The sequence below is a fragment of the Vitis vinifera genome, chromosome 9 (assembly GCF_030704535.1).
Source record: "Vitis vinifera cultivar Pinot Noir 40024 chromosome 9, ASM3070453v1".
Classification (NCBI taxonomy): Eukaryota; Viridiplantae; Streptophyta; class Magnoliopsida; order Vitales; family Vitaceae; genus Vitis; species Vitis vinifera.
Window position 1 is genome coordinate 11,421,128 of NC_081813.1, and position 72,089 is coordinate 11,493,216.

Genomic DNA, 72,089 nt, shown 5'->3' on the forward strand with positions numbered 1-72,089 from the left:
GATAATATAATTAAATGTCACAAAATAAATAATAGTTAAATGTCATAAATAAAATAAGATGTTATTTGATAAAATTGGAAATTAAGTGCTTAAAACTCTAGCATTAAATTAAATTTTAAAGTATATCCTAAATTTATTTAATAATGGAAACAATTGAAGTTTCAAAATCATCTATTTCACAAGTTTGCTAATTATAAGGTGGAATATTTTAAATATTATATAATTAATAAAAATATCAATTTACATAGATGATTAAAAATATTACATATAATTGAAATAGTTAAAAAAAAGAAAAGAAAAAGTATTGCTATGTAGAAGTAAATAATTCATTTGATGTAAATTGGGCATATAAATTTGATTAAATTGCGTCCTAGCATCTAAGTTCTATGAATGCCAAATTTTCATCATTGTTATAAATAATTTCAACTATAAAATCTTAATTATCATTTTAAAAAATAAATAAATTATAGATTACTAATTGTTGTTTTGTGAACGTAGTTGTATATTGCTACATAATAATAATAATAATAATAATAATAATAATAATATATTTGCATTGTGAAAAAATATGATCACATTGTCTTTGAGATTGGAAATATGCGGAAAAAAATATTACGTTACAACGAAATTGGAATTTTCTTGGAAAATGGACTTTTTTTTATCTTCAAACAAAATAATTTAATGTTTTCTTTCTTTAATAAAACAACTTTTTAAATATTATTTAATTTTTTTCTTTTAAGATATCATAAATAGTTCCTAACAGAAAAAATAAAGAATAAAAAATTTAAGAAAAATAGTGAATTACCAAATTTGCTTCATCACAATTTAACTTTTGGTTAGGAAGGACACTGAGGTAGATTTTTTTAGTTACTCGCCTCCCTCGCCTCACAAAGATAAATGGGTCTAGACGAGTTTGAAATTTTTTTAAAAATTTAGGATAGGTTTGGGGCGTGTTCCATACAGGGTCATGTATGACTTTTCCATTCTTGCCTTACCTCGATTATACATCATTTTAATGAAAAATTATTTAATTGATTTTTTTTTAAAACTTTTTTAACATAAATAAAATATTATCTTTTATAAAAATAAATTATAAATATTTTTAATATTTATTTATTTAAAAGTCATATTTATTTTTAATAAAATTTAAAATTTAAAAACAAAATATTGAAAAAATTAAATGGGATGAACATGAGAATTTTTTATACCCAACCATCTCATTTAAAGTTTTTTGTGGTTAGGGATGGAAATAGATATATAAATAAATAGAACGGGTTTGGAAGAAGGTTATACCATCCCCAATACACCTTATTACCATCTGTAGACCCTCATTTTGGTCTATAAGTTTTTAGGGTATTTTCAGGGCATATTTTCACCACTTTGAGGAGCTTTTTGGCAGCTGGTATGAGAGGGTGGCATGAGAGGAGTGATCCTAGAAGTAAGAAATCAGAGATTGACACGTTGCATGGGGATATTCTGGCAGTAGTGAGGCACGTATTTTTTTTGTTAGAGGAGGTAGGTGCTGATTGGTGCAAAGGAACCTTTGGCAGGAGGTGGTGCTTTTTTAGAGGGGTGGTCTGGCAGAGTGGGGAGAGGTACCTGGGCTGCTGGCAGGAGCTCTCTGAGCAGGCCGTTGGAGATATTTTTGAGAGAGGAGAGGCCTCCATGGACGGCAGGTGAGAGATTTTTCTGGGTGGTTTTGTGGGTGTTTTTCCATTGCAAAGGAGGGTATCCATTGTTGAGAGGGATCTGAGAGAGAAAAATCAGAGGAGAGAAAGGTTCTGGTGAGGTATTTGAAAGAAAAAGCTTGCGGGTAAAGAAGGAGAAACTGAAGATAGTTGCCCTGTGAATTTCCAGACAGCCCTCAAGCTAGGTACGTTCCTGTTCCTTAATGTGCTGTTCTCTTCTTTACTGATTTATGAGCATAGCGTTGATTGTTTGCTGTGGACGTCAAGGGCCACAGGTTTGCTTTGGTTAAATGTGACTATCTGCCCTTCCATGCTCTATTCTGTTTTCTCCTTATGTTCTTGATCTTTTCCCCACCATGGCGGGTTTATCCTTTTTGGGTTTGAGTTTGATGTTTGATAGCTTGTGTTGAAGACTTCCCGTTTGTCCACTCATCCTGAGCTCGTTCATCCTTCATTGAACGGAGCTTTATCTAAATGTTTCTTGAATCTTGTGTTTTTTTTACTCTGTTTTTAAGCGATTTCATTTCCCATACCTCTCTGCTCTCATGGAACTGGTTACGGAAAGTTTTGGTTCATATTTTACTACCCGAGACCATCAGCACCAGCGGCTTTAAGAAGGTGATGTTCTCTGGAAAGAGTGTTTCCAAGCTGAGGTTCCATACAAGGAAAAATGGAGGGTTTTCGCTTTACAGCATAGGGATCTCGGGGTTCACTATCTTCACCTCTCTTCTGATATATGACTATGGAGGTCCCTTCCAGAAAAGTTAGCCAACAAATAATCTACTCAGACATAAGGGTACGGTGTTACAGCTGTTCTCAGAAGGAGGCAAAGCAATGACCCAATGAAGCTGCCACCAATGAACGACATAGCTGCTAGTGTCAAAGAGGGTACCGACAAGTCTGTTATTTTCCGACATCCACTGAGCCATTCTTCACACCACCTGTATCATCAATAATGTCGGCACTCCTTTGTGCCCATCCCACTCAATTTCATTCATATCTATCTCATTCTATACCCTCAGTGGACATCACTATTTTCCAAATGTCCTTTAATTCATCGTCTCACTGTTGGCATAGCCACACATGGCCAAGCTAATCCCCCACTACTTGTTCCATCAACCCATAGCTCGTCCCTGGCACCTTGCATGTCCCCAAAATTCATCCATAGGCTTCGTTGAGGTCCCAAATCCAACACCATGGCTGAACAGCCATGCAAATCTGAGTCGGGTTTTCATCGCCGGAGACAGCGCCGGAGCACCCAATCCCTGCTTGTTATGATGATCAGTGGGCAGCGCTTCAGTGGGACGCATCCCATGCAAACAGAAACGGTCCGAAACCATGGCTAAACAGCTACGATAATCTGAGTCGGGTTCTCATCATCAGGGGCAGCGCCGGCACATCAGGAGGCATCTCCGAATCATCAGCCATAGGAACCGCGTGTTTATCCTATTTGCTCTCATGCTCGTCATCGACAGTCAATTCGCTTCCTTCCTCAGCACCACTCGCTCTCGCGCCGACGTCAATGTGTTCACCGCCGGTGAACTTGCTCTGTGTTCCATCATGGTTGTGACAGGACTGCTGGTGTGGTTCTGGGGTGAAACGAAGATTAACAAGGCGCAGGCCATCATGCGCCTTGCTGCTAAGTGGCACGTATATGCCACAATAGACTCATTCGAATCCAACGAACCCGAGAGCCCAAGGACCCATATTTCCTACCCACGTGTCCCGTTCCTCTATTCCCATGCATACTTTCAAAATGGATTTCATAAAAATCTCATTCTTATTGGATTTTAATTCTTTATCTCTCATTATTTCTTGATTTTAAATAAGTCTAATTTCAATAAATCAACTCTTGTTATTCTCCTCAGGGCGTGCCTTTTTCATTTTGTTCATTTATTTATTTCCTATTATTATTACTAGATTTATTTTCATCCCTGTTATTTTATTTTATTTCATTTATTTTATCTTTTATTATTATTATTATTATTATTATTATTATTTTCTTTATTATCATTATTATTTTATCCTTGTTGATTTTAAATAATCCATCAAATTCTAGCTTTCAAATAGTTTTTTCAAAATTCCGTTTCTATCAAATTATTTTATTTTATTTTATTTTATTTATTTATTTTTCAAATTTTCATCTTTAGAATTTTTAGGATCACTCAAAAATCTCATTTCCAATAAAATTTTGTTGCCATCTTTCCTTCTGACAAGCAATTTTCACACCTCCTCTATTTTTAAAATGTTTTGAAATAAGCAAAAATCAAATTTCGTATTTCCAAATGATGAAATTTATGGAATTAATTCATGCAAAAATAAATGGGCTTTGGTGGGGGCCCTACATATGGGACTTCATGATTGATTGACTGATTGATTGATTCATTAGCTATATGTAATTGATTTACCCTGATCCTTGATATGTACATAATTATATTGTTCATTGTTCACTAACCATGTTTCATGATAGCGCATTCGTGATTGCCGTCCAGGTACGCATCTATTCATATTTCGCTCATTCCTTATACATGTTTTGCTTCTCATATTGTGCATGATTGATTTTACTATTCATCGATTTTCTTGTTGACTGCCACGTCAGCTTCATTCTATTAGTAGAGACCCGATTTTAGGGACTTAGAGGGGTGCTACGGTCTTTACCGTACCTTCCCGATAAGTAACCTGACCCCCGAACCCGATCCGGTTTTTCACAGACCACCTTTTCCAAAACAAGGAGTCACACTTAGGGTTTTTCTTTCTTATTTTGTTTACCCTTTTAAAAATAAAACAAAAATAAGTGGCGACTCCAAGTCATTTTCTTAATCAATAAAAATCAATTTTTTTCAAATATAAAAATCGAGCTCGCCATCGAGTGGGAAACGCATTGAGCAGCCGAAATGCGGGGTCCACACATCCTATTTTTTATTGATGAAATTTATATTTAAAAAATATAAATCTTAATTTCTAAGAGAAAAATATTATTAATCTTATTTAGTATATAAATAGTTCATAATATGCAGAAATGGTAGATTGCCCGACTAAATTATCATAATTTTTTTCTCCCTCAAAATAATTTAAGAATTTAAGAAAATAATCATATGAAGCAAATTATAAAAATAAAGATAGCAATGAAACTTAATTAATTTTTTTAAAAAAAAGGTAGATTCAAGATTTATAACTATAAAATAAATTATCAACATAATTTATCTTTAAAAAAATGAATATATATTTTCAAATTACTATCAACGTAATTTTTCCCAAAATACTAAGGATGGAAGTGGAAAAAAAACAGAAAAAAAAAAATGAAAAGGAAATGCCCCGCTCAACCCTGCCCGTAACATGACGTGGCGCAAATTCATTAGGGGGAGGCTCACTGTCTTCACAGGAGACCAACACAGCATTGACCCGAAGTTTCCACAGAGATCGATGACACACATGAACACAACACACTAACCATTTAATTCCGTGCCACGTGTAAATTTTGCCACACGGCGACATCTAATTCGCCTGATACACTCACACACCTCCACGTGGACTTGTGTCCACAAAACACTATAAAACCCCCATTCCTTCTCTGAACATCTCCCTGTTTTTCTTTCTTCTTCAGATCAATAAACCCTAGATTGCATGCGTCTGAGACTCCACCCCTAGCATTTTCGCCCGCTGGTAACTTAATTAAAGCTTCATACATGCTTTTGATTGCACGCGTCTGAGACTCCACCTGCGGAATTTTCGCTCTCCTTCCACCGCTCGTAACTTAATTAAAGCTTCATACATGCTTTTGATTTGTTTGTAGCGAGTAGGAAGATCAGGTTTGGTTTAGAATGAGCCTTTTTTTCAGATTAGGGATATTCCTATCCCTGCTTCTGCTAATCCCAACCCCGTCTCAGTCAGCTGTTTCAAGCATAGATCTAGGTTCAGAATGGATCAAAGTCGCCGTAGTAAACCTAAAACCCGGGCAGAGTCCAATCTCGGTCGCGATCAACGAAATGTCTAAACGCAAATCCCCGGCATTGGTCGCATTTCAATCTGGAAACCGCCTAATCGGTGAAGAAGCGGCCGGGATAGTCGCCCGCTATCCCGACAAAGTTTATTCCTTTATCCGGGATATGATTGGCAAACCCTACAACAAAATTCAAGATTTTCTCGGGAAAATGTACTTACCATATAATATAGTGGAAGATTCTAGAGGCACGGCCACGATTAGATTCGATGATGGTACTGTTTTTTCTCTGGAGGAGCTGGAAGCTATGACTTTAAGTTACGCGATCAAATTAGCAGAGTTTCACTCCAAGGTTCCAGTTAAGGATGCGGTGATTGCGGTGCCTCCATATTTCGGGCAGGCAGAACGCAGGGGGTTGCTTACTGCCGCGCAATTGGCGGGTGTTAATGTGCTTGCGCTAATAAATGAGCACTCGGGTGCGGCATTGCAATATGGGATCGATAAGGATTTCTCGAATGGATCGAGGCATGTTGTGTTTTATGATATGGGATCAAGTAGTACCTATGCTGCACTTGTGTATTTTTCTGCTTATAATGCCAAGGAGTATGGAAAGACGGTCTCGGTTAACCAATTTCAGGTAAACTTTTATTAATTGAAGATTGTTTGTGTTAATTGTTGTACATGTGATTTGTATGGAGCCTTATACTTGAAGCTTAACAATTTTTCATGATGACTAGTTTACTGCAATAATATATCAATTGTTTGATAACAAGATTTAATGTTGAAAATTTCAGTGTTGATATAATCTAGAAGTGTGAATTTGAACTATAAAATCAAAGCTGCAAATTTGGGTTTCCTTTTTATTATCCTAATCATATTTATTCCTTTTAGCTGCTTGAAGCTTTAAGTACTACAAATTCAACATTAAAAATTTTCGTATGCTAAACTTTCAGTTTTATCAAACTCTGTCTTAGTTTGTGGTACTTAGGTTCCTTTGTAGAAATTTGTTGGTTGAGGATTTAGTTATTTTTTCTACTTAATTTTGTGCAAATGTTAATTAATTTGTGAAGATTGGGTCTTCTGGGAATCATTTATCACTCTAATTGGGTGGTTTATAGCTGTTGATTGAGATTATATTGCAGAAGATTGATATACAAGACCCTGATGATTAATGGTTCTGTTAACTTGTTTTTAATTTTAGTTTTTTGTCACTATTGTCTGTGTTATTGTTTCAATCTGTGCATATGTATTTACACTGTTGATTGGGTAATTGTAACCCCCTTTAAATCATTTATCATTGTCGCCATCCTCATTTTATATGCAGTTTCATTCCTATCCGATATTTTGCTTAATGTTGTACACATCTTTGTAACTTCTTATCAACTTGGTGTTCTATCTACCTGTGGAAACAATTGTAGGTTAAGGATGTTAGCTGGGATCCAGAGCTTGGTGGCCAAAATATGGAAATGCGTTTAGTGGAGTATTTTGCAGATGAGTTCAACAAACAAGTTGGAAATGGAGTTGATGTGAGGAAGTTCCCCAAGGCAATGGCTAAATTGAAGAAACAGGTTAAGCGGACAAAAGAAATTCTAAGTGCGAACACGGCTGCTCCAATATCAGTAGAATCCCTCTATGATGATCGAGACTTCAGGTATGACCAATCATATACTTCCTTGCTCATCTTTTCTGTCCAACATCAGTTTTTGGTTATCCTTTGTTTAGTATAGAAAGTTAGAACTGTAAGGACATAGTGAAATAAGTTTGCAGTTTGAATATGCTTTTAATTCTGGCCCAAATGTTGATAATTGAGTCTACGGTGGACACTCACCAAATGGATGCTGGATTGAGCTCAAAATGTCTATTTTTTATTGCAATGAGGTGAATGAGTGTTCAAAAACAATTGATAGTATAACTTTTGTTTGACCATACATTTCAAGTTGGTCCATCATTGACCAAGTAACAGAGGAATAACTTGGAAAGCCAAGTTCTATTTTCTTGATTCATTGTTTATAAGCCATGCATTTATGTGAATGGTTCTTGAAAAAGGATAGGGTCTATCCCATGAAAGTACACACAGATGTTTGAAATTAATGTTTATTGGTTTGTTGTTGGAAGTTATTCAAACCATGCAAAATGTTGATAGGCTCTGCTCATAAGAGTGATATTGGGTTGTCTGTTAAGGAAATCCATTATTTTGGAAGCATCCATTTCCTAAAATAAAATTTTAGAACTAAACTTCGTTCTAAGTAGCTGGCATAGAATGAAGGGGTTAAAAAGGAGAGGACCTGTTAGTTTGATAAAACTATATTGCTTCGACTCTCTATGACAAATGTGTTTTATTTTGCAGTTTCCATTGTTTATCTAGATATACCCTAGATAGGACAAACACCCTAGATGTAGGTTATATTTTACTTCCTTTACCTTGGAGTTATGCGTTTGATGGTTGGCTTAGGTAAATAAGCTAAATATTATTAATTTTTCTTATCAGAGATTTGCTTTTTCTCTGCCAGGAGTGCCATAACTCGTGAGAAGTTTGAGGAGCTCTGCGAAGATTTGTGGGAGAGATCTCTTATTCCTGTGAAGGAAGTGCTTAAGAATTCAGGTTTGAAGGTTGATGAGATATATGCAGTGGAGCTGATAGGAGGTGCCACTCGAGTGCCAAAGTTGCAGGTTTGCATTTCCTTCCTCCAGTTTTACATATTGCCATTTTCTGTGCTTAGAAGCAGCACTGACTTTAGTTTAAATTAACTATCCCAATGTACTAAATAGTTGTAAATGTGGTGCCAGATAAATCATCTTAAATTCATGTTTTTTAATTAAAAGCTTTGTTTCTTGTTCTTGTAGGGCTGTTATGTCAAGGCTTTTGTGTTCCACATATTCTCTGCTTGAGAACCTGTTATTGGAAAATTATTTACATTTTGAACTCCAAGGTGGAAGAGTACTAAACAAAATGTCTATATATTGAATCTAATAAAAAAATTCTCAGAGATTCCCTGATGACTGCTAAATCAACATTACATGTAGTATAACTGAACCTTACACAATTCTCAAGCATGCATTTAATTGTAAAGCTGCTGCAGTCATCATCAGTGATATCCACTTTGAGCAAAGCATCCATTTTTAACTTGCTCTGTCTCATAGATGCGATAGACCAATCTTGTTGTGTATGCTGAGTGTGTGACAATATTCTGGATTTCACAAATGCCAGTATTGTGGGTTTTGACTGTTGGTGTCAGGATGCTTGTTCATACTTATAATACAATCTACATTTGTGTATCAATTCATTGGCACTTAGTACTCATATATGATTTTAGATCCTTATTTGCACAACTATTTTTTGAAGCTTTTACTGGTTTTGGCCTTCTCTGTATTCTTCTGTATCAAAGCATAATGTGTGTTATCAATTGATACATAATGTGTGTTCTGCATTAGTGTCCCTTGTATTATCCATCAGACCTCAGCTGTATCAATTGACAATGTGTTTGTTGAAGCAAAATTCATTGTTTTTTTCCTTTTTCAGGCAAAGCTTCAGGAATTTCTTGGAAGGAAGGATCTGGACAGACATCTGGATGCTGATGAAGCTATAGTTCTTGGTGCTGCACTACATGCTGCAAATTTAAGTGATGGAATCAAATTGAATCGTAAGCTAGGAATGGTTGATGGTTCTTCATATGGACTCGTGGTTGAGTTAGATGGCCCTGGTCTTTTGAAAGATGAGAGCACTAGACAGTTAATTGTCCCAAGAATGAAAAAACTCCCCAGTAAGGTATGGAACCGATTCTATTAGAGGGAAAATAGTAGAACAGAATTTCGAGCTATTATTTCTGTGTTTTTAGTTCTAGTCAGTCATTTTTGTGTCTTCCTTTGTAGCAGATGTTCAGATCCATTATCCATGACAAAGATTTTGATGTTTCACTTTCATATGAGGATGAAGATCTTCTACCACCTGGTGTTTCCTCTCCTAGATTTGCTCAGTATGCCGTGTCTGGTTTGGCAGATGCTAGTGCAAAGTAAGGATCAACAACTTCTAGATGCCATGGAGATTTCAGTTTTCTTTAATGCTTTTTAAAACACTGATGACCTATTCATCTGCATGAAACCTTCAAATAAATTGGTCGAATTTGAAGTCATCTGCATGAAACCTTCAAATAAATTGGTCGAATTTGAAGTCTTTCTTCTTGTTTGCAGATATTCTTCTCGGAACCTGTCCTCTCCCATCAAGGCAAATCTGCATTTCTCTCTTAGTAGAAGTGGGATACTTTCTCTGGATCGAGCAGATGCTGTTATTGAAATAACAGAATGGATTGAAGTTCCCAAAGTGAATGTGACTCTGGAGAATTCATCTGCTGCATCCCCCAATATATCAGTTGAAACAAGTCCTCGTAATGCTTCAGAAGACAGCAATGAAAACTTGCATGCTGATGGCGGGATTGATAACACATCCAATGCCACTGAAAATCAAAGTGACAAGGATCTTGGCACAGAAAAAAAACTGAAAAAGCGAACATTTAGGGTTCCACTGAAGGTACAAATTAGCTTAAAACTTAAATCCACATGAAAGAGACCATTGCATGCTGTATCTTAAATCAGAATCTGTATATTGCATAGCCTTCTATTAATGATTATTGTTATTAATAATCATAGGTAGTTGAGAAGACAGTGGGACCTGGAATGCCACTTTCAAAAGAATTAATTGCTGAAGCTAAACGCAAGTTGGAAGCATTGGACAAAAAGGATGCAGAGCGGCGTAGAACTGCAGAGTTAAAAAATAATCTGGAAGGATACATCTATACTACTAAAGAAAAGGTTCAAAGCTTTTGATGAATTCATCTTGCATTTATTAAGGGGAAATGGGATGCTTGTCCTATATTATGTTGTCATCCTTTGCATTATTCTCTCTTACATCTAATGTTTCTTTTTTCCCCCATATTATAGTTAGTTTTCTTTTGACTGCATAACATGTATAACTTTTCCCCCATCTTGCTGATAACACGATTGGTTATACCAGCTTGAATCATCTGAGGAGTTAGAGAAGATATCAACCACTCAGGAACGCCAGTCCTTTATTGAAAAGCTTGATGAGGTTAGCCTAAGTTCAGAGTTTGTTATATATTTACACACGCACATTCAACTTAAAGTTTTGACTTGATCATCATGTTATATTTTTAGGTGCAAGAATGGTTGTATACTGATGGTGAAGATGCTACAGCTGCTGAGTTTCAAGAACGTCTAGATTTGTTAAAATCTATTGGTGACCCAATATTTTTCAGGTCTAGCCCAATTCTCAGTAACTGCTTAGAAAACCTAGCCTATCAAAAAACTTAGAAAACCTTTACTTTGTTGAGTACAAGACTTATTCTAGCTGATGAATTACTGATTGTAGATTGAATGAGCTTACTGCACGGCCAGCGGCAATGGAAGATGCTCACAAATACCTTGGTCAGCTGAAACAGGTATTTTAGATGTCTAAGTTGTAAGAATTTGGTGGCTTATAGTTCTTGTTATCCTTGCTGGACTTTGTGTCTTTATATGCATATATGCATGAATGCACTAGCTACAGTTCTGCATGATACATGGGTGGATAGATGGTGGTTGTTGAAGAGTTAAAGAAGACAAAAAAAGATTGATAAGATAAATGAACCTTTTTATCTGTACATTTCATTTAGTGTACTTTTGCAGTATTTCTTGAGTTATTTAAAGCAAATGGGAACAGTGATTGACTTTTTCTCTTCTGAGCATCTGCAGATTGTACAGGACTGGGAGACAAAGAAACCTTGGCTTCTGAAAGATAAAATAGATGAGGTGCTTGATCACATTTTCTTTGATTTGGATCCCACTTAATTTCAACTTAGATATGCTTAAATGAAAATTGAATATATTTGGATTGGTATTATGTTATGTTTTATGAGATATATAGATGAGCACAATTTTCATTTTCAGGTCCTGAGTGATGGTGACAAGGTCAAAAATTGGTTGGAAGAGAAAGAGGCCGAGCAGAAAAAGTAAGTTGGTTTGTACGTTTTCGTGGTGTGCCAGGTGTCTTCTAATACCTAAACAAACTGCTTCTCTAGGATCCTTTTGTGGTGTGGGACAAAGTGGTAACTAATGAATGAGCTGAAGCATTGATAATATCTAGACTTAGCTGTTGCCCTAGCTGAGTGTTTCATGACTCTAACCCATTTTCAAGAGTGTTAAAAAAATAGATTCTTATGCAGATAACTGGGACCTAGTTCTTTTAACAGGGATCATCTTCTACAAATGTAAATTTACTTCATAAAGACAAATTTGATCTTGGTATGACCACCTTCAAATAGCTAGGAAAAGAAATGGAAAAGAATATGAAATCTTTTAAGGGCTGTTTAGAAACTGTTCTTGAAAATAACTTTTTGTTCTTTAAATCAGAAAACAAGTTTCTAACCTCTAAAAACATGTTTGACAAAATTTGTTCTGAGAATGGGGGTAAACTTTTAGAAAAAAAATTTGAGGTGTTTTTGGGTTTTTTTTGTAGAGTGCTCTACAAACAATTGGAAACATGGAAAATAGGTCAGGAACTCCTGCATCATGCATGCGTAAACAGTGTCTTCATAAAGAACATGCCAAAAAAACTGTTTTCCATATTTGAGTTTTCAAAACTGAATTTTGTCCTTGAAAACAATTTGTAGGAACTTGTTTAAAAAACTATTTTGTTGAGACAACGGATGTTGAGTCTGCTCTCAATATATGCTTAACCTAGAATCAAACTAAATGGTTGTTGGTTTGGCTCTGTTCTAATATATCATGTTTCAGTTTTGGGTCAAAATTTTGGGAACTGAACATGGTTGGATTAGTTTTGGATTGGCACTTAGGATTCATACTCTGCTTATGATTATTTTGGTTAGTTTTCTATTTGTTTTGAAAAACCCTTATTTATAAAGATTTTTTGTTTGTTCTGCACATTTATAGTAGAAGCTGGGTGTTATAAGTTGAGCAGGATACTGCAAACTTGGGTGCTTGTTTTTGAACTTTCTGCTTGATTTTTCTTCATATATTCTAATGCAAGGATGCGTTCTTCTATTTTTAATTTTACGCTCCTTGCTGCAAGATCATATCTGTAATGACCAGCAGGATGCCTTCAGCTTTAAATCTGAGTGCACATTGTTTTTAATTTCTGAGTTGCTACACAGAAATTGAGAAAGCAGTTGAGTGAATTTTTTCATTCAGGGCTGCCAAGGAACATTGTTCTGTTGTTTGAATTGATCATTTGCAATTTTTGACCTTAAAAATTGCTTCATTTATACCTAAATGGAGTTTTGCCTGCTTGCAAGACTTCTTATACACATTTCCTTTTTCTTTTTACAGGACTTCTGGATTCAGCACTCCTGCATTTACCTCAGATGAGGTGTATGAGAAAATTTTCAAATTTCAAGAGAAGGTATGATTGCAGTTTCTTCCTCAAGTAAATGTAAATGCGATTTGCAGTTCATCATATGGATTTGTGATACCCTCTTGGACTGAATTGATCCGTATTTCTCTAGGTTGCCAGCATCAACCGAATTCCTAAGCCAAAGCCAAAAATTGAGAAGCCCACAAAGAATGAAACCACGGACAATGGGGCTAGCGGTGAGGAGAAAGCAAATGCTTCCGACTCATCATCTGAGGAGACTCCCTCCTCCCAAGATGATCAATCAGCTGCAGGGGATTCAGATGGCAAGCCCAACGAGGAAGCAGAAGCAGAAGCAGAAGCAGAGGTCCATGATGAGTTATGATCAAACCAAAACAGACATACAGGTATCTATACTGATTATTGCCCTCCTAATTCCAAAAACATGGAGAAGCAAATGTAGAATGAAAGGGGTGAGGCAGATGCAGCATTGCGAAGCATGAAAGACTACAGAGATGAACCCTTTTTTTCTTTTATCCTTTCTAGGAAGGCATTTTTTTCTTATCCCACATCCTCTCAGAACAAAGAAGAGAAAAAGGAATATGGTTCCCATGTTATACCCAGCTGATGGGGAATTTTGGTTTGTTATATTGAATATTCTGACCATATAATCTAATGCGGAATTACACTTAAAGAGGAAAGAAGGTGATGTAACGGATATTAAAAAATATAATGTTATCTTGTCGTCCAATTAATCTATTATTACTACTGCGATCATAATTGATGAGTATCTCTATAATTTTCAGCCTTTTGTTTTGCCTTGCCTGGGAACTGGTGTTTTTAGTATTCACTATCATTAGGATGTGATTGTTGAGGGGGAATAAGAATCAGCTAATCCTGCAAGGGAACGAATGACAGCATGTGGTATCAATTATCAATGGAGAATTCTGAGAACATATCTTTTAATATGTTCTGTAAGTCCCATTTTTTTTTCATATTCTTTTATTTAATTTATTTGAAGTTATGAATGAAAAACAAATTTTAAAAGTTAAAGGTTCTGTTTGATAATTGTTTTTCATACGGTTTTTGTTCTGTAGAAGAAAAAAAACACAAAAAACGCGTAAGACAATAAAAAGTTGTTTACTATTTTTTGTTCTTAAAAGTAGAAAAAATAAAATGTTTTTAGAAAACATCTTTTAGTTGTTTTTTATTATTTTCAATTGTTTTAAGAAATAAGTATATAAACATGTAGAATGATTAAAAATCAAACGGTAGATATAAAATTATTTTTAAAATATATTTAAAAATATTAAAAATATTTTAGGTTTTCAAATAGATTTTTGTTTTATAAAAATTAAAAAAACAATTTTAAAAAAGGGTTATTAAAAATTATTTTTTAAAACTGTTATCAAATAAGCTTAAATATTTTCTTCATTTTTTTGCATAAAAATGAATTAAAAATAAATTTTTAAAAGTGCATAAAATTTTTTATCCAATTTATTTTTTTTCTTTACAAAATTTTAAATTCTTTCTTTGAATTTTCACATTTCAAATTCTATATGTTTGTGAAATGGATTCTCATGGAGCATGGTTGAATGAATGAGGTGAAATTAGTTTAAGTCTCCATGAAATCAAGCCTGAAATCAGTTGGTGAACATGGAAGCTATGTTTTCAGGCACAATCTCAAAATAACCCAGTTGGGAAAATCGGGTCAAATCGATGAAGCCATCAAAGTATTCCAACACATGACCCACAAAAACACTGTTACTCACAATTCAATGATCTCTGCCTTTGCCAAGAATGGGAGAATCAGTGATGCCCGCCAACTGTTTGATGGAATGCCCCAGAGAAACATCGTTTCTTGGAACTCCATGATTGCTGCCTATTTGCACAATGACAGGGTTGAAGAAGCTCGCCAACTGTTTGATAAAATGCCCACAAGAGACCTTTATTCATGGACCCTGATGATCACTTGCTATACCCGAAATGGGGAGCTTGCAAAGGCTAGAAACTTGTTTAATTTGCTGCCTTATAAGTGGAACCCGGTTTGCTGTAATGCCATGGTTGCAGGTTATGCGAAGAACCGGCAATTTGATGAGGCTAGGAGGCTATTTGATGCAATGCCTGCTAAGGATTTAGTTTCATGGAACTCAATGCTCACTGGGTATACCCGGAATGGGGAGATGCGTTTGGGGTTGCAGTTTTTTGAGGAGATGGCGGAGCGTGATGTGGTCTCATGGAATTTGATGGTGGATGGGTTTGTGGAGGTGGGTGATCTAAATTCATCCTGGGAGTTCTTTGAGAAGATTCCAAACCCGAATACTGTCTCTTGGGTTACAATGTTATGTGGGTTTGCGAGATTTGGCAAGATTGCAGAGGCTCGGAGACTCTTTGATCAAATGCCAATCAGAAATGTGGTTGCTTGGAATGCGATGATTGCAGCTTATGTTCAGAACTGCCATGTTGATGAGGCTATTAGTCTATTCATGGAAATGCCTGAGAAGAACTCCATATCTTGGACTACTGTGATTAATGGGTATGTTCGTATGGGTAAGCTTGATGAAGCAAGGCAATTACTGAATCAAATGCCTTACAGAAATGTTGCAGCTCAAACGGCAATGATCTCTGGTTATGTGCAAAACAAAAGAATGGATGATGCTCGCCAAATTTTCAATCAAATAAGCATCCGAGATGTTGTTTGTTGGAACACGATGATTGCAGGCTATTCACAGTGTGGAAGAATGGATGAAGCCCTCCATCTATTTAAACAGATGGTGAAGAAGGACATAGTTTCATGGAACACCATGGTTGCTAGTTATGCTCAAGTAGGACAAATGGATGCAGCCATAAAGATCTTTGAGGAAATGAAGGAGAAGAATATAGTTTCATGGAATTCTTTGATTTCGGGTCTCACACAAAATGGTTCATATTTGGATGCACTCAAGAGTTTCATGTTGATGGGGCATGAAGGTCAGAAACCCGATCAGTCTACTTTTGCTTGTGGATTAAGTTCCTGTGCCCATCTTGCAGCCCTGCAAGTTGGAAAGCAACTTCACCAACTTGTGATGAAGAGTGGTTATGCAACTGATTTGTTTGTCTCTAATGCATTGATCACCATGTATGCCAAGTGTGGAAGTATCTCCAGTGCTGAACTTCTGTTCAAGGACATTGATCACTTTGACGTGGTTTCTTGGAATTCTTTGATTGCTGCTTATGCTTTAAACGGGAATGGGAGAGAGGCACTTAAACTCTTCCACAAGATGGAGGTTGAAGGTGTGGCCCCTGATGAGGTCACCTTTGTTGGAATACTGTCCGCTTGCAGTCACGTTGGCCTCATCGATCAGGGTCTAAAATTGTTCAAATGCATGGTCCAAGCATACAATATCGAGCCCTTGGCTGAACACTATGCCTGCATGGTTGACTTGCTTGGCCGAGCAGGGAGGTTAGAAGAAGCCTTCCAACTAGTGAGGGGAATGAAGATCAACGCCAATGCAGGCATATGGGGTGCACTGCTTGGGGCCTGCAGGATACATGGGAATCTAGAGCTAGCCAAGTTTGCAGCAGAAAAGCTACTTGAATTTGAACCACATAAGACTTCAAATTATGTGTTGTTGTCAAACATGCAGGCGGAGGCGGGGAGATGGGATGAGGTAGCTAGGGTAAGGAGATTGATGAAGGAAAAGGGAGCAGAGAAGCAACCAGGATGGAGCTGGATTGAGCTTCAAAATAGGGTGCATGCCTTCCTCTCAGAGGATCCAGCACATCCCAGAGCAGTGGAGTTATGTCATATATTGAGAAGCCTAACAGCACATATGAGAAACACAGGTGACATGCCTCTAGAATGTTTATTATGATCTTCTGAGTTTTACCATTAATTAGGATGTTAGATGTTGAATTCTTTTGTATGCAAACTGCCATATTGTACATTAGGACATACTTGTTCTGTTCATTCAATGGCAATGGCATTGTGTGTAATTTTCACACAAGTTTGAGGGCCTTTTACCTGTTCAAATATTGGTCTGAATCAGCCACCCCATTTAGTTTTAAAATTTGAGATGATAAGAAAAAAAATTTAATTTCAAAATTTTAAAATAATTTTTAAAAACATTAAAATAATGGTGAGTTTGATAGAGTTTTTTACTCGAACTATTTTTAATAAAAATATTTTCTTTTAAATATAAGTGATTTTTCAATACTATAAGAGTGCGTTTGGTAATTATTTTTTTTAGTATTTCTAACATTTAAAATTTTTTATCTTTCTAATACCTTGAAAAACTTCATTAAATTATTGTCAAACAAATTTTAAGTAGTTTTTGAAAATTTTAAAAATATTTCCTAAATTTTATTAAATATTTAAATTTTTTTTTTAGATTAAAAGTGTTTTTTAAAAACATGGTCAAAGGGAGGTTTTGGATAATTCTTAAATTTTATATAAAATTTTCTATTTAAAAAAATAAAAAATACAAAATGTATTTAAATATTCAAAATCAAATTAATACCCGAGTGGCCATACCATATTTCCGGATATAATTGATAATATTTAAAGAATGTCTCTAACTTTTTAACTCACAACTCAATCAAGTAAATTTTGTTGATTTTCTTAACTTCATAATTATGTATGTTATAATTTTTCCTTTTTAACTTGATGAGAGCATTCTGCAACCACACATCACCATGAGCATCTCACTTAATCCAACCTCCTCTAATTATAAATTTATAATTATACACCCACCGTCCTCTTCGTTATCAAGAAACACTCAATCCAACACAATAAAAGTGCATTTGGTAATACTTTTAGGAAATGTTTCTAGTCTTTCTCATATTTGAAAGATAAAAATTTTTAAATATTAAAAATGTTATAACATTTCCTAAAATCATTATCAAACGTATTCTAAGAATGTGTTTGAGAGTAATCGCAGAAAACGTTTATAACATTTTTAACACTTAAATAATAAAAATTTTCAAATATTTGAAATATTAAAAATGCTTGTTAGAGTCACCACCAAACGGGATCTAAATTCCCTTACAGTTTTGCCTTCAACTTTTTCGGTCCAATATCCAGTCCGATTCTGAAAACATTAAAAATCACATCCCCAAACCTCTGTATATTCTCTCAATTATCTTCTCAACCAAACATTTACTATGATTGATCCTTGACAAATTTCAAAAGAAATGTGCAACGACATAATTGAGCCTCATATCGCTAAATGAAGGCTTAGTGGTTCAGCTTATACATACTTGGACACTCTCCCTTCGATATCTGGTTTTCAAAGGTGAGTTCCACCCATTCCGTACATAATAATTGGTATTAGAGTAGACACCTAGTTCAATTCCACATTGCTAAGTTACAACTTGATGATTGAGCTTATAAGCACTTGGACACCCTTCCCTTAATAGCCAATTTTCAAAAGTGAGTTCCATCCTGTGCATGCATAATAACAAAATGCAAGGAAAAGAAACTAAAAAGAAAAATAAAAAATAGATTTATAATCAATAAATTATTTTTATATAATGTTTTAAACTCATTTAGTTATTTTTTCCCTTTTAATGTAAGGATTAAATAATTTAATCCAATTGGAATGTTTGTTACTTTGTACATAAACAAAGTATTCAAAATCGTGCTTACTTTTTATATTTCTACCCATCCAAGAATTCCTCCTATATTCCAATTATTTCAATAAATAGCATGATCATGGGTAGGGAACTATACTAACGACCTACCTAATTTATTGTAGAAATTTTGGGGATCAATGATCGGATTATGCAAACTAGAAATATCTTTTATTGGATAAAAGAACAGATTGGATGTATATGATAACTCGGACATAACTTTTTAACTAATTTTAATTATATTTGATTTTCTATTGTATTTTCTAGAATGATACTAAACATGAGAAAATCATTTTTATTAACATTTTTTTTTCTTTCCTTAATATTTTTGGGAATCAAACTTAGCCTTAATCTTCCGATCTCAACAGCACCAGACCAGCAAAACAAAAATAATTCCTGATCAAGTGACAATTCAGAGCTAAAATAAATGTAAGATATATCATGAATCCCTATTATCCCTTAGGATTGATCTTTTGCTTGTTTCATTTCCTCTCTAAATTCTTATTAACTTGCTCAGATTCAAAGACTAGGATAAATAATTGGTGTATGTATCATGGTGACCTCCAAAAGACTACAATGCAATTCAACAATGAATTAAGAACACCACAAAAAAGGAACCAGAAGATATCCTTTCCTTATGGTTCAAAACAATCATAATTAATCACTCTTTTCGCTCTTTTCATTATACCTTCAACATCATTCCCTCAATTAATAGTTGGTAAAACACAATAATAGATTCAAACAAATAAATGCCAAAAAACTATGAGGAAGATAGAATAGCAAAGGGTTAGAAAGCCCATGAGAATTGAATGGTTGGTTGGTAGACTTTCAAATAGATCGGTATAATAAGGAGGAATGTGTTCTATAGTCTATTGATATTAACTAACAAAATAAACTTGGTTCAATTGCCATTGATAACATTTTCGTGGGGCAAAATATAACAAAATCAAATAATATTCTTGTTTTAGACTATATCAGTCAATCATATGCTTAGATAGTCAAAATCCTTACAGCAAAATGCCCTCCATACCTAAGGAAAACTGGGTCTGAGGAGTTGCTGGCAGAATGGAAGCACATGCTACTGTTAACAAATTTTCCAGTGCTTTCTCTTGTGCCCTTTCTTGCAGCAATGTCAGCTTTTGTTGCTGATAAGAATGAAGTGGAAAGGAGGCCCAGCTAGATTTCCAGATCCTAAGGGGCTGAAAATGTTCCAGTTGCTGCAATCTCTGCTGCCGCTTCTGCACACTTGCATTTTTTCAACTCTGGGAGAGTTCATGAATGAAATAAGACCTGAAGATGAGTTTTACATCGATTATATATACATATAAGGAGAATTGCAAGTTTCATTTCAAATAATACCAGTATTATCATGCTCCAAATACAAAAATGGTGAAATTTTTCAAGAAACATTTCCTGGATCAACATTGAACACAACCTGAATGAAAATGTATACTATGTTGGAAAGAAGCACAAGAATTTGCCATTCTTATGCCTCTACAGTGGAAATGGTACAACCTTATGAGTACAAGGGGTACTCAATAGACTAATGAGAACTTATCACTAGAAAATTAATATATAACTCATGACATTGAATGATTCGAACCAATGATAGATGTTGAAAGAGAATATATTTCATTGATTAAAAAAAATAGTTAAAATAAAGACGTGTTACAACTGGTATATATAGAGAAAATAGTGAATCTCAGAAATCTCATAGAAACTAATTTAAGAACATAATCAGTATCAAGACTAATCTACTCTTCTATAGTAAAGATGCTAAATACTAATTTCAACAATAGGAAACCCCATAAATTTTCAGAACCCCCCTTTACTAAAATCATGAGTGACTCATTAGGCAATGGCACATGCAGAATGGCCTTCTGGTTTGAAATGCCATCCGATGAGACAACAAATGAACATGCCCTTATGCTAAATTTGAGCTTTCAAAGAGTGTTTACACATTCTTATTATGAGACAAATAGAATATTTAAAATGCCGTTTAGTCTTTATTTAACGACAGCCCATGCATGGCTAGGTAGCTACAAAATTCAATAACTGTGTTCTTAATTTGAAATAAGTATCACATAACGCAGCTCATAATTCAATACACGATGCAAAATGCCTGAAAACCCCAAAATCCATGCATAACATGTAAAGTGTGATACATGTACTTCAAGGAGAACCAAAATGCAGAGAGGTGAAACATGGCACTTGCAGTCAGTGGTGGAGCTAGGAATGTGCTCTAGGAGGGGCACAAATAGAACAATTATTTCAAGGGGGGACAATAAATGGAGAGAGTGGTATTTAGTGTAATGGAAAGCATACTTTTCCCATAAGCATGAGGTCAAGGGGTCAAAGCCCTTTGTAGACCCCCATTTTGGGAGTCATTCTGCAGCTTGCTTTTAGCCAGGTGTCACCATCTGGGGAAAGCCACGTGTCACATTTTGACTAGCTGCTAAGGAATCAAATAGTGGACTTGGAGGAGCAATCAGGGGTTGACACCTGTAAAGGTGATTCTGAGAAAATCGGCTGGCCGTTAGTGCAAGCTGGGAGGAGCGTATGAGAGAGGGCTGCAGAGTGTAGTGGTGCTGTGTGTGGCTGCAGAGATGGTTGGAGGGGCAAATCCGGGAGAGAAAAGAGATATGGGCAGAGAGGTTGTTTTAGGGAGGCGTCAGAGAAATCTTTAGGGGGCAGAGCTTTTGGTTTGGTTGATTTTGGGAGGCTGCTGGCTGCATAGGGGGGCTTAGGGACAGTATTCTTTCTGGAGGGGGAGGAAGGATTCTAGGGAGGAGATTTCTGGAGAGACTGGGAGGATTTCTTTGAGGGGAGCTGAAAAGAAACGGGGGAGATTTTTTTTAGAGGCACTTTTGTTTGGTTTTTTTTGGAGAGGGAGAGGGGAGCTTCAAGAGAGGTGCTCTGAGTTAGAGGAAGGGAGCTTGGTCGGAGGCAGGATAACTTGGAGTCCTGTTGGTCTTTGCTGGAGAAAAACTCCCTCAGGTATGATTACTACAGGCATATTGATGTTTTTGGCTGTTTATCTCTCTTCCATATCTCTTTTTTTGATGATTGAATATTTGTTGGTTTGTTTGGGGTGGATATTGGAGGCCACCGGCTGGTTTGTTGAGAGATAATCCTGCATTTGTGTATGTCATTATTGATTTTAACTTGTTTTGCTCCCATTGTGATTATGGAATGCTCAAGAATCATGCATGTGGTTGCTTTTAATGTAATCTACTCACCTGAAAGGAAGATTCACTGATGACCCCAGGAAGTGAATTTCCTAAAGCTTTCTGTATTTATTCGTTTTCCTCCATGCTCTGTTTCTCCACCTTCCTCCGCCTTCTAGTATTTGTCCATAGCATGCGTCAAATCCCCCATCCCTACTTGTAGAGGTGAGGCATTACAAGACATAAGTTCTCAGCTTCTGAGCATGAAAAGCTGCAGTGAATCATCCCGTTGGGTCTGGCTACTTTGACTGAAATATTCTTTTGAGAAGTGAAATGAAGAAGATGTCTCTTTATCACTCCTTCTCTGGTTGTCTTGATGGCGCTTGATCATGTTGATTTGGTTTCTATGCCTCCCTGCACCGAGACGAGTCAGATTTCAAGAGGAAGAGGCCATAAAAATGGGATGAATCATGAATGAGGGTGGTGTGGTATGTGTTGACGCTCGTGGTTTTGGATCTAATGATAGTAGACGTGACTAAGGAGGTGGCAGGAACTTCCCACTACAATATGCAGTTTCAAATCCCCAGTTTGGGATTGATCTCAATGGTTGAAGGACCAAGAGCGTTGATCCCGAGGAAGTCTCCACAGTTCCAAGGAAAGGCACCTCAAGTTTTCATGCAGTGCCTTGCCGCCGGCGGCGAAACGCCTCCGCCATGCTCCTCCGCCACTGCATCATTTCACTCTCCACGCAATCAGCGGAGCAAGTTCATGTCAGGTGTCGGAACTGTAAAGCTGCTGCCCAAACGACGCCATTTCTGGCTTGCGACTCTTGTCGCAATGTTCAACCCGTTGATCCCTCTGTGGATTACTTCCGGATATTTGGACTGCCAGATGGTGGTGTCCCCCCCACAAGCCATGGGCCAGGCTGCTGACCCACCACAATCCTACTACAGCCTACAAGTCAGGCTGCTCAGATGCCAATCTCCACACAGCCTTTTGATCTCAGTGCGCTTGAGGAACAAAGGTCTCATAGTGGCTCTAGTTCTAACAGTGATGACCCCTCATCCAGTGATTCAGGCAGTCCTTCTGAGAATATTTCTAATGCAGACAGTGTTCATTCACTTTGTGTGGAGTCTAAGGACTCATCAGTGATTTAAAATGATTGATTGTTAGTGTGGATAAGTTTTAGCTTCGGAGTGAAGAGACTGGATGTATGATTGAGACTTAGAAGCTGCTGGACACGGACAAGGAAAATGCTAGTAACAGGGATGAAACTGAGGTGAGCTGAAGGGATTGGTGGGGTCGGCCTAGCAAATATATACAAGGTCCATGAGGCTGAAGTCAATGCATTGGTTTTGGTTCTACTGTTTTTGGGAACTAAAGGCTATGTTGAAGCTATGAAAGGAATTAAAACTGGCAAGGGGCCCTTTGAAGTTGCTGTATGAGTCTCAACCCCAAATGATTTGACCCAAGTTGTTAACATTTCAAACTTACCCACCCTCGTGCATGGAGATCATGCAAGCCAGATCACCTTTTCCTATACCCATTTTCTCATTAAACCTCTCTACTCATTCCATCAATCCATTACCTGTTTCCGCCCATGCATGGCTGTTCGAAACTCCTCAGATTCATCCACCCACGCTCATGAGAACATGCAAATCTGGTCATCTCTCTCGTACCCATATCCCTGCACCTTCATATTTTTCCCGCCACCTCACCTTCTCTCTCTACACCGTACCCCTTCTCATGCACTGTCCTCCCACTAATTCACACCCCGCCATATCCGTGTCTATGCCCGACGCGTTTATCGAGCACATTCCCTTCGCTATAACCCACTGCCCGTCCACCAGTTCACGTCCTTCATTCTATTACACCCATCACAAGGCCCATTTTCCTACCCTGTAGTCCTTCATACCCATATTTCCCCACCACCTGCTTCTCAAGAGAAATTCATTGAAGCTTCAGCTGCTGGTGCCGATGTGAGAATGATGAGACAGTGACGTGAGATTGACTTGCTTAGTGACAACCAAAGCAATTCCATCAGTTCCAGATGGGGGTGTTTATGGGTTTCTAGCTGATAATGAGCCTTCATCAACGCTTGTTGTGTTCAGGAAAAGAAATACGGCACCCTTATGTTTGATGAGAGAGGTCTTGAGGTGCTACAGGTTGAAAAACTGGAAATGAATGCAAGGCAAAGACGGGGTTTCAGCAAGGACACCTAGTGTTTCTGTTTCACCACAAAGTGATAACAATTTCACCAGTAGGGATTTTGGTGCAAAATCATATGATTTGCCACGCTGTGACATCCGTGGTAATTTTGTTCCTCCTATCAGACCAAATGGAAGAAATGCTAGTAATGTGATTTCATAAATTGCAGGAAATGAATGCTTTAAGTCCGAGTGTGATTCATGAACATCCATGTGGTGTAAAGTTCGGCTATTCCATGTATACCTCCCATAGAAGCTTTTACAAATCATGAAGCCTTCTAATGTGGTTCTCGAACAGAAGGCACAGCTGGCACGTGGATGGAAGGGTTCCATGCTATCTGGTGTACGACCATATGATCAACTCATTCAGCAGTATCAACAGCTTCAGAGTCAGTCTCAACTTCGCATGGGGTAAACGTCGGCAGCTGGGCCACATGGAGACAAGGACCTGAAGCCACCATCATCAGAACCTGTCATTGATGAGTTTGGTTTACGTGGTTTGTTAAAAGTCATAAGGATGAATAATCCAGACTTGACCTCCTTTGCTTTGGGAATGGATCTTACAACATGGGGTTTGAACTTGAATGCTTCAGACGATCTTCACAAAAGCATGCCGAGAGAAGAGGCACTGCTATATGCAGCACATGAACTGCATGCTAGAGGATGGTACCACCACAAGGAGCAGCGGCTGTGCCTAACTATGAATGCTAGCATGAGGCCCCTTGTCCAATCTTAGCACTCATTCCAATATACGGGTGTTTCTTGCTCACCTTCAGTTTGGGCACTTGGAGACCCTGCTGGTGCACCCTACAGAAACCCAAATATTCCACTTACATGCATGAATTTATAGTCTCACACTTCCCGCTAATGGAGCGCATCAAACGCGAGTTCTGCATGAAGCCATTGACGTTGCTGGGCAGATTATTCCCTGGAATTTCCTACTTCTCACATGTCATCCTTATCATGAAGTCCATGGAAGATCTGCTACTCAGAGAGTTCGCTATGGTATTCTGAGTTTTTGTTACGAAACGGAGGTGGCAGTATTTGGGGCGCAGCCATGGTTCATTCATCTGTGAGGAGAATCTCGAAGCCTGAAATGATGATCATCGTTTTCACATCCTCATCCTTGATTTTCTCTCTGTTTCACGCTTTCACTACTGGCTTTCTTTGCTTCTGCTCATATTCTTACTGATCCAGAGGGCAAGAATTGTGATTTGCTTCCTGAAGTTCTATGGGAAAAAGCAGTGGCAATGCTCTATGAACCTGGAAAGGTAAGCGATGTTGAGGGCTATCTTAAGCGGATCGTTTTGAGTCCAGCGTCTGTAAGGGCAGGAAATCTTATTCGAGAATGGATGGAAGATTCCGGTTTGAGAGCGTGGATGAACCGAATGGGTCATGTATATGGTCAAGTTGAAGGAATGAACCCAGGTTTTGACTATCACTGCCAAGTTACGGAAGTTGAGGCTTCCAATTGAGGTGATTGCATTTGGTGATATGATGGATAGGGACTTTCGGTACAATTATGAGGAGCCAAGTGAGCTTGAGGTTGTTTGCTTTGAAGTGAGGAAGCTTATAGCTGATAGAAGGTACAAGGCAGATACATTGAGAAGACGGATTCATGAACTCGATGCCAAGTGCGTGATAGCTTCCATGGATCATACTAAGTAGCTGAAGAATGCCATCCTCGAACTGGAGGCTCATGAGATGAAAGCAGTAGAGTTACTTGGGAACCTTGGGGCTTGGATATGTTCAAATGTGGACTGGTGGTTAATCTGTACTTACCCACAGGCTCAATTCACTATGTACATCAAGCTGGCAAGATAGGTCAACTTGGCAGAAAGAGGGCAAGCCTGTCGCAGCCATGGATGAGGAATAAGCACTGCATGGTGGCAAAACTTGGAATCATCAGAGATATATATATACTGGTGGTGCATGGTATATGGAGGGGAACCTACGCATGTAAGCCACGTGCCCCATCCCAAAATTCTTTCCTTTGGATTTCAAAAATAATTCCCTAACCCCGTTTTCAAATGATTTTCTAACTTCGGGTTTTCTTTAAACGATTTCAAATCATCAAATTTTCCATCCTAGGAGTTTTTAGGATCACCCAAGAATACCATTTTTACTAAAATTTGGTTGTCATCTTTCCTTCTGGCAAACAATTTTAACATCTCTTTTGTTTTAAAATGTTTTAAAATAAGTATGAATTAAATTTCGTAATTCCGAATAATGGAATTTATGGAATTAATTCATGCAAAAATAAACGGGCTTTGGTGGGGACCCAACATCAAATAAATTTTCATCAAAATAAAACTGAATTTGAATGAAATGCCATGTGTGCTGTTGATGGTTCTTTATCTGTTTAGTGACTCGCGGGCTATATTTTATATTCATTACTATGCACTAATCCCATTTTGTGATAGCGCGTTGCCGTTTGCTAATCAGGTACGCATCCACTTTCTCTTCGGTTATCCTCCATTGCATATTTTGTTTCTCATATGTGCATGATTTATTCGAGTATTCATTGATTTTCTCATTGATTGCCACATCAGCTTCACTTTATTAGTAGAGACCCGACTTTAGGGACTTAGAGGGGTGCTACGGTTTTTACCGTACCTTCCCGATAAGTAACCTGACCCCCGAACCTGATCCGGTTTTTCACAGATCGCCTTTTCCAAAATAAGGAGTCACACTTAGGGTTTTTCTTTCTTATTTTGTTTACCCTTTAAAAATAAAACAAAAATAAGTGGCGACTCCAAGTCATTTCTTTGAATAAATAAAATCAAAATTTTCAAATAAAAATCGAGTTTCGCCATCGAGTGGGAAACGCATCGAGCAATCGAAATGCGGGGTCCACACCCATGCTATGGTTTCTTTTTTTTTTTGGCCTCCTGGACTTTAGCTAGCTCTGCCAGTGCTTGCAGCCATCTCTTTCTCTCTGAGATGCATCAAAATTTTAACCAACTTCTGTCCTTCTGGTCCAACTTCGTTCTCATTAAATTTTAGCAAGATAGGATTTCATTTTGATTTCAAACATGAAAGGAATCATCTGTGATACCTGGCTAGTACCTCATTTTCCAGCAATCAGAATGCAAATGCTCTCTTATAAATGAATGAAAGAAGTATCTCAATTCCAGAATGGATAGCCAAGCTCAAAAAAATAGATACAATAAACAGAAATAAAGTGGCTGTTCAAGTTTTGTAGTTACTTGGTCAAGTCATCAGTACTAAATGGCATTAAACTAGTTCTAGCTTACCAAATTCTACTTGGACCTTAACAAACTGTGATGACATAATTCAAATCAAATCATGATGAGTTGTGAAATCAAATTGGTAATACCCCTCAAACATTGTCAAAAACTGCAAATAAAAGCCTTATAAAAGCAAAGTAAAAGAATAAAGGAGATAAATAAAACATATAACAGAACAAAAACATCAAATACTTGGTGAACATCACATACCAGCAGCATGTAGGAGCAAAATTAGGGACTTCAAAATGAACGTGAAGCTTTTATCTGTGCATGAACAAATGATGTCTCACAAAACCTTCAGCAGTCTATCAATTGAAGAAATTTACAATAAGAGAAGATAAGCAGGAATTAAGAAATAAAAAAACTCACATTCTAGATCATAATTTCAACAGGAATAACATAGTCAGCTTTATCTGCAGTCCAGTGGGCATTGTAGTCCTTACAAAACACCATGATATTGACATGTTTAGAGAGCAGCACTGGCTCAACAACTGAAGGGAGAGTCCTCTTATAATTCCTCAACAATCAAGCAGACAGAGAAATTTGAATGAATGCATTACCGCCTAGTTTGGTGGGGCCATATGATGACTGTGAGAGACCTTGGAATTCAAAAAAGTAATTAGGATATTTTTCCCATGAAGAAATTGGAGAGAAATGTTAGGAATTAAAGACAAGTTCAGGTGATGATGCTGAGGGGAACTTCATGTTCTTCGGAAGGAGATAATGATAAGAGAGACAGTTGGACAGTCGATTTTGGATTCAAAATAGTAGGCTTGAGGCTAGAGCATAGAAGTGTATCTTATTTGAGGTTGGGGTTGTGAGAACTGGGAGACAAAGTTTGACCTTGAATAATAAAGGGCCTAAATTGAAACACATTGACAAGGTAGGGCAATTATACATTGATCCTCTCTTGGATAATGTTAAGTGACCCTTTCTTGATTGTGACAACAACCTTGCACATAAAACTCTGTGTCCTTTCCCTTCTGTGAAAGAAAAACAAAGTCAATGAATGTAACTTCATAGTACTGGGAATCAAAAGCAATATATATTTCACCAGCCAAGGAGAATCATGAGCTTCCATGATAATAACTTTGGTGAATTTTTAAAGAATGTGTTTTTTTTTTTTTCTCCAGCATTCAGATGAATATGTCCAGTGCGCTCTTTTTCTCCACATCAAAAATCCATGAGAAGCATACAGCAGGTCACATGAACTCCACATCTTCTTCCTGTTGTTCTATGATAATGGTGGCAAGAGCAAGTCTATATGCTGTAGATCTAAGATTCCTAACCAGGACATATATCTCCTTTCTCCTTTCCTTCATGGGCATCTCATTCCACTGCTCCTCTCTAAGACGAGCAAGTAAGATTGCTTCACAAAGAGCCTCTGCCTTAAGCTTCTTGCCGCACATGAATGGATACCAAATATAAAATAATATGATATGAAATACTACTGACAAGAAATGGAAGTCGGGCAACAATGATAAAGCAGAAGACATGACATGTATACCAACCTTCCTCATACAAAACCAGTTGTGACAAGTCCAATCGGCCAACGATTAGATTCCCTAGTAACAGTATCCTCTGGTATTTGGAGTTCCCACTTACCAGAAGATTGCTCTTTAAAGTATGATCTCACAGAGGACTGAGGTATTTGAAGTCCTGCCTCTGTACTTTTGGACCTGCGTCATTTACATGTTGCAAGAGCAAACATTGCTGAGTTTCAAAATAGCCTTTGATAATTAGACATGAAATTTTAGCAGGCCCAATAAAATAAATATCGTGAATCAATAACCTTTTAAAATGTTAGTTGAAATGTAACATACCGAATCTCTAGTTTCAATAAAACTCAGTAGTTCCATAATACAACTCATACTTTTTCACAAATAGTATAAATTTGCATGCTCCTATACAAGGTTATTGAGCCCCCCCCCCCCCCCCCCCCCCCCCCCCCCCCCCCCCACCCGGGTCCAAAAAAAAAAAAAAGAAAAGAAAAACAGAAAAGATGGGATGTGAACATAAAAAACATCATTGTCCTGAAACTCAAACAGTAAATCAATTTTATATATTAGTTAAAAGAACACTACAAGGAGAAGAACTAAGAGAATCACAAAGCATAGATTTACAATTCAATAAAAAAGTAATTAACTAGAGAAAAGAAGATTGGAGAAAAAATTACCTGGAAGTCCGCATTGATATATCAGAAAGATGCAGTGCACACACAACTGCTCCCTTTTTAAAGGAACCTTCTTTATAAGCATGGAGAAGAACTCTGAGGAAACATAACTTTCGTTCATAATTCATTTGGTTAGGCCCATTAAGGTTCTGGCTAAGCTTGGCTTCATCTGTCATGAGTTCAGAAAAACTCTTCTTATCAGGTAACTTAGGAAATAGAAGCAAATGGTCACCATGGATTTCATTCAAGTAGTAACTCAGCATATGAGATGTCCTTGATACAAATCCTTCAAATGAGATATTAGGATCATTCAGTGATATATCACAACTTCCATTGTTTGAGTTTGTTAATGAATCACCATTTGCCACATCTCTGGTACATGTTTCCACACAAGGACGGGTATCTCCCAGACTAGAGGATACTTTATCAAAACCCAACCGGACACTAACCCATGGAGGTGGAATGGGAACTCCTAAAGCTCGCATGGAAGGAGGACGAAGTTTTTCCTTTTCATCAGATGTTGCTTCAGTTGCCATAAAAGATGAGTATGCGTCAGTATCAGGGAAATCTGAAGGAAAATACGGCAATTCAACCTGCAAAAGAATGAAAGTTTAGAAAGAAAATCTTGAGAACAGAATTCCATAACAAAATTATGATAACCTTGGACTCAAAGTACAGAATTGAGGTGCACATACTTCACATGCAATCCAGTGCTCTCTCAAGCCTATGGCATGAGCACCATTGTTGACAAGAGGAATCCAAAAGGCCTTGACCCAACTTAATGGAAGTATAATGGACCATCTGAAAGATAATTAATTAAACATTGTTATCAGGGGCTTTCAAAAAAATTCTGGGAATTTTATTCCATGTGTCAAGAAAGTGCATCTCTCAAAATTGTATACAAAACAGAATATAGACAAAAATTAAGGAAACAAAGCCAATCTCATATACTTGTTGTGGGTTAAAGCAAACAAGAAAAGGGGAAGAATTGTTCTCAACAGAAAATTGCATTACAGAGATCCCACATTAAGTTTGAAGCCTGTACTAAAATTCAGGTTCTTCTGACCTTATGGTTTGATCACAAACAAGATGCACAACAGATCAATGAATTGGGTTGATGATTGGTAATGAGCTCCACCATGAGGTAAGTAACACTTGATCATTCACTGGTTTTTAACTATAGTAAGATAATATCATTATAAACAACTGCCATGATCAATAGGCTTCCTTCATGCCAGACAAGATAGCTCAAAATTTTGGCCAAAATTCCCAATAAATGGTGTTATTATTTTCCATGATATATGCCTTTTTAAGATTTGAAGGTTATTTGAAACTTAAAAAAATATATCAATAAAATTAAATAAAAACAACACCACTGCAATAAAAGAATAGCCATTTTTTTTTATCAGTCAATGAGATTCGTATTAAAAAGCGCCAAAAAGGGCACACCAAAGTATACACGATGTATACAATGGCAGGCAAGAAGTGCCAAAAAAAGAAAGAGAAAACAAAAAGCTACTCCCTCCCTCAAATCGACCCCAACTAATCAATGAAATCTACTATGGACATCAATCTTTCACCTATAAACAGTTTGATCCAAGTTAACAAGTTACGCAAAAACAAGTATTTCAACCTTTGGATTGAGAGTTCCACATTCTCAAAAGATCTTTTATTTCTCTCTTTCCAAATAGTTTAGAAGAGGTATAAAGGTGCCACCCTCCAAACTTTTTTCCGCTATCTCCCAACAAAGGAACCATGTCAACCTAGCAAAGCTCTTTAACTGTGGACTGCATCACCCAATAAACTCTAAAGAGAGAGAATAATAGCTCCCATAACACCCTTGCCTTGTCACAATGCAAAAGGATGTGGTCAATTGACTCCTCATGAAACAAACATAGGAAACAACGATTGGCCAAAGACCACCCTCTCCTTTGAAGCTGGTCAAGAGTTAAAGCTTTTTCCCAAGTCACCTCCCATGCAAAAAAGCTCACCTTAGGAGGAACCCACGCATTCCACACAACACTAGAAGGGAATTGCACTACCCTTCCTGTCTCGAGGCTAGCATAAAGTGATTAACAGAGAAAGTCCCACTCTTCGTTTCAACCCAACACACTTTATCCTCTTTACCCTCTTCTACCACTTTATCTTGAAATCTTGCCAAAAAGCGTTCCACAAAAACAATCTCCCAATCATTTAGAGGCCTTGAGAAGTTAGGATTACAACCACCCCTCTCATTAGAATGTTGCCACAACTCCGCCACCCAAGCTTTAGAGTTAGAAAGGGAAAATAAAGAGGGAAAAGAAACATTTAATGGCTCATCAACGCACCATTTATCTTTCCAAAACTTTATCCTTTTTCCCATTGCCCACCGAAAAGGATAATTTACAACTAACTAAATCCCACAACTTCCTTATGTTCTTCCATAACCCAACACCATAGCCACCTCTCACTTCCTTAGAGCACCAACCTCCTTCCAAATCCCCATATTTACCACAAATGCTTAGTCTCCAAAAGGCCTTTCTTTCTGAAGCAAAGCGCCAATTCCACTTACAAAGGAGGCCTTGTTAAGCGAGTGAAGACCCCTAACACCTAGTGCCCCCCTCCTTTTGTCATAGCAAACGGTATCCCACTTCACCAGATAAGGCTTACTATCTAAGGTCCTACCTCCCCAAAGGAAGTCCCTTTGAATTTTTTCCAACCTTAACTGCACAATCCCCGACATCCGGAAAAGAGACAAAAAGTAGATTGACAAATTAGAAAATGTACTTCTAATCAACGTTAGTCTTCCCCCTTTGGAAATATATTGTCTTTTCCATAATGCCAATCTTTTGCGGAATCTTTCTTCCACCCCATCCCAAGCCACCAATGAATTATAAGGGGCGCCTAGTGGGAGCCCCAAATAAGTGGTCGGGAGCATTCCCACTTTACAACCTAATACAAGGGCCAACTCTTCTAGGTTCTCCACTCTCCCCATCAGAAGAATAACCATAATGCACTTAGATGAATTCTTCTATACTTGTTAGAGATCACACTGCCTGGTGCACAAGAAGACCAACTGCAAAAGAGAAGATCTAGCATTTGGAGAAAAACATCATAGCCATGAAATCTTAAGTGACCTTGTACACAAGGAAAATGAGAACCAAGTATTAGAAGCATGAAATTCAACAATTAATTTGATCCTCGTTAATTACAAGTGGAGAAAAAGATAAGAAATAAATAAATAACTACTTACCCAATCATGCCCTTTTGATTATTATTTTTTAAAAGCAGAATTGGGCATGATCCATGCTGCACATCACTAGAAGTATTCAATATCCCAGACTGTGACTCACTGAGACAGAAGAATCCCAGATGCTGGTGATGCTTTTCCATGCAAAGCACATCCTCTTCCACTGGAGGACTGAGCCCATTACTAGCATCCCACAAATCCATGTCCTGATTTCCTACTAAAGAAGTGGTTTCCATAGCTTCATTCTCTGATGCATCACCAAGTACTCTGTTAGATGCCACTTCTGGAACAACTGTAGTCTTTTTCTCAGGCAAATTGTGTGGATCATCAACTGTAAGAGATAGAATTGCACAAGAAGGAATCTGCTCTTCATGCTCAAGGCTAGAGCACGTAGTCAGTTGGAGGATTTCAAAATTTTACTGACAACCAAACAACACATTTAGATATGTTCATTGCTTTGTTTAAAATGAACAGGTTCTACTTTTGGTTTTGGAGGACTTACCAAGTGATAGGATGCAGTATCTTTTGAAGAAGTCCAAATGCCTTTGATCCCATTACTTCCAATTTAGCAAGTTGGCCTCAAGTGAAAAACAATTAATCAAGATGCCAGTTTCATCCATCTGAAAGATAAAAAGAGATAGAGACAAAGTAAATAACACAGGGCAAGCATATGATCTCTATCCTGCTAGGTCTTATCTTTGTTGACATAATGCTTTACAAATTGAAATTTTATTCCAAGGAAACATATAAACCCAACGTTATATAAGACAAGGATATATATTTATGAGCATTACATATGCATGCTAAACAGTACAGGGGGATAATATTGATAAGTATTCACTTTTTCGAGCTATCACATAGGAACAGTTTGCTCACAAGCTACTCTTCATAACAAATAAGCACATTAGAGTCTCCAAAAGGGGAAAAAATAGATCAAAGATAGATAATCTCTATGGTTTACCAGTTCTTGACAAGCAAATTTCAGAGCATCATATCCTTCATTGAAAGCTGAGGCATGCATCCACACCCATAGCTGGCGGAAGGAAGAACAACACTCATTTGTCCGTGTGCTGTTAACAGAATCAACATTATGGTGTTCTGCTCCAATACCTATATCCTTTTTTTGTAAGGGTCTCCACATATAGGTTACAGGGGCAATTGATTTAGAACCAGGTGCTCCAACATGATGAAGCTGCAAAACAAAACAAGGAGAGTCTATCCCTATGTTTGTTTCATCATTCTTGAATTGGAGAAGGTGCAATGAAATAACTTACCATAGCACGTCCATAGACAGCACCAGAAAGAACAGAACGGGGAATATCCTCAGAGTGAGCAGATGGAGAAGGAACCAATACCATGCTTAGAATTGAAAGTAATGAATCCTGGAAGCATATAACATGATAAACTAAATTTCCTTATGCAAATGAAACAAAAAAACCAAAAGCATTGAGATACCACTTCCAGGTCTATAGCGCCTAAAATAAAAATTCTTCTGAAGTAATGAATTAAGAGAAAAATCCACAATTGAAATGGTCTGCGATTACAAAGAAATGAAATGCATACCTCCGGACCCTCCAATTGCAGGGCAATGTGGTAACAAGCATCATGTACAAGAGCTCCATGTCTGAACTACTTCAAAAGAGCCCTTGAACCCCTTCCTCTACATCATTTTAGAGAAAAATTGCCCAAATTAATTCTTTCTCATACACTCAAATAACATATAGAAGTTGAAATAAAAATACGGAAAGGGTAACCCAAATTGGTTCTTTATCTAAGAGACTTCTCCATGAAAAAGAGCTCCCAATGGATGTTTGGAAAGTAATTCCACTGCAAACCCAAATCTAAACGTATTAATGCTCCATTTCAAACTTGAAGTTTGAGGTAAAGTACCCTTTGAACCACAGAAACAAAAAGGAGAAAATCAAGAAAAATGAAAAAAGTTTAAACTAAATAAAAATTTTCATGTATATTATTAATGTATCAAATTTTACATAGTTTTCGAAGTTGGAATTTCTTCCTAAATTTTTTTCCCTTTTCAGTACCAAATGGCCTAAGAAGAATCTCCAATAAAAAAAACCTAGAATGAATTACCTGCCTTGCAAGCCCAGAGGTAGGTAGAAACCCCAAAGCTTCGTCATTGTGAAGCGCTTTGCATGCCAAACATGGGTTCTCAGCCTCTTGGTACCGTCCCCTGAAGTAGAGTAACCATGTTCAGGGTTTCTTCTCAGTTCAACTCGCCGACGAATACGACGAGGAACTTTCTTCTCATCTTTCTCCAAAGCCCCAACATTGCCTTTATCAACCACCCCTATTCTCTCCCTCTTTCTAAATCTCTTGTTTGCATCTCTGTTATCATACCCCGTGGTCCTTCTTCTCTTGTTTCTCTGAGACCGGAAATTGTTGTTCACCCGATTTGCTACAATTGAGTGAAGAGCCTCAAGTTCAAAAGCTCGGGATTCTGCAAATTTCTCAACGTTGAGACTTCGAGGAGGTGGGGCTATCGATGATCGTTTGAAACCATCAGTAACCATTACTGGGAATAACACCCAAACTGAAGATCAGGAATGGCGACGGCGGTATGGCCGGAACGGTGATTGCCGCCGGTGTTATTGGATGGAGATGCGTTTGTGTTGATGGGGCTGAGTGAAGGTGGCGGCGATTAGGATGACGGCTGAGCAGCACCGTCCAGTGTTCTACAACCCTGGGTTTTTGGCGGCAGGCCTGTCGAGCAGGAAACCATTCTTTGTTCTATTCTAACTAAACTCCGGAATAAGGAGAGAATTGTTACAGAGATTAAACTCTCCTGCATCCACTTAGTAAAATACTACTTTTTTTTTTTAAATATTACAAAGTTAAATAAAAAAAAATTAGAATATCAAAGATCAAATAAAAAAAATTAGAATATCATGTTTGCATTTGAACATAATAAATGAATTTTCAACCTTTTAATATTTTCTTATTTCAATTAATTAATTAATAATAAATTTATATTCATGTAATTTAAATAATTTTTCTATAAATATTAAAAGTTTTAAAAAATATAGGTTGTATTTTTTAAATTTATGATACTTTACATATTAATAATATTTATCATCTTAGGTAATGTTAGGTACATAGAAATGTGGAGTGAGAATGCGAATGCGAAATCTTAATTTTCTCCTTCATTCTTATGTTTGTATAACTCAAGTAAAAATAGAAATGAAATCAATAATGATTCTAAAGAAAAGGAAATTCCACTTATTAATCAAATTTCAATTTATCCCATAATAGGAGGTATTTTGATACCTAATATAACTTATTTTTAAAAACACTTTTAAAATTTGAAAAATCAATTTTTTTATGAATAAATTATTTTTTATTTAGATTTTGTAAAAAAATAAAATAAAATTGTCAATTCCATTTTGCTAGAAAAATTGGGCTAATTAAACCTATGGTAATCATCCTAGAAGGAGGGTGAAAAGGGTGATGGTCTTTTTTTTCCAAATTCAAACTATGTGAAAGAAACAATTATATGCAAGTATATAATAAAACAATATAAAGACAATTGCATATTAAGTAAAATAATAGGGAAGAGAGAATGCAAATACAAGATTTTATAGTGGTTCGGTGCAACCCGGCCTACATCCACTCTCCTCTAGCTTCAATCCCAAGCTTGAGGTTTCACTAATTCAAGGCTTCTAAATCAAGCCTTCAAGCAATACAATTGGATTATGGTTCCAATCCACCCTCTTGGACTTTTGGTTCAAAGCATCCTTTACAAGCCTCAAGAGATACCTCACTCTTGAATAACTCCTCAAACGATACCCCACACTTGAGAATCCCTAAGTGATACCTTACACTTAGATTCTTCCTTTCGAAGATTTACAAATAAATGATCTCACAAAATCCTAATACAAAAACTTTAAACTCAAACGATACAAGAAAACTAGGATTGAAAGGTGCATTAATGATATCCAAGTTTTAGAACAATGGTGCACTAAAAAATACTCTTCCAAGGCTCAAATATATTCAAGAAAGGTTTGGGAAGGTTAAGTTCATGAAACAATGAAGATTGAAGCCTTTTTATAGAAGAAAATGACCAAACTAGCCATTGGGGGTTCGACCGGTCAAGCTAGGGTTGATCGGTTGACTAACTATTAGCATTTAATACTTAGCAGGTGATCGTTGGACCTCGACCGCCCCTTGATCGGACCTTAACCGGTTGAGGTAGGGGTTGACCGGTTGAGGTTCAACCTTGACCAGTTGAACAACCGTTCTGGAAGAGAGAGAAGGTTTTTTACACCCCTCGATCGATTGAGGTGGGGGTCGACCTGCTCCTAGACCAATTCAACTGGTTGAGCCGTTTTTTGTTCAATAACCAACTTTTTCAACTTAAAACCTTTTAAACAAGTTTAGAAAACATTTAACACAAGGTTTTAGTTGAAAACATAAAATCATCTAATTTTAAAAATATTTAAAACAAAATAACTCTTAGATAATTTTGATGCATAAGTAAAAAATATAATACATGAAAATCTTAATGTACCAACAACCTTACAAAGAGATCTTATGAAACTTGGGTCTTGAAAAACACTTCTCTTTGAGGTTTTCTTCTTTTTCATGATTTCTCTTTGACTTGATTTTTCTTTGTGATTGCCACTTTGGAAATCTTCTTGCCTAATCACACTTGAAATATAATCATTAGTTTTAAACCTTATTTTGTTATCTTCAAAACCGATACTAACCAAACATTGGCTTCACACATTTTATATAATATAAACTAACTTTAATTCAAGCCTTATTAAAAATAAAAATAGTCTTGTAATTATAAATAAATTAAAAAATAAATAGTTTTTAATAAAATATGAATATTAATATTATAATAAAATCTTAAATTATATTTTTATAAATATTATAAAAATATGGATATTAATATCTTATTAAAGCATAATTGATTTATTTTGTTAAAAATAAATAATAATAATTTAAAATTAATAATGGTTAATACTATTTTATTTTAAATGAATTTAAAAACAAACAAAGTTAGCCCAAATTTTTATTACATGCATACCTTATACTCAATTAAGAATATGATATTCTAATTTTTTTTAATTTCTTCAAATTTTTTTATTTAATTAATGGATTTTTGAATTTTAAAAGATTCATTAGAATTTAAAGCATTAATTATGTCTATTAATTTTTATAGTCATTATATATATATATATATATATATATATATACTTAGTTTCAAATTATTTTTAAAAATTATTGAACTTCTTACTTTGTTTTTAAAATTGTTTCCCAAGAATAACAATTAAACAATGGTATAAATTTTTAAAACAAATTTGTTTTTAAATCACACACCAAAATAACTTTTTTGAAAACTACATAAGTGTGAATTTTTTTTTTAAAATGAAAATAAATATTTTAATATTGAAATAAAAATAAATAGTGATACATTCAAACCTAATAATTAGAATCACCAAACTAAATTGAATTAAAATCATGAATGCATTCAGATTATAAAATAAATTAAAATCAAACTAAATTGAAATTAAATTCTACTTGATAAAATTATTGGAATTTTAAAAACTCAAACTTTATTTGATACAATCATTTAAACTAAAGAATTAAGATCCACGAATGCCTTTGAGTTAAAAACGAATTAAAATTAAAGTAATTGGAATTAAAAATACAAACTTTATTTAGCGTGATTATTTAAACTAAAAACGAATTAAAATCAAACTAATTAGGATCATTAACACATTCAAATTAAATCATAAACTAAAACTAAGTTAATCCGAAATTAAAAAAGTAAACTTTATCTCACAAATTATTTAAACTAAGGAATTCAAATCATTAACACATTCAAATTAAATTATAAACTAAAACTAAATTAATCCGAAAAAAAATAAACTTTATCTCTTAAATTATTTAAACTAAGGAATTAAAATCACTAACTCGTTTAAATTAAATTATAAACTAAGGTGGTCTTTGTTTTTTTACTTAATTCTAAATAGAACCTTAATGCTTAATAGTGTTAAATATTAGGTTGTTTATTTTTATAGTATTTTATTTCTATTAAGTATTAAAAAGTAAAAAAAATCAATATGTTATTTTTTCTATTTAGAAAAAGCTACATATTTTGGCTTTTTCTATTTAGTACAAAGTTAATAATAAGTTATGAAAAAGTAGAAAAACAAACAACCTAAATTCTAAAACTAAATTGCTTTCAGCAAAAAGCCAAAAAAACAAACACCACCTAAAACTAAATTAATCCGGAATTAAAAAAATAAACTTTATCTCATAGATTACTTAAACTAAGGAATTAAAATCACTAACTCATTTAGACTAAAAGATAGATTAAAACTAGACTAATTGAGAATTAAAATACGAACTTTATCTAACATGTTTAATTAAACTAAACATAGAAGATAGATTAAAATTGAACTAAATTGAAATTAAAAATAAGAGTTTTTCTAATATGAACAATTAAACTAACGAATTAAAACAACAAACACTAAACATAAACGGTAGATTAAAAGTGAACTAAATCAAAATTAAAAACAAAAACTTTTCTAATAAAAATAATTAAACTAACGAATTAATATTACAAACACATCTAAACATAAAAGATATATTAAAATTGAACTCAATCAAAATTAAAAATAAGGACTTTCATAATAGAAACAATTAAATTAAAGAAAACTACAAACACATCTAAACATAAAAGATAAATTAAAACTAAATCGAATTGGAATTAAAAAAAAAGGGAACTTTATCTAATGGGATAAATTAAACTAAAAAAATTAAAACTACAAACACATCCAAACTAAAAAAGAAAAAAATAAATTAAAACTAAATCGAAATTAAAACAAGAAATTTATTATATAGGATTAATTAAATCAAAGAACTAAAATCATTAAAACACTTAAAACTAAAATGATGAATCAAAACGAAATAAAAAATAAATTTGAAAACATACTATGGACCCCGCATTTCATGCTCATGCGTTTCCTACTCGAATGGCGAGCTCGATTTTTATTTTATTTGAAAAATTGATTTTTATTCATTAAAAAAAATGACTTGGAGTCGCCACTTATTTTTGTTTTATTTTTAAAAGGGTAAACAAAATAAGAAAGAAAAACCCTAAGTGTGACTCCTTACTTTGGAAAAGGTGGTCTGTGAAAAACCGGATCGGGTTCGGGGTTCAGGTTACTTATCAGGAAGGTACGGTAAAAACCGTAGCACCCTTCTAAGTCCTTAAAAACAGGTCTCTACTAATAAAATGAAGCAATCATGGCAGTGGACTAGTAGATCAATGAGTGCCCAGAATAAATCATGCACACGTGAGAATCAAAATATGCTTGGACAATTACCAGAGTGAAAGTAGGTGCGTACCTGGGCGACGAGCCACCATGCGCTATCAAGAGAGAGGTTAGTGCACAATTAAGAAATAATAGCATGCATGTCGGAGAGCAGGATAAATAAATCATGTATGATAACCAAGTCAATCAATCAAATCAATCAATAGATCATAAGATCAAGTATGTGAGGCCCCCACCAAAGCCCGATTAATCTTGCATGAATTAATTTCACAAATTCCATTATTCGGAATTATGAAAATTGCATTCACACCTATTAAAATCAAGAGGAGCAGAAGATTGTTTGAAAACCAGAGTGGAATTAAAACTATTTGAGAGAAAATTGGATTTTTGAAATTCATTTGAAAAAATTGGAGCTTTGGGAATTAAATTTGAAAATTGAAATTTTGGGAATTAAATTTAAGAATTGGAATTTTGGGAATTAAATTTGAAAGAAATTAGAATTTTGGAAATTGGAAATTAAGTTCGAAAATTGGAATTTTGAAGAATTGTTTAAAGATGAAAATTTAAAAATAAACAAATAAATAAATGAATAAAGTGATGATGATTAAATAAATTGATATAAAAATTGGAATTTCGGAAATCGGAATTAAATTTAAAAATCGGAATTTGTTTGAAAGATTTATTTTAAGATGGTATTTTAGAAGTTAAATTTGGATATTAGAATTTTTGAAAAATTAATTTAAAGATTAAAGTGATTGAAAATCTGAAATTTTGAAAATTGTCTTAAAAACGTGTTCGCCAAAAAAACAAAAAAAGAAAAAGAAAATGGACATAAATATTCAAGCCCACCAAAAAGTCTTCACTGCGCATGTAATGATTCTGGAAGAAAGAAATAATAATAAAATAAAAAATGGCTTTGAGAGCCTTCACTTTGAGAAATAGGTGCATGATGGCATTGGAAAATGAATGGCAGACGGAATTGCAGGCCCTTAATTTCTTCCCAGATCTTGAAGAAAAAAGGTTATTATTATTATTATTATTTTTCATTTTAAATGGAATTTTTAACCATAGGTTCAATCTCACTAATAAGTAAATAAATAGATGAGTTTCAAAGCATTAAATTAATAGTAAATAAAATAAATGAACAACTAATAATTAAATGAATCACAACTAAACTAAATAAATATCAAACTATATTATTATTATTATTATATATATATTTTTCAAAGTAGAATTACGTGAATTTGCATTTTATGGATTTAATATGATATATTAAAACTAAACCAAAACACAGTTCTCATTCTACCATATTGAGACAAGCAGAAAAAGTATGCTGGAGTTGGTATATAAACTCAAGCCACTTACCCTATTATAATAATAATTTTACTTGGAAAAATGGTCCAAGTCTTCACTGATGCTGAAACTCCACGTATATATATGTAAAAAGAAAATAGTTGACTTACCTAATGGCAGTGAAGGTGGCAGAGGAGGGGATGTGCAGCTGGTGTGGCGAAGGATGAATGAAAAAATTAAAAAAACCAGTTGTGATGTGGGGTTGCTGCTATGATGGATGAGCAGCCCGGTGATGAAGAAAAATCAGCAGCCCGGTGATGAAAAAGAATGACAGTCCAATGATGAAAAAGAATGGCAATCCGGTGATGAAAAGAAAATCAGCAGCCCAGTGATTCAAAAAAATGACACCATTCCCTCTGAAAAACTCCTTGCATAGATCCCTAACGGCAGCCTCAAAACGCCCTAAAAAATAATGTTCCTCTCCTCTTCTCCCGCTTCCTCCTTTTCTTTTCCTTTCTTCTTCCCTTCTGCCGTAGCCCTTCTCCTCTTTTCTGCAGCTACACCCACTCCCCTATTCCCCTCGTCAGCAAGCATGGGCAGCCTCGCCTAATGCCAGTTGCATGCGCGTCTCCAGGCCATGCGTGGGAAGGTCCCTCCCCCTCTCTTCTTCGCCACATGTCATGCAAAAGGAGAAGGAGAAGAAACCCGCTTCCCCGGGCCCTCCCTTACTTCTAAAAAGGGTCTAAAAATATGCCCCTCTTCGGTAGAGCTCATGAGTGTAAGGAATATGAACACTGAAGCGAGAAGTAAGTGTGAATAGTGAGTGGAACGAAGTGAACTCTACCGAAGAACAAAGGAGACCCCCACAAGGACACTAGCAAAACATGAACTCACTCAGGCTGATAGACAAACACAAATGCTCTAATCCTAAGAGAAAATGGTGTCTCAAAATGCCTCTGAAGCCACACTAAGGATCCGGGCTCCCTCTAAGACGTCTCCAAAAGTGACTCGAAGATCGATGTCAAAGATGAGTAACGGTCGAACCACCCTGGAGTACAAAAAAGAATGTGCCCGAAGGAGACTGCCCTACGCGAACTATATGAGAATGCCAAGTGTAAGGTGCCCAACAGCATGATCGAAATATGCGTCACGGACTCAAAGAACTATGTCATGTGTAGTGGAAGGGGGAAGTCTAGAAGAGCAATGATGAATAGGCGATAATCATCAAGTAACCAGGTGAAGAGAATGACTCTGAACGCCCAAAATGGAAATGTGACCCTGAATGACATACTGAAGCAAAGACCTGGACGCCGAACTGACCTGATAGGAAGAATGAATGACCAATCTATATGGGTGCGGTCCCGACTCAAACTAAACACAAACTGATAGGAAAATGGCTGATTGATATGGGTGCGGCCCCGACTCAAACTGACAAGAAAATGACCGATCGATATAGGCGCGGTCCCTGAAACTGAACTGACATGACAAGGAGATGGCCGATCGATATAGGTGCGGCCCCGACTCAGACTGACACGATAATGACCGATCGATATAGGTGCGGTCCCAGAAACTGACTGTCATGATAAGGAGATGGCCGATTGATATAGGTGCGGCCCCGACTCAAACACAAACTGATAGGATGATGACCGATCGATATAGGTGCGGTCCCGACTCGAAAATTGACATGACAGGGAGATGGCCGATCGATATAGGTGCGGCCCCGACTCAATCACAAACTGATAGGATGATGACCGATCGATATAGGTGCGGTCCCAACTCGAAAACTGACATGACAGAGAGATGATGAACATGGCCGATTGATATAGGTGCGGCCTCGAACTCGAACTGACACGAAAATGACCGATCGATATAGGTGCGGTCCTAGAAACTGACTGTCATGATAAGGAGATGGTCGATCGATATAGGTGCGGCCCCGACTCAAATTGACACGATAATGACCGATCGATATAGGTGCGGTCCCAGAAACTGACTGACATGACAAGGAGATGGTTGATCGATATAGGTGCGGCCCCGACTCAAACTGACACGATAATGACCGATCGATATAGGTGCGGTCCCAGAAACTGACTGACATGACAAGGAGATGGCCGATCGATATAGGTGCGGCCCCGACTCAAACTGACACGATAATGACTGATCGATATAGGTACGGTCCTAGAAACTGAACTGTCATGACAGGGAGATGGCTGATCGATATAGGTGCGGCCCCGACTCAAACTAACACGATAATGACCGATCGATATAGGTGCGGTCCCAGAAACTGACTGACATGACAAGGAGATGACCGATCGATATAGGTGCGGCCCCGACTCAAACTAACACGATAATGACCGATCGATATAGGTGCGGTCCCAGAAACTGACTGACAAGACAAGGAGATGGTCGATCGATATAGGTGCGGCCCCGACTCAAACTGACACGATAATGACTGATCGATATAGGTGCGGTCCCAGAAACTGAACTGTCATGACAGGGAGATGGCCGATCGATATAGGTGCGGCCCCGACTCAAACTAACACGATAATGACCGATCGATATAGGTGCGGTCCCAGAAACTGACTGACATGACAAGGAGATGGCGGATCGATATATGTGCGGCCCCGACTCAAACTGACACGATAATGACCGATTGATATAGGTGCGGTCCCAGAAACTGATTGACATGACAAGGAGATGGCCGATCGATATAGGTGCGACCCTGAAAACTGAACTAACATGATGATGACCGATCGATATAGGTGCGGTCCCGACTCAAACTGAACTGATAGGATGATGATGAGAAGATGATCGAGTGACTCAAAGCCAGATGATACAAAGATGACGATGCAAGCAAACTTGGCAGGAGGGGACATGCCCCAGTATGACAACTCATGAGGATCAACGACTAGGTCAAAAGATAACGAAGCCCATAAGAGGTCTGATGATCCCAGGGAAGGAGGGTATGCCCCAGTATGTAACTCTCGGGGGTCAAAAACTAGATCGAAAAGTGAATGAAACCCATGGAAGGTCCGATGCTCTCGGAGAGGGGGTATGCCCCAGTATGCAATGATGAACAGATAGAGATGCAAAATGCCTCAAAACTATTGTACTCTTAAATATGCTCATCCATCATGTAATGAAAATGTCCAACCTCAGATCGGTAATGCCAAACAAGACCATGTATCGTGACACCATGCTGACAAAACAAAAATGACTGACGAATAAAAACAATGATGACCAATGCTCGAAATGCAAAGAGCAAATAAAAAACAACACTCATCGTGCCAACTGTCAAAATGAAAGCATCGTCACTAATAAACCAACAATCTGTCAGGCCCTGCCATCATGGAAAATGTTGAACCTAAAGTCCAAAAGATATATGAAAACACAACCAAAGTGATCGAGGACTGATCCACGTCTCCTCCTAATCGAGAGAGAGGTGAGGTCATGTGTAATGGTAAGATGTGTAGGATAAAAGAAGGTGATGGTCAGGCTCCGGTATGATAGAAGGTATGAAAGTATCCATGGTGAAACGTTTGAGTATGAAATGAGAGGTATGTAAGTATCTGAGATCATCTAGGTATGCCGAGGAGGCTAGACCCGAGGTGTCAATAGCTCCACAATCCATCAGAAGTAATAACCATGAACGGAAAGTCAGATCTCGATATCAAAACATCCGACTAGGTGGCTATGCCCCAGTATGCAATGAGGACAACATGAAATAATCCAATGATCTCCGTATCACTCGTCGGGTGCTCCTATGTCAAGAACCAATCTGATCTCCCTCCAAAAGATGGATATGCCCCAGTGTAAAGCAATACATCCGAGTCGACAACTGCTGAAGAAGATCATGCCTAGTATACGTCAACAAATCAATCAATCTCAAGTCCCGCTGCCAAAAATGATAATATCTCAACATGATCCATACGAATCAAAATCCCTGGGCTCTATGAATACGAACGAACTAGCTATGCCCCAGTATAAACCATCTAAAGTGACTATGCTCCAAGGTAAATCAAAGTCCATCACCGATGAGAAGGCTATGCCTCAAAATAAATTGTCATCTCAAAAATCAACCATCAATGAGTAGAGTGTGTCCCAATGCAGAGTGTCGAGTAGAGTGACTGTATCTCCAATAAAAACTCTCTCCAAAATGGCTATACCCCAGTATAGGGTCATCCCACAACTCCTAATCCATCGTAATCCAAGTGAAGAAGCGAATTGACTATGCCTCAGTGCAAGGCACCATCCCGAAAGAAAACGTCATCGATGAGCGGGGTATGCCCCAGTGTAGATAATGTCGCCTCTGAAAGTCCATCACCGATAAGAGGGGTATGCCCTAGTGTAAATCATCATCTCAACTCCACATCCATCATGCTCCGAGAGATAATCATCGACCAAGCTCGAGTATTGCCCATGTGTGAGCCGTCAAACACAACGTGAAGTAATGGCCTCAGGGTGGTCTTCAGACTTGGGACGTAACGTAGGCTAAGGTAATAGGGTGAAAGAAATGAAGGGAAACTAGGCTCAAAGATCCCAATGATATAATCCCCATACCCCTCGTGCATGATATGCAATGCGTAGAAAACGTCATGAGTCCCGGACCTAGGGGTCCCCACACCAAAAGTGATGATAAAGGGATGAACATATCGGATAAGCAAGAATAAAGTGTAGATGCTGAACTCAAGTCAAACATTAAGGAGGATGAGAAAAGAAAGAAATTAGATGAGGTAAGGTGGAGTGAAACGGAGGAATAAAATAAAGACAGAAGAAGACGAAGACGAAGAGATAGAAAAGTGAGTGATGGTCAACTCGCATCAAAGCATGGAAAATAGTCACATTTGAAATAAACGGAATGATGGATAGAGCAAGGATCCAGAGATACTAAAGGAAAGTCGCTCGTCTCTCTCACAAAAATCGAATGGATGACTCATACTCTCACCCAAAATATACATCAAGATGAAACTTAGAAAGAAGCTCTCATACGAACTCTCTCTAACACATGAACTCAATGAAGCAACCCGACACGTCCATACACATGCCCAATGAAGAACGATAAAATGAACAATGCGCTATATATATATATATTTTCTATATATATATATATATTTGCGCATACTCTGATAAAAAATGAATGAACTCCCATGAAAATACATACCCAAGTGATCAAACCCTCTCCACATACGAATGTAACATGAATCCTCACCAACAAGACAACCTCTCAAAATAACATCTCTGAACCACTGCCCATGGGGTGAATGATAGGAAAGAATGTGACAATCCTCCATGCAGTGACGTGTGAAAAACCATCACTCAAGGTGAAACAAGGATAATGTCGAGTAATCAATGAGGAAAGGAAAAGACAGAGAACAAATATCACAAGTGGTGGTATGTGATATCGGAAAATAGTGATGGAATGATGTCCAAGCGGGAAATATCACAATGAAGAGTGAGGAATGAGGCCTGAATAAGTATGTCAGGTCTAGAACTCATGACGTATCCAATCATAGCATGCAAGCACTACAGGGTCCCTAACCCGGTGTAATAGGTAAATGAGGTGATGAAAGAAAAGACTATGTGCTCGTGTGAGGCTCAAAGGGCTAGCAATGGGTAACTCTATATGTGAGGGTGATACAATAAATAGGCTCAATGAAATGATGGCCACCCATCCTTTGACCAAAACCTCGAACATCGTGCTTTCGAGATCTCACATGGCCAATACTAAAGACTGGCGTCCATCCAACATAGTCATGGCGACTCCTCTGAAATCGTGCGAAAGCTCCCACTGATGCTCTATGACAACCATCAATGTACTCTGGCAATCAACTCACTCTATCATCATACGTCACTCACCAACGTCTCATAAAATCACCATGTCTAATCATCTCGGCTCCCTGAAGTCGTGTGTAATAACTCAAATCCGGATGCTTCCTAACGTCTCCTCTACCTCAACAACATCGTCAAGCAATCAAGCCACTCTCTCATCATGATCCATCTATCATCGTGTAAAGCCCACCTCGGGTCTAACCATCTCGGACTCTACCTAATCAGATCAAGGAAATGATGGGAAGGAAAGACAATGGTACTGTAGCATGATAAGGCGAATAAGGGTAGTAAAGTCGTGTAATGGTGCCAAGGGGTGGTGTCATGTCAGGCTCAAAAAGGGTAGGTCAACAAGTCCATAGAGTCAAGGTATGGATGTGGTGCTGCTCTAATCAGAGGATGAAACGAGTCATAGTCTCAAACTCTCTAGGTCGATCTCATGATCCCAAGTCAATAGGCTCAATATCCTCCATGATAGGTCAGGCCCAAGTGATCAATGATGCCAAAGTGAAAATGTCTCATATCGAAAGCATAGCACACATCAACACAAAATATGTAAAACGTACTCATGAGAAAAGAGAATAACACATACTCAAAATAAAAGATCATGTCACTGAATGAACCAAATGAGTACATCATGTGTGAAGCGATAAAGGACTACAAACGACTAGAAAAACAACGACTCTGAACCAAACTGGACTCAACAAAGCCACTCTAATGAACTAAAAACTAGACTCGACAGAACGGGAACGACTCTGATGACGACCATAATCAAAATGAAAGGTGCTCTGAGCTAGATCGCTGCAAAATGATGTACCCATGTCGACAGAACCAAGTCCTCAGCCCGGAATGTCCCAAAATACCATGCCATCAGTACCCTCAATATCCAAATCAACCTACTAAAGACTAGGAGGAGGAGGAACTGCATGTGTGGAATGCGCAGGCAGAGGATTGGTGGTCACACTTGGCCCAGCCAAGTCAACCACCCCTGAATCGATCAAATCCTGTATCGCATGATGGAGTGCTGAACAACGCTCAGTATCGTGCCCCGGAATCTGATGATACAAGCAGTGCTCATGTGAACGGAAATGAGGAGGAATAGGATGGGGCAAAGGCCTCGGCGCCAAAGGAACAATCACTTCAGCGTCTCTGAGCTTCTCAAAAGCTCTAGTCAAAGTCATGCCCAAGGGAGTGAACTGTCTCGGGGGCTTCTGTGCATATGGTCTAGGTGGTGGGCGAGTAGCGGCTCTCGGATGTGGTGGTCGCGGCTGCATGCTAGTCTGAGCAATGTAAGGCTCCTGAGCATAATCCAACTGATACTGATACTGTGGAAGAGAGAAAGGAGCTCTGACTGTAGGAGGCTTATAAGCTGAGTGATGCGCAGGCCTCTGGTGCTGATAGCTAATAGCACCAACCTCTCCAGATCTGGTCAATGGTCCAATCGGCCTCTTCTCTTTACTGTCAGGGGAAGTAGCAGTATCTGTCCATAATCCTCGAGCCATAGCCTCCTCTACACTGAAAGCAGCATGAACCAAACTCCTAAGATCCTAAAATGGGATGCCCACCAGACGCCTAGCGAACCTCGGTTGTAGGTTCCGAAGAACCATATCAATCTGATCCTGCTCCTTAGGCCGGTCTACCATACCAGCCACCTTTGCCCTCCAACGAGTGAAAAAGGAAGAAATAGACTCCTTCGGCCTCTGTCTAGTGGCTTCCAACTCTCGTCTGGATACATCAATATCGGCACTGAAAGCGAACTGAGTCAGGAACTCACGAGCCACGTCCTCCCAAGTGCGAAGTCTCGAAGGCTCAACTGAAGCAAACCACCTCTGAGCTGCCCCGCTAAGCGACATAGGGAAGAGGGCCACCAACTGCGCATCATCTATCCCATGTGCTCTCATGACTGTGCTGTATAGCCTCAAATGGATCTTGGGACAACCAATCCCACTGTAGCGCTCAATGTTTGGCATGCGAAACTTGGCGGGCAAGCTAGCCGCCGGTATGCCATCTCTGTCATCCCAAGTCAAACCTCCGTCCTGCAATCTGATCTGTCTCATCATGGACTCGAGCCTCTCAACCTTGGCCTCCTGCTCGGCCAATCGAGTATCCCCAATAGTAGGAACCATGGGAGGCGACACTGTGACAGTAGGTGGTGGAATGGTCTCATAATGATCTACCAGATGGAATGGAGTACCAAGTGAAACCCCAGGTGGACGAGTCTGTGCTGTCTGAGATGCATGAGGAATCGTCTCGTCAGTGACCGCGCTAGCCAGATGAGGATCCTGGCGAGAACTCTCTAACTGATCCAAACGTCTACTGACCCCGGCCATGAACTCCTGGATGGAAGCAAGTGTGGAAGCTAACTCGTCCGACATCTCAACTGAACTATCCGAACTCGGATATGAATCTGATCTGATCAATCGACCTCCAACTCTCCTCCAGGAATGTGACTCCAGACTCAACCGACTCCTAAACTGACTCCCTACAATGCAAACAAAACGGATGAAGGACACGCAATAAAACTCTAAAAGACGACAATACAACATACAAGCACATGATCCTGAGGTGGCAATCAGAAATTTGGATACATGACGAAAACTCTAGAGTCACAAAGATATCCACTGCGAGATGGCTACAAATGTGACCAAAGAATCTCCATCAATAATCCGGGATAAAAGAGGTGCGAAAAACACACTATCACGAGGTCGGTACTCCATCAATAAACATATATCTTTAACTCAAATTTCGACTCAAGCTCCATGAGAGAAAAAATGGTAAGGTGATCAAGACAACTCTCGAAAAAGTATGGATGTGAAAATGTGTCTTTCACCTTTCCGTAATGAAAATATGAGCATCGAGTCGAAAATTGAACCAAGGATCAAACAAATGATGAGGTACTGAGCCCGTGATAAGCGTACAGTGTAAAAAAGATGATCGATGAACATATCCCAAAGTATCGAGCGAGTGAAAACAAAGTGAAGGGGTGTCAAGCCAAGAAATGAGAATGAAATCCCTAGGGAGAAAACATGCTAAAATCATCGAGTAAAAAGCATAATCTAGAGCGACAAGACGAAAGGTGACCCAACCGTTACTCAAACTCATACCGATCTCCGAGCACTCTCAACTGGAGACTAAAAAGAGGGAATACTGGATCCGAACTGTAACTAAAGAGGCTCTGAAGGCCCTCAGATGCACCCACGTGTAGGGAGGGAGTCCTAATCGAAGGATCTACGGCTCATCCTACGAGGTCAAGGTGGCTCCAAATGGATATTGGTGGACTTTAAAGATCCCTAACAAAAGCGATCATACCCTCCCGCGGTACGCAACCTTCTGCACACCTCCGAAGAGACAGGGTGCTTCCATGCAAGGTGGTCATCACCTCCACACATGCACTACCTCGACATCCCAGGGGGTTTCCTATGGTAAAACCTCTCAAACTCTCAACGCTCAATGGTCAACTAAAGTGCACAGTGAATGGTGTAGGTGCATCCGAAAACCCTAAGAATCTATAGCAGAAAAGGAAACACACTGGTCACACGACTATCCATGAAACCTAGCTCGGGGCTATACAGGTCTTCAATGTTCGGACTCCAATCAGCATCAATATGTCGACCACCTCCAAAATGCTCCCAAACATAGATATAGCCCATCGCTAGACCCTACTCCTAATCACTATCTCGGTCGAAGAACAAACAAAGCAAACAAGCCTAGTATCAAATATGAGACCAAGGAAAACGATGTCGACCGAGACTAGGGATTTGGAGATAAGGGGATAGGTGTGTGTCCCACATAGACATGCAACTCACGCAATCACATCAGAATGAGAGGTGTCATGCAACATACAGTCATACAAAACAGGTATATATCATCCAAATCTACACACAAGCTAATCAAGAAGAATATCTGGTAACGATAGCATGCTCCATGAAAATCAAGATAATATATAACCGAGAGAATCAATCATGTCAAATCAAATGATATACAATGGTGAGTCTATACATGTGAGATGATCAGAACAAACATGGCAAAATTAGAGTCACTATGCTAAGCAAGGTAAGATGATAAATCAACATATCAACGTCCCAAACAAATATATCAATGAAGCACGGGAAAAATCGCCACAATCGGAATCCCCAATCAAGATAAACAAGCATCATAATCAACATGTCAATGTCCCCAGTAAAAACAAACACCCAAGCATGCATCCCATAGTATCGGGAACTCTCAATGTGCGATCAAGAAATAGGTGTCCACTGATTGACTTATCAATCGCCACGTTTGCTTCATCTTAAGTTCAAGCTTGACCCTCTAAAAAATCCCCAGTGGAGTCACCATTTTGTGGACCCCGTATTTCGTGCTCATGCGTTTCCTACTCGAATGGCGAGCTCGATTTTTATTTTATTTGAAAAATTGATTTTTATTCATTAAAAAAAATGACTTGGAGTCGCCACTTATTTTTGTTTTATTTTTAAAAGGGTAAACAAAATAAGAAAGAAAAACCCTAAGTGTGACTCCTTACTTTGGAAAAGGTGGTCTGTGAAAAACCGGATCGGGTTCGGGGTTCAGGTTACTTATCAGGAAGGTACGGTAAAAACCGTAGCACCCTTCTAAGTCCTTAAAAACAGGTCTCTACTAATAAAATGAAGCAATCATGGTAGTGGACTAGTAGATCAATGAGTGCCCAGAATAAATCATGCACACGTGAGAATCAAAATATGCTTGGACAATTACCAGAGTGAAAGTAGGTGCGTACCTGGGCGACGAGCCACCATGCGCTATCAAGAGAGAGGTTAGTGCACAATTAAGAAATAATAGCATGCATGTCGGAGAGCAGGATAAATAAATCATGTATGATAACCAAGTCAATCAATCAAATCAATCAATAGATCATAAGATCAAGTATGTGAGGCCCCCACCAAAGCCCGATTAATCTTGCATGAATTAATTTCACAAATTCCATTATTCGGAATTATGAAAATTGCATTCACACCTATTAAAATCAAGAGGAGCAGAAGATTGTTTGAAAACCAGAGTGGAATTAAAACTATTTGAGAGAAAATTGGATTTTTGAAATTCATTTGAAAAAATTGGAGCTTTGGGAATTAAATTTGAAAATTGAAATTTTGGGAATTAAATTTAAGAATTGGAATTTTGGGAATTAAATTTGAAAGAAATTAGAATTTTGGAAATTGGAAATTAAGTTCGAAAATTGGAATTTTGAAGAATTGTTTAAAGATGAAAATTTAAAAATAAACAAATAAATAAATGAATAAAGTGATGATGATTAAATAAATTGATATAAAAATTGGAATTTCGGAAATCGGAATTAAATTTAAAAATCGGAATTTGTTTGAAAGATTTATTTTAAGATGGTATTTTAGAAGTTAAATTTGGATATTAGAATTTTTGAAAAATTAATTTAAAGATTAAAGTGATTGAAAATCTGAAATTTTGAAAATTGTCTTAAAAACGTGTTCGCCAAAAAAACAAAAAAAGAAAAAGAAAATGGACATAAATATTCAAGCCCACCAAAAAGTCTTCACTGCGCATGTAATGATTCTGGAAGAAAGAAATAATAATAAAATAAAAAATGGCTTTGAGAGCCTTCACTTTGAGAAATAGGTGCATGATGGCATTGGAAAATGAATGGCAGACGGAATTGCAGGCCCTTAATTTCTTCCCAGATCTTGAAGAAAAAAGGTTATTATTATTATTATTATTTTTCATTTTAAATGGAATTTTTAACCATAGGTTCAATCTCACTAATAAGTAAATAAATAGATGAGTTTCAAAGCATTAAATTAATAGTAAATAAAATAAATGAACAACTAATAATTAAATGAATCACAACTAAACTAAATAAATATCAAACTATATTATTATTATTATTATATATATATTTTTCAAAGTAGAATTACGTGAATTTGCATTTTATGGATTTAATATGATATATTAAAACTAAACCAAAACACAGTTCTCATTCTACCATATTGAGACAAGCAGAAAAAGTATGCTGGAGTTGGTATATAAACTCAAGCCACTTACCCTATTATAATAATAATTTTACTTGGAAAAATGGTCCAAGTCTTCACTGATGCTGAAACTCCACGTATATATATGTAAAAAGAAAATAGTTGACTTACCTAATGGCAGTGAAGGTGGCAGAGGAGGGGATGTGCAGCTGGTGTGGCGAAGGATGAATGAAAAAATAAAAAAAACCAGTTGTGATGTGGGGTTGCTGCTATGATGGATGAGCAGCCCGGTGATGAAGAAAAATCAGCAGCCCGGTGATGAAAAAGAATGACAGTCCAATGATGAAAAAGAATGGCAATCCGGTGATGAAAAGAAAATCAGCAGCCCAGTGATTCAAAAAAATGACACCATTCCCTCTGAAAAACTCCTTGCATAGATCCCTAACGGCAGCCTCAAAACGCCCTAAAAAATAATGTTCCCCTCCTCTTCTCCCGCTTCCTCCTTTTCTTTTCCTTTCTTCTTCCCTTCTGCCGCAGCCCTTCTCCTCTTTTCTGTAGCTACACCCACTCCCCTATTCCCCTCGTCAGCAAGCATGGGCAGCCTCGCCTAATGCCAGTTGCATGCGTGTCTCCAGGCCATGCGTGGGAAGGTCCCTCCCCTTCTCTTCTTCGCCACATGTCATGCAAAAGGAGAAGGAGAAGAAACCCGCTTCCCCGGGCCCTCCCTTACTTCTAAAAAGGGTCTACACATACACTTACCTATAAACCGTTGTTTGTGGAGATTTTGTGGGCTGCTCCCCCATTTTTATGGTTATGTGTCGGCTCCTCAAAGTTCTTCGCGCGTCCTATCAAAAGAATTGCTCTCGTGTCCTCTCTGCCTCTTTAAAAAATCCTCGTGCCTGTTATTTATCTGGCAGCCCATTCCCATGGAATCTTTTATTTCCTTTCTTAATGCACGTGGATATAGGAAAGTGCACGCCTGTGGCTCACATTGGGGACTTCCCTAAGATGCAGCCCGCGTCTCATTTGGTAAGTGATCAGATCCTCAACGGTCCCAAAGTGGTAAGTTCCTTCAGATCCCATGTTGCTATTCTGCATCTCTTTGTGTTTTGGCATCATCCCTCTTAATTAATTCACCATCTGGCTTCTCAAATTCCTCGGGTCCTTCCTTTGTTCTTGTGGAAACATTGGGATCTCCAGTACTTGGCCATCTCAAATCCATTCTTGCTATAGTGATAGTCCTCAATAGTTTGTTCAATTTCTTTTTGTTCATGACAAAAGGCCCATACTGGACCACAGGTTCGTTCGGAGGCTACCCTCCAATGAGCACAAATCTCAGCGGTTTGGATGACTTGTTCCACGTGCTCAGGCCGTCACTAGGGCCTAAAACCAAGACATGGTGAGTGTAGGGACCCCTCCCCCTAATGACACGTGGCACGCACTTCTATCCGGATCAGCTTCATCCGGATTTCCTCCAAAGGAGACACGTGGCGCGCTTCTCCTATTCGGACTTCCTCAGGGAGAAGCACACAACACTCGCAAACATCACATCCGGACGACCGACATATCCTATCCGGATATGTTTGTCCGGATCATTGACTGAAGTAAGCAAGTCTTGCACGTCATCATAACAGCCTGCCATGGCCCACGTTCCGCCACCTGTAGAGTGAAAGGACAGGAATGAAGTGACGACAAGTCACTTCCCACGATCTCTATCAGTCACCCGTAGGGTGATGATGACCCTGCCACCACCTAGTGGCATCATGACAAGCCAAAATATCTCCCTACCATTAAAGAGGGAAACAAAGCTTCTGGTACTATATATATGAACCTTCACATAAAGAGGAAGGTAAGCTTGCTATACCTAGTTGTAGACCCTCAATTTTGTTTCTTTAGCACATGTCTTTAAATTCATTTTTAATGCTCCATAGTAACTCCTTGGTGGCCCATTACTACTCGTACAACTTACCTTTTTCTGAGTCACCTCGGAGACTTCGGTCGAGGGATTATCTGACCCTTTATTGTGACCCTTGGCAACCCTAATTTAGACTTAGGCTTTTGTTATTCTTTTTAGGATAACTTTTAGATACACCTGACCCATTAGACACCACCCTATGCCCACCTAGATTCACCTTGACTCGCACCGAGACACCTCCTCATTTACACACATGTCACTTAGGTCACTTAGACACCTTTTTCAGAACAGGTCCATTTAGACATTTCATTGAGGCTCAACATTTCTTTTTTTCTTTATTTATTTTATTTTATTTATTTATTTTTTAATATTATTATTATTATGGCATGCATTTAGTAATTACATTTATTTTGTCTATTCATTTTTACTTTTACTTTTTATTATTTACTTATTCATGTATTTAATTGTCTTTATATATTTCATTTTATTTATTTTTATTTACTTATTTACTTACTTAATGAAAAATTGTTTGAATTGTTAGATTTAAAATACGCATATAGCCCCTTTATCAAATGACAGAATTGTACAATCTAATATTTGATTTTCTCTTTCATTCTCTTTTAATCATATTTCATTTTATTACCAATTTCATGACTTTCATTAATTTCTCGTCTTTTCCTTTAATTTTAATTTTATCTTATTTTGTTTTGCATGAGGAGCACCATTTTGGGCAGGAACAAGAGGATCGTGGGACGAATTATCCACATACATTAGACCCTATTCCTTGGAAGCTTCAAGATCTTCATACCCAGGGATGGGATCACCACGGATTCTCCACGAAAAAGCAAGGGAATTAACCGCCATCTCGACAGGAAGAACCAGTACGCATGTGTGGGCATTTTTTTGGTCGTTTGGAACGCATCATGAGTTGAAGACAACCAGTCCACGCGCAAGCATCCCCCACGCCTGTAACTTTTGAGGGGTCCACATCCCAATTTCTATAAGATCTCCACGGTATCTTGAAGAGAACCATGCATGCCACTCATTCAAAGTGAGTGGGCTGCATCTTCCAAATGTAAGGAGAGACAAGGCAGTACGCATGGATGAAGGCTTCATTCTGCTGCCAGTCCATAACCTACACGGGCTGCAATTCAATGGACGTACAGTCCACTTTGGGATTGATCACCCACCATGGAGAGTGACCACGGAATTCTCCAACACTTTGCCCGCATATGGAGAATACCACTCATGGACCTTAGGTTGAAACATCAACGCACACCAGATTGATAAAGACGCGGTTCGGGAACTGAGTGGTGAACATCATATTTTTTTTTTATGGAGCATGGTGTGGACAATTGGATAAAAAGAAACAAAAATCTGAACCCACTTTAAGAGAAACACATAGGCCGCACCATTCTCCAACAAGACATGGGCTGCATCCTTGAAGAAATTGCTAGGTAAGTCACGCATACATCACTTCCCATATCCACATGCATTCAAAAAAGGAAATAGAATATTCAATGATGGAGAGGCTGCCATAAAAAAAATCCCCACTTCCCATAAGAAGAGGATCGCTACATGCTGGCTATACGAAGGGGAATTTTGGAGATTCTCACGCAGCCATATAAAGAGGGGCTGCCATATAAATAAGTGGGATTTTTTTTATTTTCGGGGGGTAGAGAGATCCACAGCAGGGGGGATTTTTCTGGAGCAAAAGAGGGGATTTTTGGCTTGAGAAGGAGAAAGGCGAGAAGATTTTTTTCGAGGAGCAGAAAGATCCACACGAAGAGGGGAGCCACCTTAACGCATCAAAGGCAAAATTTTTTGTTAATACAGGTGAGTTTTTGAAATAGTTTTGATTATTTTTGTTCGTAATTCATAAGTCCATGCTAATTTTGTTTTAATCCATGTGATAGTTAAAATGTGTTTGTGAGTTTAATTTAATTAGTTTTGTCTTAATTCACTCCTTAGTTTAGTTTTGTTATTGATTCTGATTTCTTAGTTTAATTAATTAATTTTTTTTTAGGTACAATTTAGGTTTCGATTTGGTTTATTAATTTATTTTATTCATAATTCTAATTCATTGATAAAATTGATTCTATGTTTGAAAGTTTGCGTTTTTAGGACGTTTTAATTTAATTTGATTCATTATATTTAGTTTAGATATTTGTTATAGTTTTAATTCATTGATAAAATTGATTCTATGTTTGAAAGTTTGCGTTTTTAGGATGTTTTAATTTAATTTGATTCATTATATTTAGTTTAGATATTTGTTATAGTTTAGTTCATTAATGAAATTGATCCCATGTTTGAAAGTTTCAGTTTTTAGTTCGCTTTGATTTAATAATTTATATTCATTATTTTTAGGTGTTTTTTTTTTTTTATAGTTTTAATTCATTAGTAAAATTGATCCCATGTTTGAAAGTTCATATTTTTAGTATTCTTTGATTCAATTTCGTTCATTTTAATTAGTTTATGTGTTTTTATAGTTTTATTAGTTTATTGATAAAATTGATTCTTTATTTAAACGTTCATGTTTTTAGTGTACTTTGATTTAATTTAATCCATCTATTTAGTTTAGACACTTTTATAATTTTTGGTTCATCAATAAAATTAATTCTATGCTTGAAAGTACATATTTTTAGTTTGCTTTGGTTCATTAGTAAAATTAATTCTATGTTTGAAAGTTCATGTTTTTAGTTTAATTTAGTCAAACTCGTTATAATTAGTTTAGGTACTTCTATAATTTTAGTTCCTTACCCGAATTGATCCCTTTTTAGTTTTTATTTCAAAATCATTAATGTTAGTTCTTGATCATCCTTATCTTAACTTATATGCTTTTAAGATCCTAGCGGTTAGTTCATGAATTGATACTTTGTTAGTTTGTCTAATTTAGAATGTCTTGCTTGTTAGTGATCCTTCATTTAATCTGATTTTCTTTCTGAGGCCATTGGAAAATCATGAAGATTGGCCTCTACCATCACCATTATCATTTTTGTCAATTACTAAAAAATTTTACTTTGAGGTTTCATTTTTGTTTTGTTTGGTATTTTATTTCTTATATTTTGATTTTTCCCAAATTAATTCCTTTTATTTTAAAATAAAATACTTTTCTCAAAAAAATCATTTTAAAAATCTATTTCAAAAACTCATTAGAGTCCTCAGGATCAAAATCTCCTTATTTATTTATTTAAAAATAATATGCAACCATATCTTGTTCGGTTTGCATCCTTCTCGGTTTTTCAACAAAAAGTTTGGTTTTGAACAAAAACACGAATCAAAGCTTGTGGTCCCAAATAAATGGGATAATTCTAGGCCAAATTCGTGTATATTAATTTGGAGAATTGGTGAAACCCCTACATAAGAAAATCTTTTCAAAAATTATTTTTGTTGCCACTTTTGTCACTTGTTGAAATTATGTCTATCTTTTTTTAGAAATTGTATACAAGATGAGTGTGATAATTATTGTTTTCATATACTGTGATCACTTTTGCTATGCTAATTAGATAATGAGCATGTTAGGATTTCTATATTTTATTATTTATTATCTAACTCCTTACAACTTGAGGAAGCACGTTACAAATTATCTATGCTATCCAGGTATGTCCTCTATCATCTACTTTCTGAATTTTGTGAATATGCTGGTCATTGTGAAATAATGCTTATGTCTAATAATGCTTGAGCGTTCTGTTATACATGTTTCATTGTTTGATTATTCCTAATAAAATACATGTTGGATGATATATTGTTTAAATTAACCATTTATGTTTTATGATAGCGCTTGAAGAGTGGTCCAGGTATGCACCCTAACTCTCTTATTTGGAAATTTGATCCTATTTGGCATGTTATTTTTTGAAATCACCTTAGTCTGTCTAGGTATCCCCAATTAATCAATTAATTGTCATTTTTCCCCCAATTTAGTTAGTAGAGACCTCTTTAGGGCTTAGAGGGGTGCTACCTCCTAGAAGTACCTTCCCAATAAGTAACCTGATCCCCAGACTTAGACTCAGGTTTTTCAAAGACACGCTTTTCCAAAAATTATGGAGTCATTTTTTAGGGTTTTATTTCTTGTTTTATTTTCCCTTTAAAAATAAAAATAAAATAAGTGGCGACTCCAACTTTTTTTTCAAAAATCAATTTTTCACAAATAAAAAGCGAGTCTCGCCGATCGAGTGGGGACGCACGTGAAAAATGCGGGTCCACACTAGTAAAAGGCCAACTGGTTTATCTCTCTTTCCATGGCTGACAAAACCATCGGAGGGTGTGTCCGGACACCCTGTCCGGACGCCTTTTGCAGAAACTACTGAACCAGGAATCTATATTGGTTGAGATCGTGCGTCCATCCATTTGGCAACTACGTGGATCACCAGGGACGCGAGGCCTCAATAGTGAGCAGTCACTGGAGATGAGTTCACTACCCCGAATACTCCTTCCCCTTCAACTTTGTACACAAAGAAGTTCCATGATTCTGGAATGCTTTAATGCATTTGGGCCCTTGGTTTTAGAGTAAAATCAAGGTATATTGTTGGAGTTCTGGTGTAAACTGGGGACCAGAGTCCCATTGATTCTCTTGCTATGACCCGGACTTCAACACCATCTTTCTCTGCTCTTTTGATGTCCTCACTCGGCTATTCTTGGTAATTTGGTTCAATCATTTTGTCTTTAGATGCTAGATTGATCCAAAGTTGCAATCCCTTTTGGGTTCCTTCACCTGCGGGCATTAATTCAGAGTGGATTATGCCTCTGCCTGCAGTCATCCACTGCACATCCTTGTTCGGATTGTGCCCTTATGCCCTGCAAAATCTTGATGAGTGAAAGCTCCCTGCAGCATGTATGTAACAATCTCAAAGCCTCTGTATGGATGATCTGGAAAACTAGCAGGCGGTGCAACTGTGAACTCATCCAACATGAGAAAAGGATCCAGGTTTTTCAATTCACTCATTCCAATGCTCCTCCTAACAACAACACCCTCACCCTCACGTTGAGGCTTGGCCAAGACCTTCTTGACCACCAACCTTGGCTGATCAAAACCAGAGGAATGATCTGATCCAGACATGATTTTTCTCACGAAACAAGAAACTCTGCTTGGTTGGTATTGATTCAATAGCAGTAACCCATAGTTACAGCTCTCATACAAGTGTATTTCTTGTGTTTCTTTTTTGTAGATGGCTTTCTCAGATCCTCCTTGCTGCATGTACGTCTTTGCCTTGCTCATAATCTTCCTGAAGAAATCCCATGCAATTTTTCTCCTCATGCAAAAACAGAATAAAATAAAATTAATAAAGGTAAAAGAAAAGAGAAGAAACTAATGAAAAATTATGAGATTGGTAATAAAACGAAATACAATTTTAAAAGAAAAGAAAGAGAAAAGAAAGAGAAACCAGGTTATATAATTCCACCATTCAATCAAGGGTTATTTTCACATTTTGGAGTCTAAACAATTCGAGCAATTTCCTATTAGATGAGTGAATAAACAAAATAAAAATAAAAATAAAAATAGTAATAGTAATAATAATAATAATGACAATGATAATGATAAACAAATAAAGAGTAAAAAAATGAAAATGAATAAACAAAATAAATATAATTATCGAATGCATGCAATAATAATAATAATACTAATAAAAGTTATATCTATATGTATATATAAAAGTTAAGCTCGATGAAGTGTTTAAACGGGCCTAAGTGGGTGCCTAATGAGCTAAGTGTCCTAAAGTGATCGTGATATTATCTACGTGACCTAAACATGCCTTAGAACTATCCTAAAAAGGAATGAAAATCTTAAATCTAAATCAAAACTGCCAAGGGTCACAATATGGGGTTAGGCAATTCCTCAACCAGAGTCTCCGAGGTGGCTCAAGAAAGGTAAGTGGTGTGAATAGCTATGGGCCACCAAGGAACTGTTGTAAAGTATCTAATAGGACATGTGCTAGGAGGACAAAATTGAGGGTCTACACTCTCCTTGCTTATTCTAGTCTCATGAGGCAACTAAGACCCATTCATCCCTCTTGATGGTCCTATAAATTTGAAGAATCCAACTTGGATCTCTCTAGAAGTGTATGGAGCCTATAGAGTCTATCTGGAAGGGCAACAAGTGTTCAGTCTTGAGGTGCTTGATTTGATAGAGGAAGGTCTCATGAAGATGTTTGTTGTTGGGGTCTCCCAATTTACCCCGCTCTCATTGGCTATCTTATACCCAACCCCAATATTCACATTCTAGGCTCACTTGCATGATTTTGGTTTGCATGGCCACCTCTCTAGGCCCATTTTCACAGCCCATACCTGAATGCATGTCTCCAAAATCGATTTTTGAAAAATCCAATTTTCACATGATTTAATTCACAACTCTTCATACATCTCTAGAGTTTTTAGGATCACCCAAAATTCCCAATTTAATAAAATTTGTTGCCATCTTTCTTTCTGGCAAGCAATTTTCACATCTCCTTTGATTTTTAAAAATGTTTTAAAATAAATGTGAATTAAATTTCGTAATTCCAAGTGATGGGATTTATGGAATTGATTGATGCAAAAATAAAATGGGCTTTGGTGGGGGCCCAACATCAATGAATGTTTACTTTGAAAATGAAATTGAGTGAAGTGCGATATCTGATGATTTATTATCTTGTTTAGCGATGCATGTGACATATTTTATGCTCATTATTGTGCACTAATCCCATTTCTTGATAGTGTATTATGGTTCGTTGCTAAGGTATGCATTCACTCTGACTTTGATCTTTTTCCATGCATGTTTTGGCTTTCAGTGTGTGATCATGTTGATATCCATTGATTTCCACACCAATTGCCATGATTGCTTCACCTTATTAGTAGAGACCTGTTTTTAGGGACTTAGAGGGGTGCTACTATCTTTACCGTACCTTCTCGATAAGTAATCTGACCCCCGAACCTCGATTTGGTTTTTTGTAGACCATCTTTTCTGAATAAGGAGTCACACTTAGGGTTTTCTTTTTTATTTTGTTTGCCCTTTAAAAATAAAACAAAAATAAGTGGTGATTCCAAGTCATTTTAAAAAAAATAAAATATTTTTCAAATAAAAAACGAGCTCGCCATCGAGTGGAAGCGCATGAGCCGAAATACGGGGTCCATAGTATGTATTCTATATATATTATTTTTATCATTATAAAATTATTTACAAAAACATTAAATCAAATAAATTTAAATTGACTCACTAATTACCTTTCCAAACATTATATATCTCCATCCATTATTTTTATATATCAACAATCACTTGCCTATGTACACCTTCACACATGGTTTTAAAAACCGGACCTGACCGGCCGGTCACGGTTTCGGTCCAATCCGATCAAGTAGCCCGGAAAAAGGTTGAACCGAAATTGAACCGGTTGAACCAGTGGTTCGACCAGCGAATTGGACGAACCAATCGGTTCAATCCCTCCTCCCCCCTCTAGCAACCTCTTTGGGAGCTGGCCACTGTCATCGGCACAGAGCTACCACTATCGTCGGCACGAAGCTTCCCCGTCGGCATGAAGCTCCCCCGTCGGCATGAAGTTGCCATTGAAATGCCCCCCACCCCATCCTCTTGCAATGTTGTGAAGCCCTCCACTGGCGGCCGTCTTTCCAAAAACCTCTCTAGGAGTTGGCCACTGTCGGCGACACGGAGTTACCACTGTTGTTGGCATGGAGCTCCCTCGTCGGCACAAAGGTGCCACTAAAATGCCCCTACCCCACCCTCTTGCAGTGCTGTGAAGCCCTCCCCCAGCAGCACCCGCTGTAAACCCCACCCCCCCGGTTGACACCAACTATAAATCCCTCTCTCCCTCACCCCGCGTGTTAAAAGTTAAAACCCCCCCTCCTCCTACTATAGCTTGCAACACCCACCCCCACCCCCACCCCTAGCCCCCCATCCCCTGTGCTCAATGTGTTGGGATTTATTTCAAAAAATAATTTATATATATATATAAATTACATAATTTTTTTTTCATTTTTAATATGTCTTTATTCTTAAATAGTTAAATACAATTTCTTTTATCATTTTCATATTTAAATATTATATATATTTTGTTTAATAATATCATAAATATTATTAATTTTTAATTATATATATTTTAAATATTTTAAATTATATATTTATGACATCACCGGTTTGACCAGTGAACCATGAATCGATAACTTTTTCGATTTAATGTCCGATCCAATTTTAAAACATTGTCTTCACATTTTTCACGTGCGTCCCCACTCGATCGGCGAGACTCGCTTTTTATTTGTGAAAAATTGATTTTTGAAAAAAAAAGTTGGAGTCGCCACTTATTTTATTTTTATTTTAAAGGGAAAATAAAACAAGAAAGAAAAAACCCTAAAATGTGACTTCATAATTTTTGGAAAGAGCATGTCTTTGAAAAACCCGAGTCTAAGTCCGGGGATCAGGTTACTTATCGGGAAGGTACCTCTGGGAGGTAGCACCCCTCTAAGCCCTAATTAATTTTGCATGAGTTGGTTCTATGGATTCCATTGTTTGGAATCATGAAGTTTATCCATGCTTGTTGAAAATCGAGAAAACCATGGAAAATAAAAGAAAATAGTGAAAATGCATGCCTGAAGGAAAGTGGCAGCAAAAGATCATTGAAATCTAAATTTTATGCCTAGAAATCTCTAAGGATGGCATTTGAAGAAAATTGAAATTGTTTTAATGAAAAAAAGATTTTGAAATCCAAATTTAAAATGTATAAGATCACAAAAAGAAGAAAAAGAAACATTGGGAGTATGATGTGTGGCAAGGTGGCCGAGAGGGAGTGGAGCCTCAGAATTCGAGATAGAAGGACCCAATTCGTCGTCAGGATATTCAGTGGTCAGAAGCATTTCCATGTATAAGGTAACTTGGTCCGTAAGCTCAAATGGATTCTCCCCAACATTGATCAAACACTGAACATAAAATTCGAAATCCCCAATTTTTTTTGTATTGACAGATTTCCTGCATTTTGTGTTAATTTCCCATTATCAAGGCTTGATTCTGCAGCTCTGTTAGAATACATACCCTTGCTGTTGCCATGAACCAATCAGATTTCACATTATTCAATTTACCTGTAGTATGATTTATCAGCTCATGAACTCCTTTTACTGAAGCAAAATTCCATTGCCCTTTTTAAAAAATGACTGATACCTATTCTGTCTCTTCAAATGTAGAAAGAAAAATAGGGAGCCTCTGCAATTTTCTGAGCTGCAACTATCTTTGCATCACCATCTTGAGTCTAGATTGTTCTTAGCTTTTCTCCGTTTGTGATCAAATGTCGTGTCTTCGGTCATGATTCGGGATGTACTCTCCATTCGTTCAGGAAGATCAGCTCTGTCGTCCATGAAGTTCGCGACAGCTACTAGTTACAGATTGGTATTTTGTAGTTGAATTTTTGCAGGGTCCGTCTTGGAATTTTTCTACCCTCGGCCTCTTCCAGAACCTCTGTGACATGGAATTCAAGCTGCTGTTCATGAGTGCGCCTTCTTGTGAGAGTCAACGCCTCTGATGATGGAGAAACAAAAGCATTGGATATGGTGAATTCTGAAGCCCAGATTACCATACTTTCTCGTTTACTGAACAGAAATATTCTTTTTTTTTTCCCTTTTTCTGTGTGAGCTGACGCCGTCACCCCCTCCTTTTTTTTCCTCCCCCTTTACAAGGACTCCCTCTCCCCCAACCCCCACATCTTTTCTTTTTCATTTTGCTCGCCCCCCATCCCAGCTGCTCCCTCTCCCCCCGACTCTTTTTGGACCTCGATTTCAGTATATAATTATTTTATTTTTCATTAATTATTTTTTTTAATTAAAAATTTTCATTTTTTTTAATAAGGAAACTTGAAATACAGTCATATTCCTATTAATTTAATGTTTTTTTCATTTACTTAACGTGACATTACATTTAATTCGTTATAATCTAAATTAGTTCTCATTTTAAAAACCTTCAAACAGTTGAAGTAACAATATTATTTGACCTTATTACAATAAAATGTAATCTTCAAAAAATATAAGGTTTTTTTTTTTTTAAAAAAAAAAACTTAGAACAACTCAATTCCCAATTTTCCAATCAAAATCCCAATGGATTTGACAGCTAAAATTCATTCCAAATTCAATTTCCAGAATTTTCCTTGTTTTCCTTTAATCTAATCTCCACTTTGTAATTAATTAAACTCCAACTTAATACCATTCCCAACCTTATTCAATAATTAATCAACTGTGTAAAATTAATCGCCCCTATCATGCCTCATTTCTCCTATTTTGAACTTTCCTCGTCTTCTCTTGGTCTTTTAATAGTTCCGGTCACCATGTTGAGCATACTGCTGCAGTTGACCAATATTAAAAATTGGTAAGAACAGTAGGCAGATCCAATTTCCTGGTAGTGGTAGTCACCAATCTTCCAATATTAGTCTCCTTCCTTCTTTTCCTATACTTGATCTTTCAATACCCACAAAGAATCTCTGAACATTATTTTTCTCCCTTTTGCATCAGAATTGTTGTGAAACAATATGGGTAACGTGTGTTCCATCTCAATCTCCATCGACAATATGATCTCTGGCTGCTGGGCGGCTACAGGTGGTCAAGCAACTTATGTTTGTGAATTCGAAGAAAAGTTTGATGCTGTGAAGCTGGCATTAGAAGATTTAAAAGATTTCAGAAATGACATGAAGAGAAAGATTGACACGTTTGAGGAACAACGATTGGAACAACTTGACCAAGTGCGGAGGTGGTTTTCGAGGGTGGAAGATGTGGAAACTGAAGCCAGTCAACTGATAAAAGATGGTACTACTGAAATTCAGAAGCTTTGTCTGGGAGGTTATTGCTCCAGAAATTGCATATCTAGTTACAGATTGGGGAAGAAACTAGCCAAGAAGGTTGAAGACTTAAACAATCTAAGAAGCACAAGGCTTTTTGACATGGTAGCAGACAGATTACCTCCAGCTTCAGTGGATGAAAGACCCAGTGAGCCAACCGTGGGCATGATGTCCATCTTCAATAAGGTTTGGAGTTGCCTTGGAGAAGAGCAAGTGGGAATCATTGGTTTATATGGGTTGGGTGGCGTTGGGAAGACAACCCTTTTGACCCAAATCAACAATGAGTTCCTCAAAACAACTCATGATTTTGATGTTGTGATCTGGGCTGTGGTGTCACGAGATCCAGACTTTCCCAAGGTTCAAGATGAAATTGGGAAAAAGGTTGGGTTTTGTGATGGTATATGGAGAAATAAAAGCAAGGATGAAAAAGCCATAGACGTCTTTAGAGCCTTGCGCAAAAAGAGGTTTGTGTTGTTGTTAGATGACATATGGGAGCCGGTAAATCTATCAGTCTTGGGAGTTCCAGTTCCAAATGAAGAAAATAAGTCCAAGCTAGTATTCACAACCCGATCCGAGGATGTATGCCGACAAATGGAAGCTGAAAAGAATATCAAAGTGGAGTGCTTGGCATGGCAGGAATCCTGGGATTTGTTTCAGAAGAAGGTTGGACAAGACACTCTTGACTCCCATGCAGAAATCCCCATGCTAGCTGAAATAGTTGCCAAAGAATGTTGCGGATTGCCACTGGCACTGGCACTGGTTATCATAGGCCGGGCCATGGCTTGCAAGAAGACAACCGAGGAATGGAATTATGCAATTAAAGTGTTACAAGGAGCGGCTTCAATTTTTCCAGGTATGGGGGACAGGGTGTTTCCTATTCTAAAATTCAGTTTCGATAGTTTACCAAGCGATGCAATTAAATCTTGCTTCTTATATTGTTCCTTATTCCCTGAAGACTTCAACATTTTAAAAGAAAATTTGATAGATTATTGGATTGGCGAGGGATTTCTACATGAATTTGATGACATAGATGAAGCTAGAAACCAGGGGCACAACATTATTGGTATTCTTCTTAATGCATGTTTATTGGAGAAGAGCTCCAGAGATATTATAAGAATGCATGACGTGGTCCGTGACATGGCATTGTGGATAGCTTGTGAGCATGGGAAGGTGAAAGATGAGTTTTTTGTGAGAACACGTGTTGGGTTAATAGAAGCACCTGAGTTTACCAGATGGGTTAGTGCCAAAAGGATATCATAGATGGAAAACCGATTGAGAAGTTGACCAGAGCTCCTCCATGCCCGAATCTCTTGACTTTGTTTCTGGATCGTAATAATTTGAGAAGGATAACCAACGGTTTTTTCCAATTTATGCCTGATCTAAGAGTTTTAAGCTTGTCAAGAAACAGAAGGTTGACTGAGATACCATTGGCAATTTGCAATTTGGTTTCATTACAGTATCTTGATTTATCACATACAAACATAAGGCTTCTACCAATTGAGCTTAAGAACCTGCAGAATTTGAAGTGCTTGAACTTGAATTTTACGCAAATACTTAATGTAATCCCAAGACATCTAATATCAAGTTTTTCCTTGTTGCGAGTGCTGAGAATGTACAGCTGCGATTTTTCTGATGAATTAACAAATTGTAGTGTTCTCTCTGGTGGTAATGAAGACTTGTTAGAGGAGTTGGAGAGTCTAAAGCAGTTGCATGATTTAAGTATCACACTAGAAAGTGCAACTGCTCTCTTGCGAATCTGTGACTCCAAGTTACAAAGCTGCCTGCTCTCTTGCGAATCTGTGACTCCAAGTTACAAAGCTGCACTCGAGATGTATACCTCAAGATTTTGTATGGAGTGACATCTCTCAACATATCATCTCTAGAGAATATGAAGCGCCTTGAAAAGCTTTGCATCAGTAATTGCAGTACTTTGGAAAGTTTGGAGATTGATTATGTTGGAGAAGAAAAAAAGTTATTAGCATCTTACAATCTCCACAACTCAATGGTGAGAAGCCACAAATGTTTTAACAGCCTTAAGCATGTTCGAATAGATTCCTGCCCGATTTTGAAGGACCTAACATGGCTTATTTTTGCTCCAAACCTTATTCATCTTGGGGTTGTGTTCTGCCCCAAAATGGAAAAAGTACTAATGCCTTTAGGGGAAGGGGAAAATGGGAGCCCATTTGCAAAACTTGAATTGCTAATTTTAATTGATCTGCCAGAGCTGAAGAGTATCTACTGGAAAGCTTTGAGGGTCCCTCACCTGAAGGAAATCCGTGTACGTTCAATCCCACAGTTGAAGAAGCTGCCACTCAATTCAAATAGTACCGCTGGATGTGGCACTGTGATTTATGGAGAAAAATATTGGGCAAATGAGTTAGAATGGGAGGATGAAGGATCACGACATGCCTTTCTTCCTTGTTTCATATCTTGGTGATAGGTGGGAGTAATGTAATGGAATAGGCTTGGATATGATCATCACAGATGAGGCTAGCTATCATTTCATCCCCATCAGCAAGGTAACATTTACTTCTCATGGTTTCGAGACTTTTTCGAGAACAATGATATCAAATTTAGTACTAAGTTTGTCTATTTTTTTTCCCTATTATTTTTGTAGCACTTAAGAAGTAAAGTCTTGCCAATGCATCCATGTATACAGGGAGATAAATTAAGCCGGTGACTTTATACCTGCCTACTTCCATCCTTCTAATAACAGAGACATATACACTAAAGGAGAATTCCTTGCTTGTACCATCATTTATGTCTGAGATGGATAATAAAAACATCAAATTTACTAAAAGAAAAAATTTGGATGCATGTTGTCCATAACGAACGAGATTACAAATAAACAAAATTACATGAATATTATGTGCCCACATATACAGATTTCAGATTCATTCTTTTTCTTTTTTCTTTTTCCTTTTTTTATTCTTATTTTTATTTATTTATTTATCTGTGCTTTTCTTCTGGTTTTTTTCAGGGTCCTAAGACAAACAGATTGATTACATTGTCCCTTCCCCCCATCCCACCTTTGGCAAGAGTGACAATGTCAGGTAGATTTTCTCAATCTGCAGCCCTAAAGTTCTAGATATGATCCACCAAGCTTTCTAACCAACCGTGGCTTTCTAACCAACCGTGGTGCCACTGGACCCTGACCTATTACCCAGCAAGCCTGGACGTGGAAGTGTAAACTATGTCAAGGCTAGGGAACAGTGTCAAATAAGCAGGCAAAAGGGAGTCAAGCCCAGGCTGTTCATTACTTGGACTGCTCATTTTCCAATTCTTGGCAGTTGCATTAAGTGTTTTTATCCTACCCCTCAAAGAAAAAGATAGATTTATCTGTCATTAGGTGCAATTGAACTTGGTCTAAACTCTTCTTTTTTTTTTTTCCCGTAGAAACCTCTTATTGAGACCCATAACCCATAACCCATAGCCCAAGTGGCCAAACCCCTCAAGACTGTTGCAGCATCTTTGTTTAATATTTCCAAGTTGCATGTGATTTGGTAATGATTTTAGCATTGGAATTGGGAAATTTTGATCAACAAAATTGATGCTTAATTTAAGTCTTGTAAGTCAGCCCCTATACAAACATCATATAGTTCCCTCAAAACTCACTATGTTTTGCCTGCAATGAATGTGTTTGAAGCTTTGTGATAGATGAAGCACTCTTCATTCTAATTATCTATCCTTTTCATTAGCATCACCTGCACATTGCTCCTCGACAGTAGGCTCTTTATGCTTGGGAGCTCACCACTTGACCCATCAAATATTTGTGTTTCAGATTGCCTGCTAAAATAAAAGATGTATGCATGTGAGGATAGTTCTGGATGACAAGAGCTTTTGGTAATGAAACATTCCTTATGGATTGTTATGTGATGCTTCTAATGGAGTTCAAATGCCAACCATGCAAGCTTTTTGGGACATAAACCCAGCAAAAAGAAAATAAAAGTAAAACAGAGTGAAGGAAACCAATGCATCTCATTAAGGGTAGAAAAAACAGCAATTGCAGTCATTTCAGACTGATTTGGAATAGCCAGGGAGTTCTAGTAATCAACAGGCCAAGTACTAATAGTTGAATGACAAATAAGATCACAATGAGAACTCAAGGTGTTATCCAGGACTAGTTAAGTTACGAATATTCAAAGAATTTAATGGAAGAAACCATTACATACCCATCCAGAAAGTGCATTCACTTGAGGTAGTGTGGAGAAGAGCCTTGACTCGGAACAAGAAGCATTCCATAGATCTCTTTGTACTGGGAATTTTGCTGGTAATAATCATTTGTTTCAAGCCCTTCTTGAAAATATAAAAATAATGGCACTCTCTGATTGCATCTGAAGTTGCATCCCTCAAATTTCCATTGATAGATTTAACCTACATGTATGAACAAGAAAAGATTAATTAAGAGAATATTGGATCTCTTCTTAATTAAAAGTAAAACATTTAATTGCTAGATGAAAAAATAAATAAAAGCACAAATATTTCTAGTTATAAAATGTATTTCACAATGTTCTTTTCTCTTTAGCATACCAGAATTCCTAGGTGTAAGGATAGCCTCAGTTGTCCTTGCTCATTTATAAGCTTAGTTCTTAGTGAGGCGGTGAGGATTTCAAATTGTGATTCATTGTTGTCATGATTCGTGCCTCTTTGCTTCTCTATGGAAACTCCCAGTGATGGGGAACCAACTCCACTGAGACAATCTTCAAAAGGCTTCATATTCAAACAATTTATGAGACAGACTAATATGTTTTTTCCTTTAAGACGTTAAACTAAAAGGTTTAGCAGAGTAGCTTACAAATCCTGCTGGACCTTGATGATGAGCTCTGTTTGATAGTGAGGGTTCTGGTGGCTACGGTGGGGAGTTCCCTCCTACACATAGCATAGAATGTATTGCTTTATCTATATCCTATGCAAAACAGATAGTCTCAAAAAACAGTGACTAATTAACTCTCACCAGAGGGCTAATCATGGGGGAGTTGGATACTTCTCATCCATAGCTCTAGAAGAGGTGCTGGATATTGAATTTCTCTAGTTCCACCCGTTAATATTCCATCAATAATTGTTGAAGATGAATTAAAATATCATGATATATAGCCGATATATCCATGGTATATCCAATATTCATCAACCGATATTTTTTGATGTTTTAACGATATTTTACTGATTTTTCCATTTTTTCGTGTTTCAACCAATATAATAAATATAAATATTAAAAAAATTATAAATATTTTATTATTTATTTGATATCATTGAATATATTTAAATTAAAATGGATCATAATTTTAATATTAAATATATTTTAAAATTAGACATATTATCAGAATAATATTTTTATCAAATATGAAAAATTATATATATATATATATATTAAAAAATAACTTTAAAATATCTATTTTTACTTCTTATATAATTTTTTAGAATTTTTTTAAAAATATTTTTAGAATTTTTATTAATTTTTAAATCACCGATATTTTGTATCAAAATATCCACCTTTAAAATATATGATATATCCATAAAATCAAAGTACAAATATATCCATGATTACTCATATTTTTATTATTGAATAACAACTAAATAAAGTTGACTATCTTTACTTTATGCATAAAGTTCTGTAGAATGTATTAAAAAATAATAACTAATTATTTTCTTAAACACATAAATATCGATCATACTTTTCTTACAATTTTGAAACTTTTCCATGGTTCGAAGTAATATCCAGATATTAAAAAACTTGCACAATAATTAACATATAGAATGGGATAAACTGAAACATCCCATAGTTATAAAATGTATTCCACAATGTTCCATATGTTGGAGAGAAATAATTAAGATGTTAGTGACTCAAACCCTGGTGGAACATCAAGATTCTCTTCCTTAACACAAGATCTAATCAGTTTTGTCCCCATCAATGTTGTGAAACAAGGATAGTGATGATGTCATCACAAATTTTCTTCAAATACAAGAACAGACAATCTCATTTAAAGGTTCAATAAGAAAATGAACTAATTTAGGGTTTACCAATCTATATAAAAACTAAATGGAATTATAGAGGCAAATAAAAAAAATTAAAACAGACCCATTTCACAAATTCAAGAAAAAAAAAAAAAAAATTTCCCCCATGCACATCGTGATTACGAGGAAAATGTTTTTTTGCATCTTTCGAATCATTCTATGTTCATAAAATGGGAACTACGTTCTTGTGGAGACCCATAAGTTATACTCTGCTAAATTGTTGTAAATTATTGATTTGTAGTATTTGATTCTTTTTTCAAAGTTTCTATAAAGATAAATTATGAAATTTTGATATGATCACTTAAACCTTTAAATTTGTAACTTAAAGTTTCTTGATTGATTGAAT

General features: G+C 37.1%; 5 protein-coding genes across 5 annotated transcripts; 3 read left to right on the forward strand and 2 right to left on the reverse strand.

Moving 5' to 3' along the window:
- Positions 1–5,266: 5,266 nt before the first annotated feature.
- Positions 5,267–13,739, forward strand: LOC100259994 (heat shock 70 kDa protein 17). The gene is made up of 14 exons (XM_010656670.3): positions 5,267–6,265; positions 7,047–7,279; positions 8,139–8,298; positions 9,149–9,394; positions 9,502–9,638; positions 9,817–10,153; positions 10,273–10,434; positions 10,637–10,711; positions 10,798–10,898; positions 11,012–11,081; positions 11,374–11,430; positions 11,569–11,630; positions 12,967–13,039; positions 13,143–13,739. The coding sequence occupies exons 1-14, from the start codon at positions 5,510–5,512 to the stop codon at positions 13,371–13,373; spliced, it is 2,700 nt and encodes an 899-aa protein (XP_010654972.1). The 5' UTR covers positions 5,267–5,509; the 3' UTR covers positions 13,374–13,739.
- A 735-nt stretch (positions 13,740–14,474) lies between these two features.
- Positions 14,475–17,000, forward strand: LOC104880343 (pentatricopeptide repeat-containing protein At4g02750). The gene has a single exon (XM_019221984.2). The coding sequence runs from the start codon at positions 14,614–14,616 to the stop codon at positions 16,840–16,842; it is 2,229 nt and encodes a 742-aa protein (XP_019077529.1). The 5' UTR covers positions 14,475–14,613; the 3' UTR covers positions 16,843–17,000.
- Positions 17,001–19,494: 2,494 nt separating this feature from the next.
- LOC100263441 (ribonucleases P/MRP protein subunit POP1) lies at positions 19,495–33,239 on the reverse strand. Its single transcript, XM_019222346.2, has 7 exons — positions 33,128–33,239; positions 32,629–32,872; positions 30,092–30,197; positions 29,400–29,989; positions 27,593–28,902; positions 27,434–27,487; positions 19,495–19,888 (listed from the first exon to the last, which is right to left on the reverse strand). The coding sequence occupies exons 2-5, from the start codon at positions 32,859–32,861 to the stop codon at positions 28,740–28,742; spliced, it is 1,092 nt and encodes a 363-aa protein (XP_019077891.1). The 5' UTR covers positions 32,862–32,872; positions 33,128–33,239; the 3' UTR covers positions 19,495–19,888; positions 27,434–27,487; positions 27,593–28,739.
- On the reverse strand, positions 33,038–35,403 carry LOC109123153 (ribonucleases P/MRP protein subunit POP1). The gene is given in 6 exon segments (XM_059739658.1): positions 33,038–33,206; positions 33,209–33,245; positions 33,587–33,817; positions 33,900–34,007; positions 34,189–34,285; positions 34,717–35,403. Coding segments are annotated over 6 exon segments (996 nt in total). The 5' UTR covers positions 35,157–35,403; the 3' UTR covers positions 33,038–33,123.
- A 29,628-nt stretch (positions 35,404–65,031) lies between these two features.
- LOC109123115 (probable disease resistance protein At5g63020) lies at positions 65,032–67,112 on the forward strand. Its single transcript, XM_059739659.1, has one exon. The coding sequence runs from the start codon at positions 65,426–65,428 to the stop codon at positions 66,989–66,991; it is 1,566 nt and encodes a 521-aa protein (XP_059595642.1). The 5' UTR covers positions 65,032–65,425; the 3' UTR covers positions 66,992–67,112.
- Positions 67,113–72,089: the final 4,977 nt, after the last annotated feature.

Bases quoted from the DNA above. Each gene is read 5' to 3' on its own strand.
- LOC100259994 (XM_010656670.3), top strand. From the start codon at position 5,510: ATGAGCCTTTTTTTCAGATTAGGGATATTCCTATCCCTGCTTCTGCTA. The intron at 10,154-10,272 runs GTACAAATTAGC...TAATAATCATAG, and splicing joins CATTTAGGGTTCCACTGAAG to GTAGTTGAGAAGACAGTGGG. The intron at 10,712-10,797 runs GTTAGCCTAAGT...TTATATTTTTAG, and splicing joins TTATTGAAAAGCTTGATGAG to GTGCAAGAATGGTTGTATAC.
- LOC104880343 (XM_019221984.2), top strand. From the start codon at position 14,614: ATGAAATCAAGCCTGAAATCAGTTGGTGAACATGGAAGCTATGTTTTC.
- LOC100263441 (XM_019222346.2), bottom strand. From the start codon at position 32,861: ATGGAAACCACTTCTTTAGTAGGAAATCAGGACATGGATTTGTGGGAT. The intron at 30,198-32,628 runs GTAAGTAGTTAT...ATTATCTTTCAG, and splicing joins AATCAAAAGGGCATGATTGG to ATGGTCCATTATACTTCCAT. The intron at 29,990-30,091 runs GTATGTGCACCT...ATTCTTTTGCAG, and splicing joins AGCACTGGATTGCATGTGAA to GTTGAATTGCCGTATTTTCC.
- LOC109123115 (XM_059739659.1), top strand. From the start codon at position 65,426: ATGGGTAACGTGTGTTCCATCTCAATCTCCATCGACAATATGATCTCT.